This window comes from Felis catus, chromosome B2, assembly GCF_018350175.1.
Source record: "Felis catus isolate Fca126 chromosome B2, F.catus_Fca126_mat1.0, whole genome shotgun sequence".
Taxonomy (NCBI): Eukaryota; Metazoa; Chordata; class Mammalia; order Carnivora; family Felidae; genus Felis; species Felis catus.
Window position 1 is genome coordinate 45,413,499 of NC_058372.1, and position 61,518 is coordinate 45,475,016.

General features: G+C 41.2%; 1 protein-coding gene across 1 annotated transcript; it reads left to right on the forward strand.

Moving 5' to 3' along the window:
- Positions 1–5,227: 5,227 nt before the first annotated feature.
- Positions 5,228–33,088, forward strand: OPN5 (opsin 5). Its single transcript, XM_023254746.2, has 6 exons — positions 5,228–5,357; positions 9,280–9,399; positions 13,376–13,546; positions 17,427–17,761; positions 28,752–28,993; positions 32,612–33,088. Exons 1-6 carry the CDS (start codon positions 5,228–5,230, stop codon positions 32,673–32,675), a joined length of 1,062 nt encoding a protein of 353 aa, XP_023110514.2. The 3' UTR covers positions 32,676–33,088.
- The last annotated feature ends 28,430 nt before the right edge of the window (positions 33,089–61,518 follow it).

A 61,518-nucleotide genomic window follows, 5' to 3' on the forward strand; every position in this document is an offset into this window, starting at 1 on the left:
TTGTGTTTATCTCCTCATTGGAGGGGCCTCTTTGCTGTTGTCTTCTCCATAGCGGTTAAATAGCTGTTTTGTAAGTCCATTCGGTTTGGACGTGAGGACTTGGGTCTGCCTATGCCTCAAGTTACCTTTCAGTTAAAATTTTTTTTTTAATGTTTATTTATTTTTAAGAGAAAAAGAGAGAGAGAGAGAGACAGAGGGTGAGAGGGGGAGGGGTTGAGAGCAAGGGAGACACAGAATCTGAAGCAGGCTCCAGGCTCTGAGCTGACAGCACAGAGCCTGACGTGGGGCTCAAACTCACAAGCCGTGAGATCATGACCTGAGCCGAAATCTGCCACTTAACCAACTGAGCCACCCAGGTGCCCCACCTTTTAGTTTTTATTGTGGAATCATAAAGGATTTTTTCTTTCAGGTGAATTTTAGTAACACAAAATATTTAACATTTTTATGAGTGATGAGGAGTAGGGATGTTCTCAGATTTTTCAGTAATAAGGCTGTTATGAGAACAGTCTTAACGAGTATAACTCATGGTCAAAAGGACCATTAATTAGCAAATGTGAGAGCAGTAGAGTATATTTTATTGCTTAAAGGCTCATGCTGTTGTGAATAATGTGAATAATAACATGTAATTTACTCCAAAAGGTTTACTTTATATCTTCGCAGAGAATCATAAATTCAGGGGGAGATCTTGAGAAGCCATTTATATTTTCTCCACCTTTGGACAGGAGATTTCTCTTGTAACCTTCTCACACCTTCCCTGAAATATTTAGTCCCTTCAAATAAGTACTTACAGTGTTATGCGGTTTTTCCACAGTAGCCAAAAACTTCTGTATTTCAATTTATTTTATTTTATTTAAAAAAAAAATTTTTAATGTTTATTTATTTTTGAGACAGAGAGAGACAGAGCATGAACAGGGGAGGGTCAGAGAGAGAGGGAGACACAGAATCTGAAACAGGCTCCAGGCTCTGAGCTGTCAGCACAGAGCCCGACGCGGGGCTCGAACTCGAGGACCGCGAGATCATGACCTGAGCCGAAGTCAGCTGCTCAACCGACTGAGCCACCCAGGCTCCGCATGCCATATACTTTGAGAATCTCGTCACAGATGTGTTATTTTAATTCTTGATTCTTTAATGTGGTTTACTCCAGCAGCATTTCCCTGCGTATGCTGTCTCTTGGAACGCCAATACCAGAAGACAGTATTGTGACAGAAAAGAAGTTTCCATGGTTACAAAATTTGGTGGGCCCTGTATGCTATTGGACTCTCTTGGACATGATCTTATTGTAGTTATCACAGTCTCCGGAAGTTGTCCATGGACCACAGTACTTAAGGAACAGTTAGAACGCAGTCAGCAACCAACATATCAAAAAGCAAAAATAAGTGTACAGGTGATTCAGATGTGCAGCTGGGCGAGAACCATCGGTTTTGATTGCAGGATCCTATCCCAGGGCACGGGAGATATGGGGATGAGGGTTCTGAGTACGTGGGAAGATGGAATGGGAAGCTATGCGTCATGGGCGGTCTTCAAGCATAGGAGGTAAAATGGGAAAACAAGTACCCAGACAGCCTTATTGGATTTACACAGTGACGTAACTCAGTCCTATTCAGTACTGAAAAAGAAATTCCCTAAGACAGATCTTTGAACAAGTAGAATCATGCCTATATGTTGCAGTCATTATTTTAAGTGGTACAGTTAGTGTTGTTCTACAGACAAACTCATGATGGTCACATTGCTACATCCTGCTTTGATCCTACTCCAGTGATGAAACATCACCTCCACAGAGTAATGACAGTGATCCCATTGCCAGGGGTGCTCTTTTTTCTATGCATTGGTTCCTCTACCTTTCTCCTTTAGGGCTAACAGTTATTCTGCACACGGGTAGGTAAACCAGAAGAATGAAATAGATTAAGCATGATGAGGGACTGCTCAGAGAACTTTAAGGAGTGAAGAGAGGCTCTTTTTTCAAGTAGGTTAGCGAAGGAGGCAGATTCACCTTTCGAAGGATGTGGACTGTGGGCAGGGGCCTGAAGGTCAACTGGAATATAAGTAGACTAGGAAGAAAGGGAACAGATGCTACACGCAGGGGGAACAGCATGTGCAAAGGGGAGAGTTGAGAATGAGCTTGTAGTGTATGAGGAAGAGTGAAGAGTCCCCAAACAACCAATGTATTTAGGGGTTTCTACTTCCTCTCTCACTCTGCCTCAGGAAACTACGTAAGTCACGTTTTTGAAAGGAACCGGAAACACCTACCCTCAAGTGTTTTATTGTCAAACTTGAATAATACAAATTCTGATCAGTGGGTCCAGAAGGAAATAAGCTGACCTATGATGCATCAAAAGCCAGTCTTCTGCCAGGCATTTTAGGCTCTACAGAAAAAGATCCCATTTACCAAGCCATGGTGGCTCTCACTTCTCACCATCACAGACTCTATTCCAACGAAGCAGACGTCTTCCAGTCCTTACACACTTTATGGTCATTTTTGCCTCCAAATCCTTGCTTATGCCCTCCGTGCACAGAAAACCCTCTGTGGTTTTCATTGCCCATTAACCTGCCTATCTAGTTAGTTTCTCAGATTATAAAATTATTTCCCTGCCTTACGTTTTAAAATATTATCGTCTAAAACCAAGTATGTCAGCATTCCAGGGGGCACCAGGGTGGCTCAGTTGGTTAAGCGTCCAACTTTGGCTCAGGTCATGATCTTACCATTTGTGAGTTCAAACCCCGCACTGGGTTCTCTGCTGTGAGCACAGAGCCTGCTTTGGATCCTCTGTCCGCGCCCCCCTTTCTGCCCCTCCACAACTAATGTTTTCTCTCTCTCTCTCTCTTTCTGTCTCAAAAAAAAAAAAAATCAAAAACATAAGTCAGCATTCTACTGTTTTATATTCTTATATTATTATTTTCTGATCATTAATTGTATCTTGTTTTTTTTTCTGTCCAAAATGATATAGTCCTTCAGGCTAGCTAAATCTATGATACATATCTCTTATCCTGCCTTATCTTGGGTTAATAGATGTTCAATAATTACTTCAATTGTTACCAAAGCATACATTTATTTAGCATAAGACCCTGAGGAAATTTGTCATTCAATAGCTGCATTCTCATGGATAGGCAAGTTTCAGAAAAGTTAAGTGTCCTAGCACCGCAATAACTAGACGGCACTCCCCATGTACAGCGTGCTTTCATATCCAGTGTCATACTGTTTCTACAAGAAGCATGAATGGTGGGTAAGCATGATATTACCCATTTTATAGATGAAGTGACTGTGGTCCAGAGAGTAGAAATAATCTGCTCCAGATCAGAGGGTGGATGTCACAGCAGGACTCAAACCCTCATCTTATGGTTCTGAATCTAAAGTGGAGGACAGGACTGGGCAGGCAGTGGGAATGGGGAAATCTGTGGTGAGGAGAGAATTTACCAGAAGGAGGGACAATCAAAAGGGTATTAGGAATTCTAAAGATGAATTTGGACGTGGGGCAAGACTTGAGATGGTGGGGGGTGGGGGGGCGGGAGGTTGGCAGCCAGAGATTTCTCCTTCCAGAAGCTCCAGTTCTTAGAGCTCCCAACAAGAAGGATTTTGAATGAACACTAACCGCGTGACTGTCCTCAAACTGTGCATGATAGGAGACAGTAGCTCCAGACTCTGGTTCATCAGGAGGGTCACGGGTGGGTGGAGAAGTCCCATTTAGGCTTTAAGTTGGAAGTTAGGAAAAGGTTAGATCTGCGTCTTTTGGAGAGGTTGAATGGCATCCTTAGATCTCTGCTCATCAGTCTTTCACCAACTGTGGGGCACAGGACTCTAAGTTCAACTTGCAGGCTGATGGGTTCTGTCCCAAATGGCTTCCTAGGGGGCTGAACAATGACATCTATTGGTTCAATTTGACGTAGGTTCAAAAGTGGTAGAAACATCCACGCTTAGTATCCCCCCCCCCCCCCCAAACAAATAATAATAACCAAACCAGAGGAAGTTAAGATATCAGCTGGATGCTCTATCTCAGGAGCATCACACCAATCAACTTCCAGCATTGGGGATATTGTGTAATGTATACATATATTTTTTTACAGGGCCCATCAAAGACTTTCTGTAAGGCTTTTAAAATCAAAATTCAGTAGAAACACTAGGGCCTGTGTGTTTCGGGAGTTTCTCATTGCTCAAGAGCTCATCCTGGAGCAAGAATAAGATAATTTAGGAAATGGATTTGAAGGGGTGATGGAATAATGAAATTGCTTTCTGCTTTAGGAAACTTGAACCCCAAATCTTCCTGTGCATGAGCCTTGTGAGTTACAACCAGGATTGCACTCCTCTCTAAGAATGTCAATATATCCTTTAAAATCTCCTAGTTGTTAACTTCACTTAGTAAAGAGTCTACGTTCTTTTGTATTCAATGCTCTAATAACTAATGATTCTATTTCTTCTTTTAGAAAAGTGCCAAAGCCCGCTGAACATATAACTGATAGAGATGCTCTTTTGGGCAATTTGGATAATTAAAAATATATCATACTCTGTCAAATTAAAAAAAAAATTTATATATTTATAAAATATATATTTAAAAATCAAAAAAATGTTTATTTATTTATTTTGAGAGAGAGAGAGAGCACATGCACATGGGAGGGGCAGAGAGAAAGGCAGAGAGAGAAAATCCCAAACAGGCTCCACAATGTGAGCACAAAGCCCGATTTCTCACAAACTGTGAGATCATGACCTGAGCCAAAATCAAGAGTCACCCAGTTAACCGATTGAGCCATCCAGGCACCCCTATGATATATTTTAAATATTGATGGAATGTTTTCCCTCTCTTCCCCTTTATATATATATATATATATATATATATATATATATATATATATAATGTATACTTCCTATAATATCTTCTCTTAGCTCAGACCTTTATAAAAATTGCTAAGAAACAGTAAAATGGATGGAGCTTGGTCTTCAATGTCTTATTCACCCAAGGGAGGGGTGAAGTGAAGTGACAAGAGAGTAGCAATGATAAAGAAGTGAGATAATGCAGGCTTGAATAATCTGCACACTGAATAGTTGAATACTGACATATCTGGGTCATTGAAGAAAAGTACTAAAGTACTCACTGGTTATTAGTTGGGGAATCAAGTCTGACCCCGGGAACTTGCTTTGCATTGTAAAACAGGTTATGGGATGGTTCAAGTGGCTTATTCGGGTCTGCTGCCATTTCTACTGATTTGCTTTTCAGGCTCCTGGTCACTTGAAGAGAGCATGGCGCTAAACCACACTGTCCCGCCCCAAGATGAGCGCCTGCCACACTACCTTCGAGAAGGGGACCCCTTTGCTTCCAAACTTTCTTGGGAAGCGGATCTAGTGGCTGGCTTTTACTTAACAATAATTGGTAAGCTTCCTTAATTTTTCTGTGCAAAGGCTGCGTGTAGGAAATTCATGGGCTAACATGTTGACTTTGCACAAGGATTCAGATATTTATGTAGATATTTTGAGTGGAACTGGAGAGTGGGAAGAAGGTAGAGGATGGGGTGGCATTGTGAAATTCAGTGAATGTTTCATAGAAATGACTCCATTATCTTTATTATTAGTGATGGATATTCCCTTGATCATCATAGAAGTTTTATAGCAAAATCACTTATCCTGAGACTATTTTGGTTGCTTTGGGAGTAGGTTTGTCTTCTGAATAGTAAAATTAATGATAATGATATCTTATTTAAATACAGTGGTTCTTTTACTTTTTAAAAAATGCTTTTGATATAATCATAAGATGATAGGCTCAGAAAGGACCCTAGAAATCACCTCCTCTTCTCATGATTGAGGAACTGTCCATGGACTGTGGCGACAACAGACACGCTAAGTTTATTTGCACCCAAAGTAGAGTGGCCCCATGATGGCATCACTAAGTGATTTTGGTGAGAGGTGGAAAAATGTATTGATAATAAAATGGGAGTAAGCCCAGGGTCAAAAAGTTTTATGCATAATCCAGAACATGGTGCACCTGCTTCCAGACTGTGCTTTCCAATGTGGTGGCCATGTGTGGCTGCTGGGTACTTGAATAGTGACTTTTCCAAAAGATGTGCTGTAGTGTAAATATACACGAGATACTGAACACTTAGCACTAGAGAAAATAATGTAAAGACAGCTCATTAAGGATGTAAAGAAATTGACTACATGTCAAACTCATAACATTTCAGGTATACTAGGTTAAATATATTACTAAAATCAACTTAGCAATTGTTTTACTTTGTTTACTGCGGCTAACAGAAAAGTTTGAAATACATACGGCTCACATTTCTGGTTTACACTGTATTTCTATCGGACAGCAGTAGCCTAGCCGATTAGAATTCAACCACAAAACTTCTTAAATTTAAAACTGGTGTTCTACATTTGGGTAACCAGTGCACAGGTGGGTTATGTCTTTGGGGGTGTCTGCCTTTAATCTTTTCAGATTTGGGTCAAGCTTTGTTTCTCTCTCCTTCTCTCCCTCTCTCTTCGTCTCCTTCTCTCTCTCCCATCTATTTATTACGGGCTAAGAATTTCATTTAACCTCCCGAAATTAGAAAACTCATTAGAAAAGTCTGGAGACACCTCTATGGTCAGTGCTTGAGGCAAAAGGAATTGATGAGATTGAATCAGAAATTCCATGCAGAGGGATTCCCTGGGTCCTTGGCTTGATTGTTAGCTATTATCAGATGATTTAAATTCTGCTTCTTGTAAATGGACCCTCATGTCCTTTCAAACACAAGTATATACTGAGTGCTCATTCTTTGCCACTGTTTAAATTTCTGGGAATACAGCAGTGAACAAAATGGGCAAATTCTCTTTCTGGACAGGGACCATCTGATAGTAAAATCCACACTGCATTTTCATTAAACACAAGTACTTTCAATTATCAGAAAAGGCACAACAATTGACATCTTATAAATTGAATTTGTCTCAGTCAATTGCAAGAATTGGTTTTTTTTTTTTTTTTAAAAAGTAGCATCTCTAACCTGACAAATTTCTCCAGATAACACAAAAGAGGGAGGGATCAGAGTCCATTCCCTGCGCTGGCAGGGAGGATCTCAGGAAGAGAGGTAACCAGGCTGGGTGGGTTGGGCAATCAGGAAAATTTCTCACTTGTTTTATTTGGGGATGGAAGGAAAATCCACAGTCAGTTTGAAATGGGCATGCTGGGGTGAAGCTAGAAAAATAGGTCCAAAAAGAGTCCCCAAAGGGAATATCAGATGACTCAGGGAGCTGGGAGTGGAGCCAAAGATATGTTCCAGAACAGCCATTCAGGGCAAGGCCAGCGTCATTTGGAGGGATTTAGACTCATCCTAGACCCAGTCTTGGATTTGGTGCTATGTCTGTTTTTCACCCCTCCTAAGATAGGCATGGGAATATGCCCAGATTCCTTTCAAGGAACCAGAGTTCAATGACATTCTTGGTGAGTTTGGTCAAATACTGGAAGTCTTAGGGAAAATTGGAAGATGAAAAAAAGACAGATGTGACCTTGGATAGAGGAGAAATCAATTAGAGACCCATTTCCACCCTCAACCCTTTTACTATAGATACTTGGTTTATTATTAACAGTCTGTATATGAGATTTCATTGTTTTGTATTCATAGTGAGAGTCAGGATTTTGATCATCAAAAAACATCCCCCCCCCCCGCCCCGCCTCTAGCTTCTTAATCTTGTTTTCCTTTATCATCAAAAATAAGTTTGCATTCTCTTGATAATCCCCTCCAGAGAAGATTGCCTATGGGAATAATCTACGTGCAGCTGATAGTTGACTTTTTTTTTGTGATAATGCTTTGGGCACTGGGTGAAGCCTTATGAAACATTAGTAAAGATAATTGAAGAAAGAAAAAGTAAGAGAATCCATATTCTCAAAAGAGAAGTAGAAACACAAAGGGTGTTTAAAGGAGCTTTGTGTAGCAAATATATATGTATACTTACTGTTTTTAATCTTCTTGGATACAAAGTAGAAGGCATTTGTTTGAACTTCTTCAAGCCATGTCTTCACGTTTTAATATCCCAGTGTGCCTTGCTAGCTGGTTTCCTTTAATGAGATGTAGGCTTCATTTTAGGTGCTTTGCTCTAGAACTCCCTAATCTCTTCTATTTTTTTCCTCTTCTGTCTTAAGAAAGCTAAAGAGGTTTTAACAGACCATTAGGCAGCGCTGACTCCAGGAATTCATAATTTCCTAAGAGCACAATGCAGTTCGTTCCTGGTGGTTTCATACCATCAGCTGAAACACACATTTCTTTCCTTGCCCCTAAAATGAATTGTGGTGGAGAAGTAGAAATTAACATAGAAAAATCTGGGTTTCTCCTGTTAATACTCTCCTTATTCCTTACTACTAAAGGCAGCTGTACCAGATTCTCATTTATACACAGCTACACTATGAAGCAAGAATTCCTGAAGAAATCTACTCTACATGTTAAGCTATGGAAGTAGGTGTATTCTTTTCTTAAATAAAGTCAGTAGGGATTGGGTCTTTTTTGGATTTAAACTGGGTTTGTAAGAACTTTTGAACAGTATCATTGTAATGCCAAAGCCAATTAGTCATTAATAAAAGGATATAAAAAAGTGGGAACACATTTATACCATTATTGGTAGGTTGGAGGGTTGAGGGTCACTTTCCCTCCCTTTGGTGGGAGGGGGAGAGCCCATACTATCAACTGTCACCCACTTCCCCTTAAGACCTAGTCCAGTAGAAGCAGCAGACACCCAGCGTCCATGTGTCCTCAGGAGGCAAGCAGTCCCGGGATGTGTCTCCAGGAGATGACCCTTTCCTTGCAGGGGTTTATGCCAGCCCTATCTGGCCTCTGCCTCTCCTGACTGCTGGTGCTCCCTCAGGAGTCCACGGCGATAGTGAAAGCACCCTGTTTGGTTGGGGTCACTTCAGCGTCAGAATTTATCAAGAGCCAAGGGCTTAACCCTACTTCTTAGAGGGAGGGAGTTCTATAAAGCCAATACTTGGTAAAAGTGGCTGAGGAAGTACTCCATCTTGGGGGCCAGTACAAGAACTGACCATGGGGATTCCCACACCCTCCTGAGCTTCACTGGGAAATTAGCAGTTCCTTTTTCTGGGTAAGTGCAGTCTTATGATCCCTGACTCCTATCCCTTTGGAGGCAACCCATCCCTCGCCTGTCACTCGCAACTCATGCTTTTTACTTCATCTTCTTAATTGAGATTTTTATTTAGAGTCCTCTCACTACCCTCTAAACCTATGGTGTCCATTTTTGAAATTGAGAAGTGTTTCATAACCGAGGGAACCCCAAATCCTAGTGTTAACGGCGGGAATTTATATTTTTCCTTGTAGGGATTCTGTCCACATTTGGAAATGGGTATGTCCTTTATATGTCTTCTAGACGAAAGAAGAAGCTGAGACCTGCGGAAATAATGACTATCAATTTAGCAATCTGTGATCTGGGGATTTCAGGTAACACAACCGTTTCTTCTTTGGGGGTTTGAGCTGTGCCCCATTCTCAAGTCCTCACTGGCCCAGAGATCACCCCTCCCCTATCTCCTTTTGCTCCTCCCTTCACACATCATCTTTACAGAGCTTGTGGTAAGTCGACAGAGTGTGATCAGGCTGAACAGATCATCCATTTAACATTTATTGAGTCCTTTCTGTGTGCTGAGCACGTGAGGTGCAAGGAATACAATTTGGAATAATGCATGATGCCTTCTAAGGCTACACCTCAGAGTGTACCAGCTAAATGATTTAGAAGACAGAAACTTACAGATCATGGTTTTGAGCTCTTTTATACCCCTGCTGCCCTTTTGGAAATCTGTTAAACACCAAGGAAGTAGGTCTTACAGCTTCAGTACGAACGGGTGCCTGGGTGGCTCAGTCGATTGGGCGTCCGGCTTCAGCTCAGGTCCTAATCTCGCAGTCCATGGGTTCGGGCCGCATGTTGGGCTCTGTGCTGACAGCTGAGAGCCTGAAGCCTGCTTCGGATTCTGTGTCTCCCTCTTTCTCTACCCCTCCCCCACTCGCACTCTCTCTCAAAAAATAAATAAACATAAAAAAAAAAAGCTTCAGTGATGGGTGAAGAAGTCTGAGAAGTGTGCCTGGGTGGCTCAGTCGATTAAGCGGCCAACTCTTGATTTCGGCTCAGATCATGACCTCATGGTTCATGGGTTCAAGCCCCCATCAGGCTCTGTGCTCACTGCACGGAGCCTGCTTCAGATCCTCTGTCTCCTTCTTTCCAGCTGTCTTCCACTTGCCCTCTTTCTCTCTCTCGCTCTCTCAAAAATAAATAAATGTTAAAAATTAAAAAAAAAAAACAGTCTTGAGATGGTCTGAGAGGTGAGTACAGGAAGAGGGGAGGGCTGTCTTGCTGATATATTGAAATGTGGCTTCAGGACTGATTGATAGTGTAGGAAGCTTCCAGTTCAGTTGTTCTGGAAACTGGAAATTGGCTGCACAAAAAAGTTACTTGGGGAACTTAAACAAACAAAAAACAAAAGCAAAACCCAAAAACAACAAGAAAAAAACAAACACCAATAACAAAACACACACAAAAAAAATCCCCCTTAAAACCTCATCGCTGGGTTTCATACCCTGAATGTTTATTTACTTGATTGAGAATGTTACCTGGGCATCAGGATGTTTAAAATTGGTATTACCAGGTAAGTTAATGTGTGGCCCAAATTGGAAACCACTGGTTTATTTGTTGCTTCTTTGGATCCTCTGATAACCCAGCCAAGGAGGAATTGGAATAAAATTTCTCTTTAACTGTAATTCACTTTTAAAATATAAATGATTTTGGATAAGTAGCCTCCCTTTGCTTTCATCTATAAAGTTCCAGGGTTGCCTAGATACACTCAAATGTGCCTTTGGATCCCAAATTCTGCTGATTGGAGTATGGTCTTAAGTTACTAGAATTGGGGAAACTGAGTTCAAACAACACACATCAACTCCTCTTTCCACTGGAAACTTTTCAGCAATTTCCCACCTCAAACTTCCCTATTAAAATGTTTTCTGATACTTGGTTCTTCCTTCATCAGTGGATTTTTCTGCGGCTGCCAATCTCCAAAAACAAGGCTCAATAATAAGCCTCTACTGTTGAGTCACTGTTTATCACCAGATGTGCTACCCCTGAGAATTTGCATGGCCTTCCTTACTTGGGAAGACTTTACTCAGTATGGACAGGCTTAAATATCAGGAGCTGTAATTGGAAATGCACGCGCACATTAAGAGAAGCATATTACATTATACCCCATGGGTGAAAATCGCCAAGACCAACCCTGGCAATTTGCAAAGCTGAAAAATGGCTGCCATTTTAGCAATGGCCACACGATGGCGGTGTCACAACATAAATGATAGCTTTCCCGGTCAACGCCTCCCTGCTCACCCCCAACCGGTTTCTCCCTGGTGTTGAACATAAAATGTTCAAATGAAACCCGCCATTTCATCCACATCCCTCACCAGAGAATACTACCAGGTTCATGTTTAAGGCCGAATTAGACTAAACTTGAATAAAAAGGTCCTTAATTGCTCTGATACATTGAAAATGCTTCCCACCAAGCAAACCTGCTCTACAATTGCACAAACCACCTCATTATTCTGCATATGTCTTCAGAGTAATTCACCAAGAAAACATTTTCTTCCATGTGCTTTTGCTGACGAACCCAGATCATTTTTCAACTTCTGAGTATCTCCAACACATTTCCCATTCCAGTAAACCTTAACAATATTTGCCTGTTTTATTTATTTTTTCCTGGCCCACTATATTCCCTTATAAGCACCTTGAAGTGCATACTAGAGACCAAGTGTATTTCATCTATGTAACTAATATGGCTCACAATTGTGCATATGAAGTAGAATCACCTGGGAAGCTAAAAGAACAAAGACTATATTGAAGTATATTGATGCCTGAGCTTGTTCCACATAAATTAAATCAGACTCTCTGGGGGTTGGAATCCTGGACATTGATTATTTAAAGTAAAACAGGGGCACCTGGGTGGCTCAGTTGTTTAAGCGTTGGACCCGGGCTCATGACCTTGCTGTTCGTGAGTTCCAGCCCAGCATCGGGCTCTGTGCTGACAGCTCAGAGCCTGGAGCTTGTTTCAGATTCTGTGTCTCCTTCTCTCTCTTCCCCTCCCCTGCTTATTCTTTGTCTGTCTCTCTCTGTCAAAAAGAAACATTAAAAAAAAAATAAAAAATAAGTAAAGTAAAACAAAAGGAAGCAAAGCAAGGCAAAACAACTCCCCCAGTGATTTTAGTGTGCAGCCAGAATGCAACCATTTTATTAAGTGGAGAAGGGAGAGGCATTCTAGATGACATTCCGAAGGTTTACCAAAGGCTCTACTCCAGACGGAAGCTTAAAATAGTCCCAGGCACAACAGATACTAATTTCACTCCATCCGAGTCACCTTCACTTGTCTCTTGCAGCCTTTAGCACCCACCCAGCTGACACTTAACCTTAAGCGTTGAGTTCGTGTCTCCTCTGCCTGGAACATTTCCCCTCTAGATACTTGCTTGAGTTCTCTAGCAGTGATTTAGACATCTTCCTAAATGTCATGTTCTCAGAGAGGTCTTCCCTGATCCCCTTATGTAAAACAATTTCTATCTATCTCCTCCTGTTTCATTTTTCCTCACAGCACTAATGACTAACGACCATTCCATCGTGTCGTATCTTACATTACAAATTACGTATTTCTCTTCTCTGCCCTCCCTATTATAAAACGCATTTGTCTGTCTTGACCTCCACTTTGTCCTCTAGCGCCTTGCTCTGAGATTGTTACATAAGAGACACTGAATCATTATTTGCTGAATAAGAACTAGTTCTTTTACACTCAGTATCCTCACTGACAAGAGGGCAAGACCACTGGGATTGAGAGCTCTGAAATGGGGATGTAAGTCTAGCACAATGGAGCTGTCATGACCACTAGAGGAGATGTGTGTCTCACTCATAGAGGCACTCGAGAAACACGTGTTAACTGGCTCCACTCTCAAGAACTCGGTGTACCTCTGTCTACTGAAGAAGGGCCACACCTGGGAGGGGGTAGGACGGGGCTGGCACCCTGACTAGGGGTTCCTCGGTTTTCCTGGTGCAGAAAGGTTAGAGAACCTCATGATAGAATAGATCAGATGGAGGTTTTAGAGAGCTTCCTCAGCACTATTCCCTCTGGGAGCGTGAAGATTGAATGTGATAGCTGAATACGAAGGGTGCAAAAAATAGACGAATGTTTTCTAGAATGTAAAAAACACAAAAACACTAATGGAGGCTGAAGGAATAAATAGTTTAAATCCCGGAAGTCTGGGTCTGGTTGTAGACCAAGGGAACCTACCATCGACTAAAATAGCTGTATCTCTTGTCTGAATAGACTAACTCAACAGGGAGTTGAGGCAGGTGGGTAATTTTAACTGGAGGGAACATCCCTTGACAAATTGCTTGGCCCTCTAGTTGTAGGCAAACCGTTCACCATCATCTCTTGCTTCTGTCACCGCTGGGTGTTTGGCTGGATTGGCTGCCGCTGGTATGGATGGGCTGGATTTTTCTTTGGCTGTGGAAGTCTTATCACCATGACTGCTGTCAGCCTGGATCGATACCTGAAAATCTGCTATTTATCTTATGGTAAGTACGAAGGTTTCTTGTTCCCTGATAGACAAAACTAGTGGACTGTCAGACTGTACCTATTGTACCGATAGGTCATGAACAGAGATTGCTAATAACCTAAGAGACCAAGGGTATTTCTATTTATAGCTCATTTTGTTCTAACATATGTTTAAAGACTTGAACCTGTGTCCATGTAGGTTTCTCTTAATTCTACTTTTATAGGAAATTCTGGTGTGTGGCTACAATGCTTTCGGAAAGTATCATTTCCTTGTATAAAGTGTGTAAGCTTTGCTGTGCAAACAAAGAAATAAAATGCATTGAAAGGATGTTAGTTCCGAGATGGTTTAGTTGGTTCCCCACATGGTAAGTGTAATTATTAGAAAGATGTTTCTGATCCTCATTGAGGACTCAGGCTCCCCATGATTTCAGAGATAAGGAATTCCAAAGAGTCCGGGTCCAAGTTAGAGAGCTGTGCTGCCATGGGGGCAAGAAAGGGCACGTGCAGAAATATCACTCAACGTTCTTTTTGTAGTCTTGTAGGTAGAAAGATGAGGGAAGAGCCCGCCATAAAAAATTTTTCAGGGACTAACGTCTTCTTTTGTTTTGTTTTTGTTTTTGTTTTTGTTTTTAATAATTAGAGCATTCAACATGCTAAAAATACATTTTTATTGCTTTTGCTTCCTGGGTTTCTGCGAACTTATTGAACCCAAAAGAGAAGCATTTGGGCCCTCACGTTTAATATTGAGAACGAGGCGCAACCAGGGAATAATACTGGCTCCCTCTGGATAAAACTGCTCTGTGTGTTAATCTGTCAACCGTCTCATTGACGTTGAGACCATGGAGTCGGAGGATGGCCTGGAGCCTGAGGGGGGAAAGATCAAGTCAACTTGATGCTTTCAGTGTGGTAGAATTTTCTTTATATTTTAAGAGTTTATAGTCCCAAACTCCAAGGAAACCGTTCAGAGGGAGGGTAAGGTCATGGACCATCATCTTCACAACCTAGCACTTTTTTGTTGTTGTTTTTAAATTTGCATCTCTTTTTCTAAACAGATTAAAATTTCCACTAGAAACAACTTAAATCAGAATTTCCAATGACATAAAAGAATATTCTGTTGTATATAAACTGGATGACTTCAGAGTCAAATTCTTTCTATAAACTTATTTTTGGTTATTTCAAATAAATTTTAAATATACTTATAGATTTTATAGATGAGAAGGCATAATTTCCACTTCTTGGGGATATTTAAGAAATTCTACACCTTGATGTCTCTGCTTTTTAAATATTTTCTTGAATGTAGGCGTGGTGTCAATGAAAGAGATGATCCTGCCCACCCCCAGAATAATTGCAGGGCATCTCTCCATATGGGAACTGTATATATTTTTCCAGCTTCTTTTAAGATTGAACCTCAATAGAATGGTTTCACCATTTGCTTTGACTCATGCTTAAGCCCTCTACACAGTGTCTTAAAATGTTGGAATTAGAAGACCGCTTGGGAACATGTAGACCTTTCTCCCATTAATGTGATAAACTGTTTTAAGGCATCCCTGACAGACAGCCACTTGGCCTCTTCTTGAATAATTCCAGTGACCAGTGACGGGGAGCTTACTACTGCACAAGGCAGCCCATTCTCTGATTGGTCTGCTCTCATTGTTACAATGTTATTCCTTATATTGAGACAAAACTGCCTCCCAGTAACCTCCACCCATTGGTCCTAGTTCTGACTTCTGGAGCAACACAGAACCAATCTACTAATCTACTCCCTCCTGTACTTGACAGCCTTTCACCATACTCGAATGTAAGTATCCAACACCTCGCCAAGTAACCCTAACCATAAATGCTTATACGTATGCCTATGCACATCCCCCTAAGTATATGTGGTTATCCGTGCCAGTGTTTTACCCATTATAATGGACAAGCAAGAGCTGACATAAATGTGGCTACCTGATCCTTACCTCTATCTGGTTGGGCTTGAGAAATTTGCATTTTGTGATAAAAAAATGCCATGTGTTTGAGAAAAATAGAGACAATAGAATACAGATACAATCTGTTATATTTCTTGCGAGAGCTGAGGCAAACACAAGACTAAAAAATCATGCTACTGTAGTCCTTCGTAGTTTGCAAATCAGGCCTGGCATTGTTTCATCGAACTCTTATCAAAACCTGTCAGCAATGTACGTCTTATTTACTCTGTTTTACTGCTAAGAACATGGGTGTCTAGAAAGGTTACATGAAAAGGGTCAAGTCCTAGAAACGAGAATTAGGCCGTACTGACTTTCCAAACCACGTGGCACTGAGCAGAGGCAGGCTGGAGTCTGTGATGAAGAGATTATTTGGCTTTTGTTGAATGTGTTCCGATATTTCTTCTCTGCTACTCCAAAACAAGGCAGTGAGGATTCCCTTCTCCAGCCCTTTCTCTTTGAGGTGATAAATGGGGTGTGAAGGTAATTTTCCCAGTAGGCTGCAGCACTTAGATCAGGCTACCCTGTCTTTGGTGGGTGTCTTGAACTTTGGAAAATGATCACTAGTGTTCTACAGCGTTTTTTTTTTTTTTTTTTTTTTTTTTTTTTTAAAGATGACTACACTGTTTCTTCTTCTTGGAATTCTCTTTTGGTTGATGGAAACTATTCCTGAAAAAACTAGAGGTTAATTTTTGTTTTCCTGAAAATATTTCCACGGAACTACTCTTTCTTTTTAAAAATTTTTTAATGTTTATTTATTTTGAGTGCACGCGCGTGCGAGAGAGAGAGAGAGAGAGAGAGAGAGAGAGAGAGAGACAAAGAGACAGAGCACAAGTGGAAGAGGGGCAGAGAGAGGGAGACACAGAATCTGAAGCAGGCTCCAGGCTCTGAGCTTGTCAGCACAGAGCCCTACGTGAGGCTCAAACCCATGAACCATGAGATCATGACCTGAGCTGAAGTCAGAGGCTTAACCAACTGAGTCACCTTTAATGTTTATTTGAGAGAGAGAGAGAGAGAGAGAGAGAGAGAGAGACAGAGAGACAGAGAGAGAGAGAAAGTGCCAGTTGGGGAAGGGCAGAGAGAAAAGGAGAGAGAGAATCCCAAGGAGGCCCTGTGCTGCCAGCACAGAGCCTGATGCAGGGCTCAATCTCATGACCGTGAGATCACAATCTGAGCTGAATGCTTAACTGACTGAGCCACCCAGGCACCACTCCACCCCAATTACTTTTGCAGAGCATGATACAATCTAACTAAATCCTCTATCTCTCTTGCCATGGCTGTGTGAGCATGATTGCTGTGTTAGTAATGTTCGAAGATTCAAAATCTGCTCCCGTGAAGCAGGGTCAGTCACTTTAAGGTCACAGGCAGTAATGGTGGTGGCCCACCGACCCCCACCAACAAGTGCTTATGAGGACAAATGAGATGAGAGACATGGGAGATTTTAGGGAGAAGGGTATTTAAAGGCACAAACAATGTGTTACCATTTCCACCTTTCCCAAAGGACTCTATCTTGGATGAACCATTGATATAAGGTTTTTGGCGCTTGGTCCTTCTGGTCTACCAATGGGCCTTATATTGGATAGGATCTCAAAGGTCATTCTAGATGCTTTCTTAAGATCCTTCCTTCATTGTCTTCGGCACCCTCTCATCTTTCTACTGCCCCTCCTTCCTCAGCTTTTGTCCCTTCCCCTCCCAAGGCTCCCGCGTGCCTATGGAAACCTTCCCTGTGAAAGCACTTCTAGTTTTATTTGCGTGGAAAAAGGCCCATGCTCTGGAACTTTTCTCCCTTCACTCCACTCTCCCTCAGAGCTCAGTTATCTGACCACTTCTCCCAGAATCCAATGGAATAACTCTTTGGATGTGGAATTTGACATATCGAGGGGAGGTATTTGGGTACAGGGCAGATTACATCCCGGTAATGCTTTTCTTCTACCTCCAGGGGTTTGGCTGAAAAGAAAGCACGCCTACATCTGCCTGGCAGTCATCTGGGCCTATGCTTCCTTCTGGACCACCATGCCCTTGGTAGGTCTAGGGGACTACGCGCCTGAGCCCTTCGGAACCTCATGCACCCTGGACTGGTGGCTGGCCCAGGCCTCCGTGGGCGGCCAGATTTTCATCCTGAACATCCTCTTCTTCTGCCTGTTGCTCCCAACGGCTGTGATTGTGTTCTCCTATGTGAAGATCATTGCCAAGGTTAAGTCCTCCTCCAAAGAAGTAGCTCATTTCGACAGTCGGATACATAGCAGCCATGTGCTGGAAATGAAACTGACCAAGGTAACTACAGTAACAGTTTACAGAGGTGTTTTGTAATCAATTAAAACATCGTGGGGCAAAGAGGATAGGGGATGCTAGGGACTGGGAGAACTTAGAGTCCCTATTCTTTACATACTGCTCAACTTTGCTATTATTTATCTAAACCTTTGTAGTGTTTCTTTTTCTTGTGTCTGTCTCTCATTTACACACACACACACACACACACACACACTTCTAACATTTACTTAATTTGTATGGTGGATCTACTGGGAGCTTATTCTCTCTATTGAATAAGATACTCTTGGTTCTCAAAAATTATTTAAGTCGTAATAAGAATAAGTTTTAAGCATCATGAGATGCCTCAGTATTTATAGTTTTGTATGGACGTTGGTGGGTGTGAAGGACATTCTGTCATCTCGCATTATTTACCATGTCTGCTGTCCTATGGGAAGCTTATCTTAATGCAACATAATTCCTGCAGGGTTGAGTTTCTTGGTAAATGCTAACGTCAAGAGTTGACAGCTGTTTAGACATTGTAGTGTAAGGAAAGGAACACACAGTTTGAAAACAGACTGGGGTTTTCATTCCATGACCAACACCTGTGAAGTTTGTGACCCAGAGCTAGACACTGAAATTCTTTGAATCTCTGTTTCCTCACTTGGGCAACAAGAATAATACCAATGATCTCATTGGATTGTGGTGGAGATTCAACCAGATAAAGCATGTTATTCTGTCATTTGGTGCATAGAAGGTGTTGAAGAAGCCGCAGTTCCTTTATTCTCTTGTAATTTTAAGGAATTCTGGGAAAGTATGAGGCAGTGGTCTTTCCACTTTCATCCTGTCTTACCCTTATGTTGAAAAATATCTTTTCTGCACACATGTCAATATAAATGACATGCAGCTAACACCGTCAAACTGTGTATTTGACACTACCACATGCTAATTTCCATTTTACTTTTAAAGATGAAGAAATAAATGCAGATTAAGGTTCTAACCCTTCCTTTTGGTCCCAACCAATCATATTACTGATATCCCACTTTCATGTGTCCTCACAACCTACTTGGGGACCACTTGTCTCGGGACCTATGGTAACAGTTCCCTCTGGACCCGGGGTCGCTTCTAATAAGTCAGGGCCTTGGTTCTAGTAATATTCCTCTCTTCACACTGCAGATGTTTCGAGATGGTGCAAGGGTGTCTTGGTTGCAAAGTGTGAGCTAGAGATGCTTCATGGTTCCGGTTGACTTTTCCTTCCTGAGCTCCACCTGCTGAATAAAAACAAGCTCTGAGGGAAGTTTTCATCACTGCAAATCTATGCTCATAATCTAATCATAGAGTAATTCTATTGGGATGAAAATGCAGAATCAGGAATCATAATCTACTTCTCTCTTATAATTGGTTGTAAATGGAAAGAAATGTTTCCATAAAATCCAGGATCAGGAATTCAGTTCTTCATTTCTAGCTCTCCTTTGTGCTCTTATCTGTGATTAAAAAAACACACACACACACAAAAATTAATCCAAATAAATTAATCCAAGTTAATTTCGGATTACATTTAATCCAAACCCTACTCAGGACCAAGTACTGTTTTCGGGACACAGTAAATACAACAATAATAAAAATTTCTCTTCTCAGTACTTTATGAAAATACGCCCAGAGAAACATCGTAACATCCGTCACACTCGTAGGTGGATTTGAGTTCACCTTGCAGCCCCGTTATTTGGCATAGCGGAAAGCTGCTCAAATGTCATCTGACTTCTTCTCACTTCTTGCCACCCTCCAATGGTATTGGCTTCAAGGCATTTTGGTGGTCTTGGTCAGTGAGTCCAGATCCTGATTCCCATGGGGTTCTTCTCCAGTTTCTCTGAGTCTGTTGTTATTCATCATCTGGTCTCTGGTTAATGGAATTGCCTAACTCCGCCCATAGATGCCATATAAATACCCTGGCATCTTGTTCTTTGTGTATTCTGGCGGGTGGGCAATTTGGTGAATGATTCTGAAAATCATTATGCATAGGAGGTGAAACTCGGCACACACCATTTAATTCGGGTTGTGGTCATCATTCTCCTTGACCTGGACTGGACTGTATAGATCAAGTATGCAGGCTTACTCAGCCCAGATCAACCAGAGAGATATTAAATGAAAAGTGTAGGCATATATATGTATGATTTTATTTTATACGCATCTTCTTCTAACATACACTAAGTGGCATTATCTTACATATAATGTCTATATTGTATATGTTATATATTATCCAATATGTCTGCATCTCACTTGTATATATAAAACTTATATTAAAATAGCCTGAATATAACATGCTTCTAATTACTTACACTTAAACACAAAAAATGTAAATCAAAATTCAACCCACATTGATAAACATAGCTTTCTATTTTGGCATCTTCTGTGCTAAATTTGAAATGTTTTCAATTACTAGTTAATTTTGATCTTGATTTTTTTTTCTACTGAGTAAAAATAAGTAAAAACAACCTCATACTGGGCCTTTTCATCGTCTAAGAAAGCTTTTCCTCCATTCAACTACCTCTTAGGACTGAGTGGTTTGCTCATTCAGTTGGTGCTTCTGATCTTTTAGAACAGCCTGGTCTAAAAGCTTACTACTTAAAGCCCACTTCCTTGGATTCTGGGGTCAAAATCATTTACTTTTCTGGGGGCTCTAAGTATTTCCAGCTGGGTTATTATTTGGGCCTGCATTTTGCCAGGCTGGTCTTATCAACCTAGAAATTGACATTCCATTTACAAATATCTCTGTAGTTTGTAGTTTTCCTCTAATTAATTTTTTAAAAATGATGCTTTGGCCAGCCTTTTCTGGTAGGCTGAGAGTTCACAAGAGTGCAAACAGAGGTGTGCAAAAAAAGCCCAAGAAATAAAACAAACAAACAAACAAACAAAAGCTCTTTATATTTCTATGACTCAGTATAATCTCATTTTCGTGCCTACATTTGACTTTGAAACACAAACTTAATATTAGACACTCAGCATAAGTTCAGTTGCTTTGGGGTTTTCCTCCTTCTCCCAGGGCTATGTATAAATTCCAGGGAGATTTTCAGAATTCCGTAGTGTCAATGGGTGGGGGCTCTTGGTCTGGTTGTTCATTTATTGGCCCTGGTATTGCTGAGATATTTAGGTTCCTTTCTGGTCTCAGTCATCAGCCATCATGGGTCACTTTGCATCCTGCTTGTTCCAGTTAGAAGGTCTCTTTAGGCTCGTCAGCAATTCTAGTTACTTCCCTGTCCTTTGACTGCAACTCATCATGTGTATTTTGGGAGCTTGGCTGGGACCCTGGGAAGTTTCCTGCCCTGGGACCCTGGGACCCTGGGAAGGACCCTGGGAAGATATCCCTAAATGCATTAAGGGTCTTTTGCTCCCCCAACCCTGGCCCCTTGTGTGTAGTTCAGTGGAGTCCCTCAGGACAATTTCTCAAGGTCAGTTACCAGCTCCTTGGCGGTCCCTTCACCCTCGAGCTGTAAGCCTTTTACCCACTCTTGGGTGGGAAACCTGTAAACACGTGCATGCCTCTAAAATTGTTCCCATTCAGTAAGATTAGTGCTCCCAGGCCTGCAAGTTTCTGGCTGTGGATGCTCGATGTCATTTTTCGCACATCCGAATCCCCTTTCTCTCAAGTATTTTCTCTCCTGTAAGTTTCAAATTTCTATTTTAAAACTCACAAGCTGAGAAATGAATGTTTTACTTCTTTGGATATTTCTGCTTGAAAAAATCTTCACACAATGCACTGAACACTCTTGCTTCTGCTTTAATGAGGGGGGTGGTGGAGTAACAGGAAGAAAATACCAGAAGCACAGACTAATTTTTCCAAATATTATTATGTGGTATGGATTAGTACTTCATATTTATTCATTTAACACATGTAGATCATCTATGAGTTTCAGGTCTGTAATTAGTATCTAGATCTTTTGGGATCTGGATTTCTGCTCATTTCCCTTATTTCCACCAAAACGCCTTCCTGATTGCCCCTGGCTAGTTGAAGTCCCTCTGTAATGAGCCATAGGAGCACTTGGAACACTTGCTTTATTGAATCACACACTGGTCCCTCTTCTTTGCTAGTAGGTAGGTGATCGCAAGTGCTACGCGTCCTGTGTGCTTCTGAGCCTCACTGCCTAGGGCCTCCTAGATGCTTAATCATGATCACGATAATGAATACATAATTGAATAAACTAAGTTCATCTAATTACCTTGATGAGCGGTAAGTGGTCCCTTGACCCCTGGCTGGAGATCCTCCGTCCCTTTCATAACTGAGAGGCATTTTGTTTTGCTTTGTTCTTTCACCTTGAAGTCTTTTTAAAAATCACAAATGTAAATCTCTGCTTTCCTCAAATGATTATCTCTTATTGCACATCGAGTGTTATTTATCATGAAGGGGTCATATTCAGAGACCCCCCCCCCCCCGAGGAGGCTTCTAGGGTCAGTTTGTGGGAAAGTTGAACGGCATTGCTTTTTATTTTTTAAACCGATTAATTCATTTCCTCTGGTTCTTCATAAGTGCTCTTAGTTTAAATGTCACTTCTCAGAAGAGCATTTCCCAAACTGAATTCAAATCTTCCTATTACAACGTGTCACTGCTGTCTTTACATTTTCTTCTTAGAGCTAGTTCTGATTTATAATTAATTTATGATTGCATATTTATTTTTGTGATTATTTGCTCAATGTCTGGTTTTAACATTAGTCATTAGTTGTTACTGTGGAGTAACAACTATATCATTTTGTTTGCTTTGTGTCCCCAGGACATAGCACAATGCCTCAAATATATATATATATATATATATATATATATATATATATACACACACACACACACACAATTATATATATTATATAATAATGTCATATGGTATAACATATAATTGATTATAGTATATTAGTGTACGTTAAATATAAATAAATATGAATAAAGATGTATACATAAATATATGTTAAAAATATATATTTGTTGAAGGAAAGAATTTCAATTAGGAATCAATCCCAGTTTTGCCTGTGGCCCACTTTAGGGTCTCAGTGAGCTGGTATTTGTTATTTATTTTGGCTGCCAGTGGCTGAACCCCTTTCCATGTTTGGAATTTCTGTGTTAAGGAACCTCCAACATTTTGAGTCTTGCTGGGGGGTGGAGGGGAGGAACAATATGTCTGAGCAAAGGATGACTCCTAATTTAAAAGATACAGAAGGACCAGTCATGAATTTTCCCAGATTCCCTTGCAGCTGGAGTATAGCCACAACCCTAGGCTCCAGCCAGTCTGTCTCAGGAGCCAGTGACACCAGCGAAGGGGCAGGGAGATGTCCCCTGGGGGCATGGCTGCAGCAGCAGTGGTTTCTGCATCAGGGCCAGCTCAGGCCATCCGTTTTGGGTGTCATTTCTGTGTGGTTGGCCTCAGTCCTATGTCCAGTCCTAATCAGCCCATTCCTTTTCTGTCTCCCTTGGCCAAAGTCAAGTTCTGTTACTTGCAACTCAGAATCTTAACTGATTCACCTCGGAAAAACCACTTCACGTGGCTGGGCTTCGGTTTTCTCATCTGCGAGAGAAGGTGGGAGAGGGGAGTTAAATGCTGTCTAAGTTACCTTCTAAAACTCTCAGGTTGTATCAAAATGGCTAGATTGGTGGATTAAGCACCCATGGCGATCACTGTTATTGCTAAAACCACTTTACCTCTCCACCTCAGTACGTTTTCCCTCTGAGTAGCAGTTTCCTCACCTTAAGGGCTTGGTTTGTCTGTAATGACCAGTGAAGTCTCCCTTGTTTTGCAGAACCAGATAGTGAGAGTTCTTCAAGCCAGCCGCTGCCTCATTGGGGAATGTTGTGTTCAGTTTTAGACCAAAACCCCAAAACACAGATGTACAGAGCGATATGACCTAATTTACATCCTCTCCTTTCAATCTCAGCTTTTGCTTGTTTATAGAATAGTGGTATTTTAAGATTTGAGAAAGTTGCAGCTGGGAAGTGCAGAACACTCCTCCTTCTTGTATGTCTTTTTTTTTTTTTTAAGTACAAATCAATATTTTCTACTTGGATCACAACCAGGGCTCACATGATGGTGGACACATCAAAGCTGTCAGAATTCTTTTCTTTCTAAGTGCATGAAGAAGGGCCTTGGATGGTTGGCCTTAGTGGTCCTTCTATCGATTAAAGAGAAGGGAGGAAGAAACTCAAATGAGATATGCTTAGGGTTGTTGAATTCCTCTATTTCTTCAAAGGTGGCGTGCAAGCTATCACCACCCTTATTTTTGTACCTGTCAGGAGCTGAGGTTCCAGTGAAGGTAGGTCATGGTTAAGTTTATCACCTTCCTTCCTCCTTGCCATCGGTGGTGTCACTCAATGGCAGGCTCCTTGCGTGTGGGGGGTGGTAGCCGCGTACCTGGCATTGACTCTTGCATTAGCACATCTTTTATTTATTTATTTTTTAAACTTTATTTATTTTGAGAAAGGCAGAGAGTGAGCAGGGGAGGGGCAGAGAGAGAGATAGGGAGAGAGAGAATCCTAAGCAGGCTCCACGCTAGGCATGGAGCCCGACATGGGGCTTGAACTCACGAATGGTGAGATCAGGACCTGAGCCAAAACCAAGAGTCAGACGCTTAACCAATTGGGCCACCCGGGTGGCCCAACCATCCATTTCATTGTTCAAGGTAGTACACAGATTCAAAATGAGAAGGCTTACTCATATCTGGGCAAAGGAGCCTGGTGGAAGGAACTGAAAGGGCATTCTCAGAGAACCCGGGGTTCTGTCTCACTCACACTATGGAGCCGAACACAGTTGGAATCCAAACCTGAGTACCTCTCCATCTGTGATATTTGCACTTTTGCACTCTGCCTCAGCACAGAGAAGGCAGGACATCCCTTTTTGGAAACCATATCTGCTGGACTGGTGAAGATGAATTGGACCCACAGATAGAGCCTTATGTAACTTGGAGAATTTACTTTCAATTCCACCGTTCTATTATTGCTTTAATTGATTGATTCGTTAGAATCAATCAATTATGGACAGTACTGCTTCTGGGACACTTCAATTAATGCCCTTGAATTTAGCTGGAACATACAGCTATCCCTTTGTCCTCTGCAGCAAGGTATGTTTAAAGTGAACTGGGTTGCAGATGTGTGATTTTTTTTTTTTTTTTTGTAGAAGCAGAACACATATTCTGTGAATTTCCTCCCACAAAAATTGCCTAATTTAAGAACTGAAGTTTTACTGTTTTCCAGTAAACCACAAGGCAGTAATAAAAGTGAAGCGATTAAAAAATAAACAACTTAGAAAAAGCTGACAGGTACAGGTGTCTGTGTTAGATCTGGTTTAAGGACACCTGGAAAAGAAAATTTGGAAAATGGAAATGAGGATACACTCAGAAATGAGGAAAGCAAGGAACAGGCTGATGAAAAATTAAACACGTTCCATGTTGAGTAGAAAGCACTGGGAAAATGAGTGTAACATGCGAGAATTCTGTAGGGTGTATCTTAAAATGCCTTTACTATTTAATGTTTTAATGTTTAATATTTTGTGGAGTAGATTTTAACATGAGAAGATGGTAAAAAATGAATGTGGCTTCTGTTAACTTTGTATTCACTTCAAACATATAAGTAACATTCTGCAGCGCTTTTACGTCTAGGCTTTTATCCCTCTTTCTGCTTTAAACCTGATTTCTAGTCATTCAATTTAAAGCACTTAGCTTAATTCTAATCAGAAAAGCCACGATGATGCATTTGCTCTGTGTTTAAAAACCACAGTACAGTTAATTCTCCTATGTTCTTTTAAAAAGGATAACGTAATGCTAATGTTTGAAGTCCTTCGTCTTTCCATTGCACACTCTCATAAAAGTAGAAGATACATAAAATGCAGAAAACATTATGGACTGAGTGCCAATCTATTTTTTGTCAATGACTTTGACGGCAACCCAGAATGCAGCCTTTGCAATACTGTGAAATCACCATGTGAGTCACCAAAGGATAAAGGCAAGAGCTATGTTAAGTTCCCAGACATCTGCTAAAGCAAGTGTTATTTATACCGTTATTGTTTATTTGGGGATTTAGAAAAAGGCCCTTACTTTGAGCCCTGTGGCATCCTTTCTATTTACAAATGAAGTCACAGAGGCCAGACCAAACCAAATACAGTTTCTCCCGGGGAACCCTCTGCAGAGAGGTGGGAAAGCAAGCAGCGGGATTGCATGTGTGATCTGGGGCTGGTGGATAATTGTTAAGCACGGGCAAGTATTTTGGATCAGGACCCTAAAGGAAGGCTGCGGGACCCCAACACAGGGCTCAGGACTTGAAGGAGGTCCGCGCTCGCTTCATTCATCGCTCTGAGATTTAGACTCTATTTGTAAAATGGAACGAAATGAATGTAACTGATGCGTGTCTCAGCGGCAGTTCATTTTTAGAGATGAGCCTTGAACTTCTTGGGTGGAATTTTATAACGTGAGACTTCCAGTAGGTGTTTCAGACTTCTTTCTTGACACGGCCCACGAATATGGGGGTCTCAGGGCAAACAGCCTGCTGCTGGCTGTTCGGAGGTCAAGTAGGGGTAGGACCATTCCCTGCATATAATAGCTCTGCTCTCATGCGTATTGAAATGCACATGTGCTCAAATGACTTTGTTATAAAACAAAACAAAACATATCCAGTGGAATTTCTAAAACAAAAAAGCATGCATGAATGTTGTTGTTTTAACTATTACTAATAAAGCATTTTGTGTCTCATTCTTCATCCTTGATCCACTAGCTAGCTTGTCATGACCTTCATACCGGAAGCTGTTATTTTCCTTCTTGAATAAGAGGATGGGGGTGAGGGGCGCCTGGGTGGCTCAGTCCGTTAAGCGTCCGACTTGTCTCAGGTCATGATCTCACCGTTGGTGAGTTTGAGCCCCGTGACAGGCTCTGTGCTGACAGCTCCGAGCCTGGAGCCTGCTTGGGATTCTGTGTTTCCCTCTCTCTGTTCCTCCCCAGCTCACACTCCCTCTCTCTCAAAAATGAATAAACATTAAAAAAAAAAAATTAAAAAAAAAAAGCGGGTGGGGAAAGAGGTGGTGATGCCTGCCTTGGATAGTTCCATCTTTTCATCTTCTCTGGGTTTTGGGGAACTCAAGGATAAAGGAAGCGCCACTTTTCCTACAAATCCCTTATCAAATCACAAAGATGGGTCTGATCATGCTCTTTCTGGCCATGTCCTCATCCCTGTTCTTGCTATGGTGGCCAGGGGCCTGCAGGCCTCTGCTCAAGCTTGGGTCACGCGAAGCCAGCTCCATGCAACAGGGGTAGAAGGGATCCAGGCGATGCTGAAGTAGAAGGTATACGAGGCAGAGGAAAATAAACAAAACCAGACGTCCACTGCACAGCCCTAACGTGAATATTGTTTCATGATTTCTCCTACAGAAAAAAATACTCTGGTAGATAATAGTGTAAAGAGACTTCGAAGTTCGTGCACTCTGTCTCAATTAGGACGTGAAATGGCTCGTGTTTAAAATGGACACCAAAGCTCGGACCTCATTTGCCAGTGTTAGTACTCGAAGCGAGAGCCCTTCTATTTCTTATTTACGCTGCAGCCTGAACAAACTGTTACAAGTGGACATTCTATGTGGCCGGGGATGGTGTCTGCTTTGCTCATTGCTTTATCCCCAGCACAGAACATGCGGGAATACTCACCCTTGTTGATTCAACGAATGAGCAATGATTTTTCTAAGTCCTATTTCTTCCTGCCCCAGTTCATTTAGCAGAGGTTAGTCTTCCATTCGCTAAGTCTCCTGCTCAAAAACCTACTAGTGCCTCAAAGCACATGGAATGAAGTGCACGCTTGGTAATACGCTCCACACACCCCTGAATATACGCATGTTGTCTCTCTCTCCAGGCTCATCTCATGTGCCAAAGTGAATTGCTTGCTAGTTTCTGTACAAACCTCACACGTACCTGTGCCTTTGCACACACTGATCGTACTGCTATTCCTTTATTTTAACTTACCAACATGCAGGTTATATGCCACGTCTCCCGCGAAACTGTTCTGAACTTGCCCCGTGCCGTGCAGTTTGGTCCTCCTCCGGGCTGGCACTTAAATCCTATTCTGCCGTGTACTGCAGTGGTTTGTATTCCGGAGGGATACAGCCAGGCACTAAGGTGTACTAGTGTCCCCGTTAGCGCTTGGCATTGTGTCTGACACAAGGCACTTGCTAAAAAGGGGTTGTTGAATTCAAGTGAGATAATCCATAGGGTCAGGCAGATAGTTACAGGGCACTAATTAGGGCTACGTCAGTAGGGGGGCTGGGTTGCAGATGGTGAGAAACTAGTGAGAGCGTTTTAAAACCCTGTCTCTAATTATTCTTTGATCTGAAACTTTAGAGGCTCCCCAGGTAATTATAATTTTGTGAGAGAGAAAAGTCCTTTCTGGAAAAGTCTTGCTTAATGCAACTCTGTCACTTTGGTTAAAGCTTGGCGATTCTGTTTTACTTTATATCTAGTGAATTTCCACTCTCTGAGCCTCACACTTGAGAAAATGAGCCAAAAGAAGGAACACTTGATAGAAATCTCTGAAGAAGATTCATATTGAAATTTCCAACAAGAGCAGAGTTTCTGTTTCCTGAGGCAAATGAGTGATTTCAAATTTCTTCAAGGTGAACATACTGTCCGTGTACCTCTGTGAAAATACGATGGAACATATTTTCCATCAACGTGGGTTGAGAAGTCTTGGAAATTTCAGGAGCACTGATGTCTTCTTAGCATGAGTTCATGCCCAATGTAAAATTGGACAGCGTTTATAGGGTTAAACTTTGGGTCTCTTGGTACATTCCAATTCTGGAGTAGAGATTGGATAGGATGTGGTAAATGGGACAAGGCATTGTAATAACTTCTTCTGGCTGAACATCTCTGAAGTCCATCTGAAATGTCTCTCCTATGGGTGAGATAAGTGAAAAAGGTAATAGACTTTCTTGGGTGTAATTGGGCTGCCGCTCCTCCTCCCACCCTTCATTTCCACCCAGTGTTTTGACTCTGTTCTGTTACTTGCCCTCGCCAGGTGGCAATGCTGATTTGCGCTGGCTTCCTGATCGCCTGGATTCCTTACGCGGTGGTCTCTGTGTGGTCAGCTTTCGGAAGGCCAGACTCCATCCCCATCCAACTGTCTGTGGTGCCAACCCTACTTGCAAAATCAGCAGCAATGTACAACCCCATCATTTACCAGGTCATCGATTACAAATTTGCCTGTTGCCAAACTGGTGGTTTGAAAGCAACCAAGAAGAAATCCTTGGAAGACTTCAGGTAAAATTTCAGAAGCTGGGAATGAATGATACTGTTTCACAATCCTATGGGATTCAAGTCACTCCGATATGCTATCTTCTTAGGCTTAGAGCTCATCACTTAGGAGTAGTGTAATGAGGACTGTATTTTCTGTTCATCAAAATTCCTGAAATCAAGCCATCAGATATGTAGGGTTGAATGTCACAGGTAGATGATACCAAACGGATGCTCTATTTGAGCAACCACCATTCATCCCTCTTCCTTACCTAGGACCAAATCCATTTTACCCTAAGAGTACAGTTCCACATGGCAATGATCCAAAATTAAGTTCTCACAACAGAACAGATTCTCCTGTTTGAGATGTTTCTGCCATTAGCTAAGAGTTCTAGGATTTGGGCGGGCAAAGGAAGGAGAGAAGGGAGGTGACATATTCTGCTCTCTGTTCAGGTTCTTTGTGTTATTCCCACAAGAGCCCCATGTTGTCCCTTCTCTTTGTCAGACAAGGAGATGGAGGTAAGATAAAACAAGCAAGGTTAAGGTTAAGCGAGCTGCCTGTGTTTACGCAGCCAGCAAGTAGCAGAGCAGAGGTTTCAATTTGGGTCCCCTGGGTTTCAAAACAGTCTACACTGTTTCCGCTACGAAATGAACAGATGAGTTTGGGGATCCTGCACCATAGTTCCCAAAGGCTCCGTGTGAGTAAAGAGTTGAGAGTGATATGTGGACTTTGCGTCCAGTTAGGGCCAGTCTTAGTAGAGTGTAGATCAGGCACCTGAATGCATGGTCGGAGGTGAGGGGTGTTGAGAAGGAATGGGTCCTCTGATTTCCATTAATTCTTACTCACTGGATGTCTGGTTGTTTCCCAATACTATTTTCCTGTATCAAATAGGAAACAGAAGGGGGAAGAAACGTAGAACTAGCTTTGAGAAGATACGGGTCTTTATCTTGTTCTCTCAGTGTGCTGGAGCAAAGTGGTTATGTTTTGACCTTTAACGTCCTCACCATGCAGGGTACAGATCAAATGAAAAAAAAAAAGGCACAAAGAAACAGTATTGTCATTGTTGCTGGTACAAGAGAAGAAATACACAATTTGGAAGTAGAAGATCAGTGTTTGGTTGATTTTTCTGTATCCGGGCAAATGAACTACTTATAACTTAAAATTGGGACGAGCTGCTTGTAAGAGCCATCATTTGAAACTGTAGGAATTACACCAAATGCATGTTTGGAAAGGGCTAGGTGACAGCTGTTCGTGGTTTTTGTTTTGTTTTGTTTTTCTTTCACGTTGTTGGTGGTTCATGCCTTTCCTGTGGAATTGGATAAACTCAAATGCTAAAATGCATCTGTTTCGGCAGTAACAGCACTTTCCCCTTATCAACTATTAATACTTTATTATGAATGCAGGTTAGGGAGAGTGTTCTTCATAGAGCAGTTGCGGGAGAAAACAATGGGCATTTCTTCCTCTGAACGAGATGGGACTTTGACAGGAATGGCTGAAGGCAGATTGCACCTACCTCATACTCTTGCCTCGGACTGAGTCTGTGTTCTGTGCCTTAGCTCTTCAGGGTAGGCAGCACATAAATACTCAATTGCGCAATAATGGAAAGAGAGAAATTTATGAGGAAGGCAGTGACTCGAGGCCTCAGACCTTCAGAAAAGCCAGCCAGCCAAGAGTCAGTTCAGTTCACCTGCTCCTGTTAGCCGTTGCTATGAAATACAACAGTTGGTTGGCTGAAGGACAAGTGCTGTTTTCTTACTCCGGGGTCTCAGCTTTCAGTGGAAAAAGCAGGCGGTAGCGCTAAAAAACCCTTGGGTTTTAAAGTTTGGAGCATCTTTAGAAAAGGAACGCAGAAGCGGTGTGAGGAGTCGCCGATTTTTAGAAGGCTCTCTTCAGAGAAGAACCTTCCGAAGAAGCGAAAAAACAAACATTTTGTCGTCGTTGCTCTTGTTATTAAAAAACTAAGAGGGGTGTCTGGGTGGTGCAGTCGTTAAGCCTCCGACTTCAGCCAGGTCACGATCTCGCGGTTCGTGAGTTCGAGCCCCGCGTCGGGCTCTGGGCTGATGGCTCAGAGCCTGGAGCCTGTTTCCGATTCTGTGTCTCCCTCTCTCTCTGCCCCTCCCCCGTTCATGCTCTGTCTCTCTCTGTCCCAAAAATAAATAAACGTTGAAAAAAAAAATTAAAAAAAAAAACAACTAAGAAAGTGGGTAACATAGATGCTTATAGAATGAGACGGATTGGTAAGAAGCCAGTCCAGAGTGGTTAATGCTCTGCCAGAACAGTTTAAATTGAATTTAAACTAGATTAATTGATATCCCTGTTTTTTTTTTTTTTCCTTTTCTGAGCTCTGGAATGAATTTGCTTATAATGGGACACCCTCTTGGGAAATATTTTGCATTCACATAAGAAAGCTAATGTGTTGAATATGAGCTTGTGGAAATAAATTTTGAGTGGTTTTTACGGTTCATTTAAAGTTAACTAATTCCCCCTGCTGAATTGAGTCCTCTTGAGATTTTGGTAGAAGCTGATGAACTAAAGCATGGCCAAGAGCCCTTTTTGACAGGCTGTCTGTTGTTCATCTCATCTGGGTATCCAGATGAGGTCTCCTGTATTTCACAAACAGTGCTTTTCCGCCCTGTTTGTGTACTGGAGACACCTGGGGAACGTGGAAAAAAAACTAATGCTCCCTGGAAAGAGATTTGGCTTCCACTGGTCTGGATTGGACCTTCATTAGTTTGATTAGTTAGCTCTCCCAGATGGTTCTCGTACCCAGCCATTGTTGAAAGCCGGTGACCCAGAGCCTGGAAAAGGAAAACATTAAGAGTTCAGAAGCCTCTCACCCCACTTACACAGAGACCAATGAGGTCATCTACATCAGTGACAGGGAAACCAGACTTCAGGAGCTAGCCCAATCTTAGATGCAATAAAAACGTTCAAATGACACGGGGAATACATAGCGAAGGCCGGAGGCATTTTATATTCCTAATAGTTTAGTAAAGATAAAGTATTAAAAAAGTACTAAATTCTGGCATTGCCGTTGTAATAAAGCTTCCCTCACCACCTTAATTTGAATGCTGTCCTTCACTCTTTGTAGGTGAGATACAGGGCCCAACTGACTGGTTGGTAGATAGGTAGGCGATGTAGTTTGTTCTAGGGACAGAAAACTCACTAGGCCACGCGGAATGTGCCATGAATAAGTGGTCTGGTTTTGGAAAGCTCCACTCAAGGGATTTCTTGACTTTGAATATTTAAAACAATTTTCTAATGTTTATTTATTTTTGAGAGAGAGTGAGAGAGAGAGAGAGAGAGAATGATAGAGTGTAAGCAGGGGAGGGGCAGAGAGAGAGGGAGACACAGAAACAGAAGCAGGCTCCAGGCTCTGAGCTGCCAGCACAGAGCCAGACGTGGGGCTCAAACCCACAAAGGGTGCGACCATGACCTGAGCCGAAGTCGGACGCTCACCCGACTGAGCCACCCAGGTGCCCTTTGGTTTTGAATATTTTAAAGTGATTTATTATTTGCCTTCTCTTTCTAGTTCAAGTCTTGTGTGTATAATCTTCATGATAGACAAGACCGATGTGTATACATAGTATGTGTATGTGTGTGCGTATATATATTAAGTTGTGTTTTTCTTCTCCTGTATCTAGGCTGCACACTGTAACCACAGTCAGGAAGTCTTCTGCTGTGCTGGAAGTCCATCAAGAGGTATGAAGATGGGCACGGCATCACTCATGGACATAATTATTCACTTATTTGCCTCTTCACTGCTGTTGATGTTTGATTGTGACTACACTTTTCTCTTTATATTATATTTTTATATTTTGTACACTTTCCCTCTTTTTCCTTCAGCCAGGATTTGCTGGGGAATGCCAATGGCCAAGTGGAAATTAGATTGTAGGATACTATGTAAGGAATATTATTACCAGGATGAGCCTCCCTGGAATTTATTTTTATTGTAATTTAAAACCTAATTGTCATGCCCCAAAGTATGAAGTCTGAGATACTGAGAAAAATGTTTAATTACTTTATTTATTAGGATTGTTATTTAATTTCATTATGTCATCATTATTATTTCTTAATGTAGGGCCAGGGTGGCAGTTTTGGGGTTCATTCAGGTGGGTGATTGTTGGGACTGTGGTTCTTTGACTGGTATCCACTTCTGGTTCTTTTTTTTTTTTTTTTTTTTTTAAGAGAGAGAGAGAGAGCATGAGCAGGGGAGAAGCAGAGAGAGAGGGAGACACAGAATTTGAAGCAGGCTCCAGGCTCTGAGCTGTCTGCACAGAACCAGATGAGGGCCTCGAACTCACGAACTGTGAGATCATGCCCTGAGCGGAAGTCGGACGCTCAACCGACTGAGCCACCCAGGCGCCCCTCTGCTTCTGATTCTTGTAACCATTCTCTTCTGATGTTGGCAAAGAGTCATGCTAACGGTAGTGATTCCACGGAGCAGTCCTCTAGGGAAATCAATTTTGCCTTAAACCCCTAAATGGAAAACTCTCTCGTGTCTCCGAATTTGAGGGCAAAAGCAATTCTTACCGGTAATAATTTTACCCACATGGATTTTCCTCATGAAGCTGTACATACTAACAGTGGATGTGACAGGGTATTTATTATGAGCTGTAATTATTCAAGAAACAAATTTAGTGAAAATAGCTCTATGGAAGTATGTTTTGTTTGTTTTCCGTTACCTTTTTGTTTCTTTTGTTCATTGTTTTCAACAAATACCGTGTGAGGTTTACAGGTGAAAGAAATGCAGATAAGAATAAATTGGAATGATTTCAGTTGCAGATGCCTGCCCCTTAAGGACTAATGCAAGGGGGCAGGCATGTAAATACTAGGTCCAAACTGGCCTTTAAGACCTGTCTATCCGGTCTTCTTTCCTAATCCAAGGAGAATTGGGTTAGGGCCATCTTCCTTGCAGTTCTTTTCATTGAAGCCCTAGGCAGGGATCCCCCATGCTCCCTGCTCCATTCACCTTCCTCTTCTGCTATGACCCTAAACCCTGCTCAACAATTCTGATCCCACCTTTCTGATAACGGCTGGTGAGAGAAGAGGGAGAAAGAAGGGAGAGGCCCTTCCAGAACCTTTGATAATCTTTCCACTCCTTCCATCTGAGGATTTATAGAGATCAGACCCTCCTCCAAGTCCTCAGTCCTCAGTACATGGTACCTTGGGTTTCTTTGTCTATTAGTTTTCTCCAGAGTTGGGGTGGAGAAGGGGTTGATGAGTGTGAAGGGCTTATGATAAGTGCTCAATAGATGTGTATGTAAAACACTCTCCGATTAAAGCAAAGGGAGTGACACGCCTGCGTGGGGCTTGGGACTGCTTACCTGAGTGCGGACAAAAGTGGCAGGATTATCATTAGAATAAGGAGCAAGGGACTTTGAGGCAGATGAGTAAAATACAGAGGTGTGGAAGAGCATGGCACGGTGGAGGGGGACACAAGTTCAGAGCACAGTCAGACTGCCTGTGTCTACAGCTCACTGCCCTTCAGCAAGCCTGTAAGGTGGATATAGCGACAACAGCTTGATCACAGGATCTTTTGAGGCTTAGATGAGAAAATATCCACATAAATCACTTAGCACCAAGACAGTAATGGAGGGAGCAGCCCCTACATATTAGCAACTGTGGTCATTACTATTAACATGGTTCATGGTGGTCACAAGCGGGGCAAGAAATTGTAGTCAGGCAAGAGCCAGATCAGACCCCAAGGGCCTTGTCGGTGATGTTATGTGATTCTTACCTCTAAAGGGATGGGGACCCTCTGGGAAGGGTGTGATGAGGTTTATGACTTTTAGGAAGACCAGTCTGAGGGCAGTGTGGAGAGTAGATTGTTCTGCGTGGCGATAGGGTTCAAGAGTAAAGGTTGGGAGACCAGTTGGGTAGCTGTATAAAGACATGACAGTTTATGAGGGCCTGAATTAAGGATTGGTATCAGACACGGAGATGAAAATATCAGACATGGAGATGAAAATATAGGTTTAAAATATTTTAAGTGGGAGATCTTGACAGTTGATTGTGTGGGAGGTGAAGGAACCAAGGATGACAGGGGGGCATCTGCTCAGGAAACGGTGAGGTTAGTGGTGACTGCATCGTGCAAGAGGGCAGAGGGATGGGAGCAGACAACAAACCAAATTTGGGATATGTTGACCCTAGTGTCCAGAACACAGGTGAAGATATTTTAAAAAATAGGCAGTTAAAAATAACCTAAAATCATACCTGATGTATGGGGATTGGAATTTTCAAGTGAAGCAGGTAGGAAAAGAATGAACGTTAAGGGAGAAATTGGCTGTTTCAAAAGACCTGAAGAAAATGAAGTGAAGAATTTTTTGTTTCGTTTTGATTTTGAAGGCATGATTATGGAAGTGAATGATGGAGGGGAGTAGAAAACAACATTCCAATTAACATCTAGAAGGTAGAATTTAACACTGACATTGTACAGAAGCTCCTGAAGATAGACCCATCCTGTCATTTTTTTAACTGTTTAACTAGGGTGTAGTGTTTCCTGTGGCTTAGAAAAGCATCTATTAAGAAACGATTGGCATAGCTATTGGTGGGGAGTGGGCAGAGGGCAGGGGCAGGTGGAAGAGTGTAAATACTAGAAATTTTGGGAGAAAAACATGACTTAAGAAGTGATTCTATATGCTCTGGTTCCACATTTTTTTTTTGGTGATACTTTGGGAGCTGGGAGGCACCAGAATTGTTACCAGTACTGATAGGGAAAGAGAAAACTTAGGGTAGAATAAAGGAGGAAAAGAATGAGCCCTTGAGGGTTGGGCTGTTGTTGGATGATTGACCATTCCCTGGGGCTTCCAATGATTTGAGAAAGCTCTGTGTAGTCCCCAAACACTTCAACAAATTCAGTTAAGCTTACTTTAGCTTAGAAGATAGACATATCATATTTTGTGCTGATAAGGTTGCGTGAGATAATCTGAAACCTTGAGCAGACACTATGCTTAGTCTCCTTTAGACTCTGGTAGCTGTTTTCATGGTTCTATGCCAGGCACAGGAAAGGCACTCAGACACTGAATGGTTGAAATCAAAAGAGTGGCTTTCAGGTTTGAATTGGGAAAGATCTGGAAGCATGGAATAAAGTACTGAATTAAGAGTGTAAAATCCTAGATCCCTAGTTTATGCTTTATTTTAAATCCACTTGTTTCTATGTAGCTGTTTTAATATGACTGTCTCACGAATGAGTGAATGAATGAATGAATAAGTGCATGAATTTGTGAAATGGGGATTAAGAATAGAAATGCCCTAATAACTTGAAATGTTGGGTGTCAAGAATCATAATAAAATCCAAAAATATTTTGATTTTTTTTTCCCCAAGTAGAATGAGGGAATAGGAATATATTACACAGTAAAACCCAGCTATTTAACTCTTAGAAATTTAATTGTTTGGAGAATCAAGCCTTATATTTATTTCGAACTGAATGGTAACTCAGTTCTTTTTCCAGGGAAAAATGCATTGCCATCTTTAATGATTCTTAAAAATATGAACCCCAAATCTGCCAGTGGGAGTGCTTTTCCATTAAGTTAGTGCACATGAGGGAGCAACAAGGAAGGGGAAGTAGAGAGGAAGAGGGGGAGAGTGAGTGGGATATTGTATTGCCTACAGAATAAAATGTCTTAAATTCTGCCAAACTGTCAGAGGATGATTTATATGGAGTGAGGGTAAATGCCATTGTAGAAAAAAAGGTTAGTGAAAGTAGAAAGAGCCTTTGATTCAATAACTAATTTTGTAGAAAACAAGGCAGACCTATTGCCCGGAAGGCCAAAGAGTTGACTTTTATGTACTCTTCTTGTGAAAAGGAGTAAATGGCAAGAAATATAAGAGCTATAAGGGATATGGTAAGAAACTGGAGGGATGTCCAATGTCAAGCCATTAGCCCCACCGCCAAACTGCTGGTCGCCACCATAACCTTGAATGGTTTTTCAAAGATGGTACAACTTTCAACATATATATTCATTAGGTTGTGGAACTCTGAAGAATATATACGCTCTAAGCTCAGTTCCATCCTCAAAACAGAGGGACAGTGTGGCACCAGGTGTTTTGGAGGGAGAAATCTAAGAAAACAGCCCCTTGTGGAATGCTGGAACCAAGGCTCCCAGTCTCCTCCCTGAGAAACCAGAGGAAGGGAACAAGAGGCTGTTGGGTGAGTCAGCATATTCCTCACATACAGCTGTATTAGTAGGTGTCAGAGCTATCTTGTTCAGAGAGGAGGACTTTTTTCCCTTAATACCAAGAGTTACACTTTTGTAAGTATTTTCTATTTTGGAAGAGTCATCCACTTGTAACACCCACCCTTCCCACATACACGCACACCCAAATGAACAAAATCTAATTTTGTTAGGGGAAAAGAAAAGCATCTGATCCACTTGAAAAATGAACCACATTTGGCAGCAAGCATGTGGGATTTATCCAAACTGCTTAGAATTAGATCTGAATCTACGGATTTTGACACTCCGTCCATGTAGAAGCAAAGCCATGTATGAGCCCAGACTGATAAAAAGCTTTAAAGCATTGGAAGTGAGGAGTAATAGTATTAAAGCAGAATCACTCTCAACACTCCCAGGGAGTAGAGAAACTGGCACCCTTCTCTAAATATAGGACCAAGCCTGAAGATTCTACAAGCACTTCCAAACTAGGAGTTTGCAGGAACTTGCTGCCACAGGGGAATTGGCAGGGCATCCATCCAAAAGAGAATGCAATTCTGTGGTTGAGCCTGAACGTGGGGAATAGATGAAGCCCTTGGCTCAGGATGGGGATGAAACCAGGCGCTTTCCAAAGATGACACCTCTCTGAAGACGAAGAAGATGGTTCAGGGTGAGACGAGACCCCAGCCACCTCTTTTGAGTCGTTTGCTGTTATTGTTAGCAGAAGTATCTGGGCAAGCCCCAGTGAGGAGCCTGCAATGGAAGGCATGTGGACTGGTAGCATGAAAGTCCTGGAAATCAGGTTAGCCCAGGAGCCAGAAGACCAGGTAGGTACCTCTGTAAGAAACAACTGGCTCAAAAATGTTCATGGTCACAGTCAGAGCCCCTGGAGTGTAATGGCTTGAGTGGGTAAGGCAGAAACAAGAGGTAGAGTGGAGATACACTGAAAGAGTGGATCAGGAGGGGCAATTTCCTATTTCAGGGCCTGCAGGTGGATACAGACCCTTGGAGGAGCTAATTAGCTGGTAACTATGTGGGCACAGAGTAACAACTTCTAGACAAACTCTACAAAAAGTTTGCATGCAAACGTTGATATAAAAAGGAGGCAGGTGTGACTTCTTTAAATACCTTTAAAAATATATTTATTTTTAGCTCCTAGAGAAAATACCAGAAGTGGTTAAATGATTGTACTCACAGTTTAGTTGCTCAAATCCCCAACGACAACATCTAGCTGTTTGGCTTCACTCCTTGGGTACTCTACATTTCCTAGGTAGTGGAGTCAATGACATGGCTTGCTGTTTGGAAATAACTGAATAATTCTGAAGGTTAGAGACATACATATTTTTGGCACTGTAAGTATACATGTGATCCTGGTGGGAAGAAAGGGAGTTATTTATTCCATTTTCAGCCATTTAGGGTCTTGGGTGTCTTCAGTTTTGTCTTAATTTAATTTAGCACAACTATTAATTAAAATCGTTTATCACTCCATATAAATGATCTTCAAATGAATAAAATCATTCACATGAGTCAGTCTGCTACTATCAGTACATGTTTCCTGTTATAGTGGCTTATGAGTTTTTTCAAATTAAGTTTCAGAATGGTTGAAGTTAGAGGGGGAGATATATTCTCCCAGAAAATACTCTACTCGTTGTATTTAAGATGATCAGTATAAATGAGTAGTGGTGGGAAATCATCTGAGCTTGTGAGTCTTAGATGGCAGCCCATTTTGTATTGATTCCAGTTAATACAAATAGATGAGGTGTGTTCTCATTGTAGTGAGAGCCATATGATTAAAGGTTGTGTAAAAGGTCGAAACTCAAGTTACTTGCCAGGTATTAAATTTCTCCAAGGGAAATAATAGCAGCTACAATATTATTAAGTTTAACATGTGACAAACAAGCATTGCTCTAGCGCAGAGGTCAGCAAAATACAGCCCTCAGGTCAAATCTGGCCCACCACCTATTTTTGTAAATAAAGTTTTATTGGAACACAACCACTCATTTGTTTACATATCGTCTGTGGCTGCTTCCCTTTTTGAGTTGTTGAGAGAGAGATTGTCTTGAAGGGCCTAAAGTATGTGTTTTCTGGCACTTCACAGAAAAAGTCTCACAAAAATCTGCTCTACTGTTTACATGTCTTAAGACTTCGAGGGGGATATACTTTGCTCCTTATGAAGAAACTGAGGTGCAGAGAATTTATGCAACCTGCTCAAAAGTCACCCAGTCAGTGGAAGAGTTGGGGTTCCAGCTCTCTCACGCTGCCTCCAGAGCCTGCACTTCTCACTGCTGTAGGGGCTGACAGAGAGATTTGTTCTGTCTGTAAATTTTCTCCTTCCCTCTTGCTTGCTCTAAAATCCTACTCTAGGTTTCTTCGAATAATTTTACTTCCTTGCTCAATTTACAAATGGGATGGGGAATTAAGAATCAATTTCCACCCTTTTTATAGAGCCTGGAGGTCCCAGACCAGGTGCATCAAGTCATAACTCTGTTTATGTTATAAGGGAATCAGTTGTATGGGGGTGTGTTGAGGTGATAACCTTTGAAGATAAAGTAAACATTATTTAATACACAGGAAGCTATGCTGAAAAGAATGCATGCTCTTTATATGAAAAGAGGTCATGGTCCGGTGGAAAAACAGATGAGTGAAGGATGATTGCGATACTTTGTGGAGAGTGCTATGAGAGAGGGAGCACAGGGAGCTATATGAGCATAGGAGGGCTCTCCTAAGCCACACTGGTGTGGGAAGGGATGAGACCTGTCCTGGAAGAGGAAATTTCCCATAGGAGTTGGTCAGAAGAAATTGCTGGAAGGGTCTTCAAAACCAGAGAGCTTTGTGAGGAAAAGGACACTCTATGCAAAGGCATGATATATTACAGAGGCTCTAAGAAGTTGTATAGAGACAGGGAAGGGGTTGTAAATTCATGAAGATCCTTGAAGATCATGATCTCAGGGTCAACAGCTTCTTTTGTTTCCAGTTGACTGTGGGAAAATCTTTAAGCGTTTTTAGTACATGAGGATTGTTTTCAGAGTTCCATTTTGGACCACAAAACACAAAACACAGCAGTTGGGACACCTGTATTGAGTTGCCTTTGAGGCTTGTGTAAATGTAAATCACCTGGCCCTACTCATACCTCCCACATCTGACTCTCTATGGAGCGGTACCCATTTAAATCTCTGGGATATTGAAATCTAATGATGTTTTTATACACTTCACAGCTTGAGGAGCATTGAAGAATGGTTTTAAGAAGGCGTAGGGGGAAAATTAATCTAGGTGAGGACTGAAGAGGGTCTGAAAAGTTGTACCTGGGTTACAGAGGGAGAGATGGATTTTAGAAGTATTTTGGAATTAAAGATTGACAAGAGTTGGTAATTAATTGCATGTGGATAATGGATAGCAAAGGAAAAGGAAATGTCCTTTCTGATTAAAAAAAAATTGTGGCTTAAGTAATTGCGATGAGATAGAGAATATTTTTCTCCCACCTACAATTGTCCCTCCTTCTGCCTTCTCTCCCAAGTCAACTCAGATATTTGTTCAGTAGCTTCCCTATCTTTCACTCATTTCAGAAAACGAGCCAGCAAGTCTAGAAATGAGCACTCAGGTTAGTTTCCCTAAAACAGAGAAAACTATGTCCAGAGTAGTTAGTTGGAATGTGTAATTATTGGAAAGGAGATCCTGATATATAATATGTTACATTTTTTGAACTTGTCATGCCACTGTGAAGGATGTGAAACCTGGCAGGAAGAGCAGTTTAGTTAAATTAAGGAGTCTCGTCTGTGGGCGGATTGGCCACGAGAGAACTGGGGAAGACTTGCTTATGAACCAACATCATACTGGTTTTTTTCTCTCTCTGAGAAACTGTTATTTGATTGACGGTTTTTACCATCCCACACTGCTGTTGATCAGATACTCTAAATGAAATCCTCCAACTTCACAAATCTACAAGCTGATCTGCCATAGATAATCCAGAAGTGGATTATCCTCCCATGTATGTGAAGGAGACACTTTCTAGGATTTAGTTTGCTTTGGCTGTCCTAAATAGCACAAGAGAATAGTACAAATCCCTGTCATGTTTCCAGCAAAACCCCCAAGCAACAGGCTTATTGGAAAGAACTTGGTTAAGGGAGTTTCCAGGACTGGGTTCTGCCTCCGGTTAGTTGTGTGACTTTGTTCCAGCCCATGACTCGGTAGTGATGTTGAAAAACATATGAACTCAACCTTCAAGGAGCTCATTGTCTAATAGGGAAAGCAGCATCAGAGGATGGGTACACCGTCTGGCTTCAAGGAGGAAGTAAAAACTTAGAGGGTGGGTTAGGTGTGTTCAGGCCCAGGAGGAGATGGAGGGGCTGGTCCCTGCAGAGGCATGCCTGGAGGATAGAGAACAGTTTGTATTAGTTGGATCAAAGGGTGTGTAGGAGAAAATTAGGCTGTGCAGATGAGTAGGGAGCACATCCTAGAGGACCTTCTGGGTTAGTCTTAGAGGTTTTGCATTTTATTCTAGGTGATGTGTAGGAGTAGAACACAAGGAAATGAGTTGGGAGACTATGGAGGTGGATGGATAAGAAAAAGAGCCCGAACTAAAATAGAATATCCAGGAAGGGAACAGGATGATATGCATCCAGAAAGCTCGAATCTCCAGCACTAATTGCATCTGGGAAGAAGGAAAGGAATCCACTGAGAAGCTGTCCGCAATGACAATGTCCATCCCAATCCCTGTCCTAGTGTGTACGTGTGTTGGGGCGTGGTGCGTATGATTAGGATCTGAATTTAGTTTTGGAATCTCTCCACTTACCAGTGGTATGCTTCTCCTTGAAATTCAATTTTTCTTCTCTACAAGAGGAATGGCACACCTTTTGGAAATGAAGAGTGCATCTAAAGTGCTCCCATATGGTCTGGCACATACAGGGAAGTTAGCTGGCAAGTGTTAGTTCTCCGGACTCCCAACCCCACCCCATGTACCTTGTCAGGAGAAAGTAATTAATAAGGAATATCCAAATAACGATGCACACTATGAATATTGAAGTGAAATATGTTAGTTGAATTATCCCAATCTATGGCAGAGTTACCAACTACAGGGTGCTGGAAACCCGCACTTCCACCATCCTCTGATGCCCATGTCAGTCTAGTGTGTAAAGGACTCCTTTCCTTTGGGACAGGAGCTTGTGAAAGCTGGTCTGGATACAGTGAGGGTTAAAGGAGGTCCGTCTGAGTCTCCATCTGGGGCAGCTTCACTCCACATCTGTAATTTGCCTTGTTCTCTTACAGATGAGGTGCCGGGCAGAGGTGAGCGTGGACTGGCGAGAAAAGTATTTTTATAACCGAAAAAAGTGGTGCAAAGGGTCTTCTACTGATTGGCAGCGTCACCTGATTAGGGAGGCAGGGTTTGTTCCTGATGCCTTAATCACAGTATCTGCTCACCTCTCTGGGGTTTCGGACCAACCCCATTTCCAGTGAAAGTAGTGTGGGCTTCCTATGCTCATAATGTGCCCACTCATTACAGTTTCTGTGTAGATTATTGTCCTGTCCTAGCTGTAGTCTCCCAGATGTGGACCCCACGCAGGCAGAAGCAGTCTGATTCTTACAACTGAATTACTTCACCTTCTTTTTCTTCCTGCTTAAGCATCTTGAAAATGCCCCTTATCAGGACTCTTTGGAGAATAAGAAATGAAACCAGGGTAACCCGAATCAATGTGTCTTTTGTAAAGAGGAAAATAGAGACCCATTATACTTATAAGCCAATGGAATAGCTTTTGTTTTCCTTACTTTTCTCTCTCTCTCTCTCTTGGATTATACAACAGAAGCAAAATAAGAAAAGGCTACCTTAATTTCAAAGGTAACGCTTAGGTGAGGAGGAAAGTCATTATGCTGGACCAAAGGGAGAGTGGAAACAGGAAATTTGGAGGATGAAACAAATTTACGCACCTTATAAATTTTGAGTGGACTGGAAACACAGAAGAAAGGAATAAAAAGGCCTGCCAGGAGACCATGAAGTGGTCTAGTTGGGAAATGACTAATGCGTGAACACAAATCTTGGTGACAGATGCGTCAGCTATCTGTGAACTTTCTAAAGGTTAAATGAACAATAATAAGATTTTGTCAATGCCCCAAAGTGAGTTTAAACCATTAACTACATGATGCAAATATGTGAGCACCTTTAATTGGGCATGACTAAAAATAATGGGATAATGTTTAAAATAACGACATCTAGAACAGAAGAGCGATTAGGGAAAATTTGTCTAAAAAGCCAAAAAGTGATCATTGCTTGGTGGTTTCATTGTTGTCAGTAGAAATATTTCTCTTAATATAATAAATTGGGCCCTGTGGCAAGTGAAATAAGTTCCAGACCAACTATAAGTCCCTTGGGATTCCCTGGCAGCTAGAAACCTTGGCATTCCCGAAATACAGTTTTCGTTAAAATGAAAGATGCTCGTGAGTCTTCAAGTCAAACCTACTAATTATTACACCAGGCCAACTGAGAGTTTGATATATTCAAAGCTCTGTCATCCAGGGACTGATTCTGGTTTTCCTCCTGCCAAGACGTTGGTTGATTTTGACTATAGTAGCACATCTGGTAGGCATGTATGAATAACAATTCAGCTAGCTGGATTCTCCATGACTACTGCCACCACAGGGGACCTCTTCAGGTTCTTTCAGGTACATGAAGAGTTTCATTTCCAAGTAAGAGAGAGAAACAAATAACTTACCTTTGCTTGAGTGGGTCTGTGAACCTCAGGAGATTAGCCATTCCTTTTAGAGTCTGTGTGTGTGTGTGTGTGTGTGTGTGTGTGTACATAGTTTTCTGGTTTGCTTAATATCTTTACAAAAACTTAATAGAACTTTCCATAAATAGATAAAAGAGAAAGAAAAGTATAATGAACGATGTATCCATCTTCCAGTTTCAACAATGATCGATACGTGGCTCATCTTGTATCATGTATACCCTTATCTACCTTCTTCCCTCGCCTCCAAAGCAAATAACATCCTGGGATGTCACCACAATTTTATGAGTATCTGATTTGTGAGAACAAAATTTCCCAAAGTATGATCCACAAAAACCCTGTCCTACAAAGATACTGCAAAAATAAAGGGTGCTAATCTTCAAATACTTTGGGAAAATGCTAGACACTTTGTCTCCTTTTTGAATGGCTACACTGTATGTTAGCACATTAATGGCTCTGAGATGAGAAGTCTACATGTTAGAACTCATTTAAACCAGTATCTTCCAAATTCGATTGAGTCTAGAACTCTATTTCCAGCAGATCCTATTTACATCATATGGAAGAAACATTAAGAGATAATATTTACAACATTTACTAGGCACTTGCTATGTGCCAAGTTTTCTGTAAAATATTTTTATATGCATTTCCTTATTTAATCCTTATAATAATCCTTTGAGATGAGATTTACTGTAATATATTACAGGGTAATATATTACACCATTTTCAGATGAAGAAATTGAAGCTCAGATATATGAAACAACTTGACAATGGTTACACAGTAGGGAAGAGACTGGGGCAGGATTTACTCCCATATCTGTGCAGCTCCTGGAATCCCTGTGCTATATACACATTTGGAGAGGAGGTGTTAGTTACAACTGATGATGGGGACGTCCTCTAGTGGCATTGATAGACCGACTCTTCTTTTCTTTTCACTTGTAGTGACAAGGGAAGCAAGGGTACAGCAAAACATATTTGGTCAGAATCAGTAGGCTAAGGATTTTGTTTAATAATTTATATTTCCATTGTGCTTTGTACATTTTAGATTATTCACAAATCTATTGTCCTATAAGTTCCCAATGCCTTGAAAAAAAAAAGTATCAATGTTACTCCTATTCAGCCAACAAAGCATAGAGAAGGTCCCCGTCTTGCCCAAGGTTGCAGATTCATTACAGACTTGGAATTAGAACCTAGATATTATGTCCAGGGCATTTTGTTTTGACTGCACTGTGAATATTGCATTGTCAAATAGGGTATGACCCTGACTTCTGGCTTGTTTTAGTTTATGTAAACTGGAGAGGCAAAGGAAAGGGGTGCGAGGGAAACCACCTTAATCAAGAATTACTTGATGGAGGAGAGTCTACTCGTGATAATGCACTTTTCAAAATATCCTACAGGCAAGGTCTGGTGCTTACCTCGGTGTCTAGATCACGATTTTCATGTTTTAGGGTAGGAAAGGAGGAATCTACAAATTTAGTTTTCTTAGGATAACTTATGACTATCACGTTCCAGGGAGAACTCTGCCAGTGCTCTTGGTGACTTTCTTACTCCCCCCACCCCAGCCTGGGTTGGAAGCTCTGGTCCAGGTCTCCTTAGTGATGGGAGGGGCTCTATGGAGCCACTTAGTGGTTCCTTAGCAGAGGTGACCATGATGTAGCTGAGAAGAGTAGCTATTTTTCATCTATCTCACTTTACTTGCCAAGGTCAAAGTATTGCCTTCTAGAGTACATGTTTGGTATATTCTTCCCTGAGTACAAAATCATGCAGGGAAATTGGAAAATTATGCAATTGTTTTCAAATGTATCATGGGGAATAGGACAGTTGGGTAATAGCTACACAAAATTAAGCACCAACATGATTTGAGCTTTACCGAGATAAATGAAAACACCTCTGATTATCTGGACAGTTATTTTGGCCAAGACAGACTTGCATGGGAGATAGGGAGCGTTTGGATGGGTGACTGCTAATACTGAACATTATCACTTCATTAAAGTAGGTCGAGAGAAGCAAATGTGATAGGTTTTTCTCACATGCTATAATTACCAAGGGAAATTCAGTATGTTTTAGTCTGGTCTATATCTAGCCCATGAAATTATATAACAAACAATCACTCATTGTAGGTGATTAAAATACATGTCTCTGGACAGATTAAAAGGGGATAGATAGAGAAAAGCGCCATGATCTCATTACCTACTATACTCCCTCTCACAATTAAGGAAGGTGTAAATTTAAAACTTATTAAAATATGGAGACACCATGATATAACAAAAAGAGCATTGGTCCCTGGATTAGACAACCAGCGTTAAAGAATCTATTCCTATACTTTGACAATGTGGCCTTGGGAAAATCACTTAATTTGTGTGAGCCTTGGTTGCTTATTTGAAAATTAAGATAATAATAAACCCTTAACATGTTTTACTGGGGATCAAATAATATGATATATGGACCTACAAATTCCTAAACAAAGTGTTAATAATAATGCTCAAAAACTGGATCAGTAAAGCCAGAACAGAAAGGCCCCAGAAAATGCGAACAAAGTCCCCTGTATAAAGTGGTGTATCTGGGGGTGTGCAAGCTTGAGACCCACTCTTCTGAAACAGGAGTGCCTTAGGCTGCCTCTAGTTTCATTGATGAGATGAAGGTCAGTCAGTCCAAGAGCAATTAGCTGAGAATAACAGAAAAGCCCATCACATAGTATCAACGTAAGTGATGCAGTTAAATACTGACTTTGGGATCTGGGATACTAGGAAGAAAGAAAGGTGCTTTTTTCCTGGCCTGGCCACCTGGTTCTTGGTTCCAATATTACATATTACAATATGTAATAGTAGTCAGTGGTTGTTGTAATGTGAGAGTGTAAATCTTACTTATTTTCTGGTTGGTTTAATTAGGGTGTGATAATCCAGAATGAAAACTCTCCATTCTGTGCTCCTAAGGAGTTCCTGCTGACAGCAAACTTTCAAATCAATGCACTCAGTGGCCCTAGAGGTCAGCTGGCCACCCATGTTTCACTCCTGAAGGTATTGAAACTCAGACAGCCCCAAAGCTTTCCCTAAAGACACAGAAAGCTAGTGATAGAGCTAGAGAAACCTTTGTGAATTGGGGCTCTTCCCCCTGTTTTGCCTAGTGGAAGTCAAATGTGTGTTTTGGAAAATATCCCAAGCATGGTTGTTACTTTACAAAAATAATATCGTTAAGGAAAAGAGACCTTAAAACATAGCAAGTGTGTGTACAAGTGTCTGGGATATGCTGAGGGTAACTTTCAGAGGGATTTGTGGAGATCTGGCCAAAGAAATGAGAAGTTCTGCCGTAACTGTATCCTAAATAAGATGGTAGTGTATATCATCTTTCCAAATTAGAATGAAGTGATGTCTCCTTGGAAGGCCCAGGGGGCACATGTGGTTAGAAGTGGGAGAATGGGTCTTATAATCTGGTGAGGAGGTGAAAAGAGTGGGTCAGTTGGCACGATGGGGAATTTCATCTTAGGTTAGGATGGAGGGCGGTTGAGGGAGGCCTTTCTATTGCCAGTAGCTGTCATTGGTTGTCATCACGCTTTTGGGGTGAATTTGTCATTTGAGACTCTCCATGCTGAAGCCCCAAAGGAAAGATTTCCAGCTATTTTTCAGAGCTAGCCTGTGTAGATTAAAAATATTCTGAGTAGCAAGTTGAATTGTTTAGGGGAAAATTATTTCCTGTGTAACTAAGTTTGTCTCTTACTTTATTAATATTAAGGTGAGAGAAATGTAGACAGATTTAAGTTCATCCTAAAGACTACAAAAATACAAAGAATAATTTTTAAAGTTTTTTTTATTCGAGTTTTTGAAACTAAAATAGTAATACAATCTCCCTGCAACACTTCGAACATTATTGTACAAAGACGTATAAAAGCAAAGATGATTGATAACCTTTCCTCCAATGCTATTTCAGTGATGACGGTGTGATATGCATCCTTGTTCACACGTATGGGAAAAAAATTAAAATAGGCAAAGTCTTAGATAAAACCAGAGAATCCCAAAGTGCTGGAGACTTTTCAGCAAGAATTACCTTCTATGGATTAAATCTTACTATAGAAAGACCTAGACTGAAGGCTTTGGGGCTAGGGTCAGGCAGAGGTCACAAAAGGGCCCCCAGAGAAGCAGACCTAGAGGAATTTAGTTCTAGAAAATTAGCTCTGAGCAGAATCCTAGATGCTAGACAATTGGAATTCTCTTAATCCTTATTTTCTTAACCGACTATAGTTTTCTTAACCAAGCTTCACAGAAGGCAATCAGTGACTGTCATGTATCCTTAGGACAGCTCTTATCACCGACATGTATTTAATATGACTTTTTTGTGGCTATAGTTATATGGAGCAAACATTCAAAAATCAAGCTAGGAATTTCAGAGCACAGGAAGAGAAATCTTGGACCAACCGACAGATGAACAAGTAAAAAATTAACAGAATGAACCAAGGACTTAATAGTGGTATGTGTGGCTTAGGGAGAAGGATCTAGTGCAGGTGTATTTTTGGACAAGATGGGCCTGGAGAGGAATAGCTGCCTCAATTCCAGACGTGCAGTTGCCTCTGCCTAGTGAATTTGACATAGGGAAGTGCTGGAAGGAAAATTAATTTCTCAGGCAGAGATAAATTTCAATATGAATCCAATGGAGCGTAATCCCACTAGGCCCGAGTTATATCTTTGGGGATTTTGATTTACAATGTGCTACCCAAATTGTAAGATCACAAATACCATTAAAATACAAAAAGCTACAAAATGGAGAACTTGAGGAAACAACCCTTCTTTCTTCCAACCTTCCTTCCTTCCTTCCTTCCTTCCTTCCTTCCTTCCTTCCTTCTTTCCTTCCTTCCTATCCATCTATCATCTCCTATCTATTCATCAATCTATTCATCTATTTATATAATCCTATGTATGTATGTATGTGTGTATATACATATTTATATACATATATGTACACCTGCATCCAATAAGACCATATCTTACCCAAAAATTTTTGTAAAGAGATTGTGGTAATAATTGCATTATTTCTGAATTTCTTTGAAATGGGAAAATTGCATATTTCTTACTCTTGTGACAATTGGTTTTATTTACAGCAAGCTTAGCAGTCATTTCTTAGCTTAGAACTTTTACACGTTTCTTAGTGGGATACAATATGATAGGCTATTCTGGCTATAAATTCAACTGGGTTCAGACACTACTCTTGGAGATTTCTCTTTCCTGTAGGGTTTTCATCCTCAGGATCTATCTAAAGTACCTAAGGCAAGCATTAAATGTGCTGCTTTGTAAAAAATCAAACAACTCTCCCTCTTTACCCTAGTGTTAATTGCTGATATGTGTGTAAATAAATAGATAAATGAGAGTCTGGCCTCAGAAAGTATGGCTCTAGGACTGTGGTGTCCATATTGTTCTGCCTTCTGTGAAAATACATGAAAAGATGTTGAATAGATGATAAAGATGATAAAGTCAATGGATACGATGCACCTCAAGAATGTTGTGGTTCTCTGTTTAGAGCAGGTACAGATTTACTAGTGGAGGGAGTCATGGTAATAATGGTGACTGTGACAAGAATTGGAAGCTATATTCTGAGGCCAAGTAGCTCTACACCTGTCCATTAGAGCTTCAGAAAAAATATCAAATTCTAATACGTTTTCTTAAATTCTAAAAAAGAAGTGTGTTATTCGCATTTATTTTTAAGCTTGAGATAATACATGGCCAATGCCAGCTGAAGCGTTGTTACCGAAGTTTAATTATCAGTATGTACTGTATATTGTTAAGCACTCACTCTTCAATATGCAGAGAAGACTGAGAAATAATAACCCGGGATGGAAAGGACATTCTAAGCAATGGAAAGGCAAGGGGTAACTTAAGCTTTTCATTCATTGTGACAGCAGTTGAGCTTCTTGATGCATTTATTATTGTAAAAATGTCCTTGAAACCAATTATTTCCTCCTTTAGATGGTTAGAATTCTGAATATTACCTGGAAAACTTCTAGAAGCATAATGTGTCAAGTCAACTTGTAAAAGCATTTGTAGGTACTCTGTGTGAGAATATTCAGAAGATGTTTTAGTTTCTCATTCATTATCTCTAACCCAGTTGTGTGTTGAACCGAAGGGCACATTTGGCTCCTGCACTGGGAAAAAATGGATTAGTTCTTCCCACCTCTGTCAGGTTCTCTTTATCCACACATTTAAAATAATTTCTCTCTCTTTTCTTTTTAAGCCACAACTGTGTTAGTCAAGTGCATTTTTTTTCAATAAAGAAAATATACTGCACTGACACTCTGAATCATTTTGGTTTTGTTGGTTTTGTTTATTTTAAATCTAAAGATTCAGCAGCACAGTGGGTAATAAATGAGAGGTGTTGACAGAACTAAAATAAAGGTACCTTACATTAAAGGGACCAGCTGAATTGCACTATTCAGTAACTCTCTCTTTGCCCATTATGATGATTTGTGTGGACTTTTGTAAAGCTACAAAATGTAAGTAACAATGTTCACTGGTTGGGGATTTTTCTAAACATTTGGTAGCCCTGGGAGTTATCTAAGCAACTTAGAATATCTCTGGGAGTTATAGCATTGATTTCCTCACCTAAACAAAAGCAGATCCCCCAAGGTCACTCTCTAAAAATTGGAACAACCAATAAATATTTTATTGTAAACTCTCTGCCTTCATTTTGGAAGGCAGCATTGTCTAGTTTTAGAAAAGCTGATTCTCTCACTGACTAGAAGTAGAGTGGTCATTGCATATGGCACCAGGGGTCCCTGAAATTTAGAAAGACATATTATCCAATAAACCCAATACTACACAAATATCTCAATCCTATATTAAGGCCTTTTGAGAGGGAAACAGAAAACATGGGAGAGAGTATTGAAGAAAAGGAAAAAAAAAGATGCATGAGAGAAAGAGAGAGAGCGAGCCAGTGTGTGTGTGTGTGTGTGTGTGTGTGTGTGTGTGTGTCTAAGGGAGATAAAGAGACATGTGCACAGATAAGAGGGATTAACACAGATATAAATCAGCTCATATGTAGTGAAAGCCACATTTTAAAACCTTTGAAAGTATTGCTGCTACGTTTTATTGAAACAAAGACTATGTTATGACATAGTAATTACATGTATGAATAAATAAGCCCAACCAAACCAAAAATTCCAAACAAGCCATCCTCAGTCTCAGTAGTTTAACATAAGACAAATTTATTTCATGTCATAACTCAGTATCAATGGGCAGAAGAGACTGTCCATGCAGTTGTTCAGAGTCAGGCTCATTCCACGTGGTGATATCTCCATCTTCAACAACAGTCTCCAAGGTCATTGCAAAAGGAGGGAGTGAGAATGGAAACTCAGGAGGTGAGATGTTACGGCTCATGCCCAGGAGTGTTATGCATCACTTCCACCCATTTTCCACTGGCTGGGATGGAGTTGTATGGACTCAGTGGTGTCTGAGGGCCCTTCCCTACCCAATCCAGGGCACAGGGCAGTTTCCTCTCCCAAATGGACTTTGGGTTTCATTCCTAAAAATCCTTATAAGCTAGGGAACTATAGTGCGCTCCTTTCTCTGAAAGGAGGAAATTGTCTCAGTTCCAGGACTAGGTGGTCATTCATCACAGATTCTAGAGCAAAGGTCTCTATTGTGTGTACACGTGTGTGTGTGTGTGTGTGTGTGTGTGTGTGTGTGAGAGAGAGAGAGGGGAGTTTTGTGGGGAGAATGCATGTATTTTAAAAAATGTCACCAACACATTTTCTGATACACTGTTCTAACACTGCCTGGTTTATGCATTTTGAAAGATGCACTTCTAGGGTGCATCTAACGTCTATTATTCACCTACAAGGTGTCAATCCAACACACACACACACACACACACACACACACACAAAACAGTTTGAAGTATTGCCCCAGACTAAGGAGATTGCTAAATATGACTACATAATGAAAACTTAAGGCAAGATGAAAATTTGTTAGAAGATTGTATTTGGTTTCTCTTGCAGCTGTAACTAATTACCACAAACTCAGCGCCTCCAAACAACACAAAGTTTTGTTGTCTTAGAATTCCAGAGGTCGACAGTCTGAAATGGATGTCACCAGGCTAAAATCACAGTGTCACATAAGTTGCGTCCCTTTCTAGAGGCTAGGAGACAATCCGCTTTCTTGCCTTTTCCAGCTTCTAGTGCTGACCACAGTCCTTGGCTCTCAGACCTTGTCTTCCATCTTCAAAACCAGCAGTCAGTGGTTGAATATTTCTCATGATGCCATCTCTCTCTTTCTGACCTTCTTGTCTCCCTCTTCCCTATTTAATCCCCATGTGATTATATTGGGCCATATGGATAATCCAGGATAATTTCCTTGAGGTCAGCTGATTCACAAGCTTAATTCCATCTGTAATGTTAATTCCCCCTTGCCATGTAACATAACATATGCATAGATTCCAGAGATTAACACATGGACATCTTAAGGGGTCATTATTCTGCCTATCACAAACACCAAGAGATGGGGAGTGAAACCTGGCAGGAGATAGCATTTTAAGTTAAGTATTAGATAATGAAGTTATATAGTCCATTCACACATTTATTTATGTAGGAAATGTATCTTGTGTTCCTGCTCTGCATTTGGGATTGAGCCAGGCTCTAAGGATAGAAGTATGAAAAGGAAAACAAAACAAAACAAACAAACAAACGAAGACAACCCTGTTTCCTTTTTTCATGGACCAGGCTAGGGGTGGGAGTCTGGAATGAAAGAGGACCAGGGAGAGAGAACATACATGATTGGCCACTCTGTGTATCCGAATAACTAAAAATAGCATTCAGAGTTGTAGAAGACAGGGACAGATTCTGGGGCCTGGGAGGATTAGGAGATGGAGCTGGGGACAGAACCCACAGCCAGACCAGGGGCTTTGTAAATGATGTTGAGGTGTTGGCCCCTTATCCTGATGGTAATTGAGAACTAGAGGTTTGGGGAGCTAGAGTTCTCTTGTATAACAGTTACTGTGTGGGGCCACACCAGGAGAAGGGTGATGGCACTGAAAAGGGGGGTGGGGAAAGGATAGGTATGAGACAGATTTCAAAACATAACAGGGACTGGCTGGAAATGCTGACTGAAGATGGCGTTAGACTCAATGACTCTGAGATGTTGTCCTTGGTGACAAAGCAAAAAGAAGGTGAGCTTGAAGTTGGGCTGAGATGTGTGGCAAGTGGGGCATTCTGAAAGACGACCAAAAACATGTAGCTCTCGCCAGAGGGTGTTTTGATAGAGTTTGGCAAATCTCAAAGGAAAATATTAGTTAAAAAAAAAAACGGAAACTATCTGTGGTCAATATAATTGCCACCTTTCTTGTTGTTTTTTTAATCAAACGTTAGTAATACGGATTTCATATGATTTGCAGATCAAGTTGAAGGTGAATATAATAACAAACTTACCTTCCTTATAAGAAGATGCAAGGATTTTCTTTTTCTTTCTATGTCCAACGTAAAGGTTCGGCAGTGGGGAGATTAGTTCATCCCACTAGGCAAACTGACAGGGGACGTCTTATGAAAATCTATTTACAGTCTTACGTCTTTAGCCCCATAACGGTAAAGCAGCAGGTGCACCTCTGGAGGATTTTACACTTCAGCAATTCATTATGTCACAGGTTGTTCTTGGTGTGAAATTCCTCTGATGAAGAAGCGCTGACAGAGGCAGGAGAATGAAGTAATTCTCTTCTCCTCCCCGCTAAACAAGTCATACTTAATGTTTCTTCAAGGTCAAGTTCAATTGAAAATAGGACAGGGTGATAGCTCCTTAGATTTGTACTAATAACTGGGTGTTCTCAGCAGAAGCCTTTTGGCAGGAGAGCAAAGTTAACTTATCAAAATGCTTAAGAAAGTAAAATTGCCTGCCAGGTAGGAGATCCAGAAGTTTCAGGGCCCAGCAGAGCTAGATTTCTCTTTCTTTTCCACTAATAAGAATGAGCCTGATGCTCAAATAGTAACACCGTGGAAAGTATGATCTCAGATGCAGAGCAAAAATGTTCTTCCTGGGCTTTTGTAATTTTATTTTGGGTGCCACCTTTCAAATGGCTTTAGGATGTTTAAGAAAAATTATGAGAGAGGCCCGGGCTTTTCAGCCTGATGGCTGTTGTTTGAGTGACACCTCACGGCATATATTCAAAAGACCAAGTGGCTCCTCCATTAACTTTCCTCCACCAACCCTTCAATCATTCTAGTCACCTGTTGTGACCTGTTAGTCAAAGCCTGGAAGATTTGGAAAATTGATCCTGGCTGCCTGTAGTTTCAAGAGCATGTACATATATTCACTTTAACTCGCGGGTGTCAGACAGGGACTCACATTTTCACAACTGGTCATGATTCTCAAAAAGTATAGCATGGTTAAGAAAATAGGGTTGGGCGTCAGCTCTGGGTTCAAGCCTCAGCTCCCCGCTTTCCCAGATGTGTCATCTTGGGAAAGTTACTTAACCACTCAACCCCAATTTCTTAACCAGAAAAATGAGGGCAAGAGTGGTGTTGACTTTGTGGTGTGTTTGTGAAGATTGAGATGAGATGAGACGGGCAAAACATTTCACCCAGGGACTGACACATAGTGAGATCTAAACCGGAGGCAGTTATTCCAATATAATCACGAGCTACAAAGAGAGAAAGATGAAAAGTGACTCTCAAGTTTTGAAAGAAATATTTGAAGATTTTCTTCTGCTTTCATAGACCCTGATTGTTTTATAATCTGAAACCAAATGTCCTTCTATAATAAGTACAGCATCAAACCCTATTAATGCATTAATAGCGAATGTAGATCTAAAAAGAAATAAATGAAAAGAGAGGATATGGATGAAAAAATGATGTGTGAGAAAGAACCTTCCTGGTAGATGTTAGGATGTTCAAAGAGAGCACAGAGAAAAAGCCTTTTTGGCTTTGAAGTGCTGAACTAATTAGATCTGCATATTAGATCTAGAGAAAAGGTGGAACTCATAAAAGGGAGCATCATTCCAAGACATTCAGAGGAAAGAACCATATGTAAGAGGGCCCAAAAGTTCAGCATTAGTCCTCAAAAAGTGAGTGGCAAAAAGAATAAAAAAAATTTGCAGATTAGTTTACACAGAATGTTCTTTCTTCTCTCTCTCTTGACTAATCCTTTTTTTCTGGCTCCAGGTCAGTTTCTACCTCACAAAGGAACCATCACATACTACATTCCAAAGTTTTTGCCCGCTTTTCCCTCTGAAGGTCCATGGCCCTTGGACATTGTCATTTAATTTGAAATTTTATTCTGTTTTAATATTTGACTCAGGTTGTTTTGATTTAGGTGACTAGGCTGCCCATATTTGATTCTCTGCCACCCTCATGGGCTTGATCATGTACACATTTCCCAGTATTTTTATTTACATATATCTGTGTGTGTATATGGGGTGTGTATATATTATACACATGAATAATATATATATTATGTATATTATGTATACGTAATATATATATATACTTGTGTATATATATACGTATTATATAATACGTATACACACACACACGTGTATATATATATATACGTATTATATAATATGTACGTGTGTGTATATATATATGCATTATATAATACGTGTGTGTGTATTATATAATACATATATATGTGTATATATATATATATATATACACATACACGTGTGTGTGTGTGTATATATATATATATGTATATATATTATATGTGTAAATACACACACACACACACATTACACTTCCACAGAAGTAATTCAGGCTCAGGGAGTTTCAGGAGTCTGGGGAGGTCATGTCGCCATGCTTTCTCTGTCATCAGCTATCAACTGGGTGTTCATCTCCCACTACTCTGTCCAGCCCCTAAACTGACCCAAGGCCCCAGGCTCCTCTCTTCACTGGTCTGTGACTTACTGATTTCTCTTATGTTTGAATGGTTCCCAGAATGCTCCCTCCACATCCTCGCCTTTTCTTCAACCTGGCTTTTCTGTGAAAACAGGGCAGTCTCAAAGATTCTAGTTCTTTCTCGCATCATAGGTCAAGGTCAGAAAATGGTGTAGATGTATCCTTGACTGCTGCTTCCAAGCCTCTTCTTTCCTTCTTCAGAACAAACAACAACCCCCCCCCACACACACAAAGACCCCCTTCCTTTGAAATTGAGTGCATTCAATATTCTATCTCCTTTTTTATCCTTGCTGCTGACTACTAGCAAGAGACTCCTTGTCTCTCCTCCCTTCCAATGGAGGCTTTAATTCCTGGTTTTTATCTCCACCTCTAGTCCTGTCAACAGTTATGATAGCACAATAATCCTATGCTTCACAGTGAGAGAAAGTTAGCTAAGGATGATCTGGCCATGAAACAGCTTTGTAGCTAGAGGTCAGGGACAATGTTACAGTGATTTGGGTGAACTCAACACTTCAAATAGGAAAAAGAATCTTGGTGGATATCAGGATGTTTTCCATAATTACTGAGTCACACCCCTTATGCCCGTACACTATTTAAATCCCAGCCCATCTGAGAAATCAAATGTAAGCATTAGGAAAAGAGTAAGAATCAGAACTGACTAACAGTAAGCTCCCCTCACTTAGTGGAGTGGGGTCCTAGAGCACAGATTACGTTCTGCTGTAGAAGATTATAGGAAGTTGTGTTTCCTGTACAACAATGCCGTGAGATGAGATTTGTACCCACCTAATTCACTTTCCACTTTTTATTTTTAAAGTCCTTTGTTTTGGTTTTGTTCGGTTTTGTTTTTTTTTTGAGATAGAGAGAGAGAGAGAGAGAATCCCAAGCAGACTCCATGCTAGGCATGGACATGGGGATCAATCTCATGACCATGAAATCATGACCTGAGTTGAAATCAAGAATCAGAAGCTAACCTGACTGAGCCACCCTGGCACATCTTCATGTTTCCACCTTTTAAAATGACCACTTCATACTTTCTTCTCCTCAAACTCCCATGTCTCCTTCTGTCTTTTCTGCACACTCTTCACTGAGGAAATATAAACCCAAAGAGAAATTTCCTTATATTTTGAGCCAGATCTACACTTAACATATTTTTGCGCACATGTTCCTAGTTGTTCCCGCGCCTTTACAACGTGTGAAATGCCTCTGTGTCTATTTTCTTCTCAATGACATGGCATTGGAGTTGTACTCACTCTTTTTGGGCATCATCGCCTTCTCCCTTTCTCCTGGAGATTCCCCATTGGCATAAAACTTGGTATTTATATATCCTGCTTCCCAGATTGCACCCCACCTTGAGCTACCACCTCCTTTCTATGCTCTTTGTCACAGTAAAAGATATTGAATGGCCTTGTCTCCCTATATGAAAATATGTTTTCATATTTTCCAGTGACTTCCGCGTTGCCAGATGTTGCAATAAACATGGTTCTCTCTTCATTCCATTCAAGATTTTAAACTGCATGACACTGAAACAGAAATCCCTTTTCTTCTCTTGGCTTTGTCTTTGGGCACCTCACTCCTCTTGCTTTCCACACATATCTCACCAATGATCCTTTTTTCACTTTCCTTTTCTGGAAACTCCTCCTTTGCCCAGTTATTTAATATTAAGAAAAAAAGAGTATGTTAACCATCAAGATAAAACTGTTGGGTGGATTTCCACTGTATTTAGAATAACATCCATACTCTTTAAGGTATCTTTTTAAAAACGATTGATTGATTGATTGATTGATTGATTGATTTAGAGTGTGCATAAGCAGGGGAGGGGGAGAGAGAGAGAGAGAGAAACAGAGAGAGAGAATCCCAAGCAGGCTCCATGCTGTCAGCTCAGAGCCCGATGCAGGGCTAGATCCCACGAACCATGAGATTATGACCTGAACCAAAATCAAGAGTCAGAGACTTAACCTACTGAGCTACCCAGGTGCCCTTCCTTAAGGTATCTTCCCCAACATTTCTGACATCATTTTTCTTCTGCTCCCTCTGCTCCAGCAATGCTGGCATTGATACCCCAGAGTCTTTGCCCCTGCCATTCTCTTTGGCTGTAACTTTCTTCCCTGATATTTTGTGTGACTGGCTCCCTCAGAGGCCAGGTCAATTTTTATCTTCACAGAGAGGACTTTCCCAGTTCCTTTCCAAATTCCTCTCTTGCACCACTCCATTTCCATTTGGAGGATTATGATGATTACTTGTTTTCGAAATACATTTCCTCACTTAATGTCTCTCTCCCTCCTTGGATCTAAGCTTGATGAGGGAAGAGACCTGTCTTATTTTTTCATTGCTGCATCCCAACTGTCTGGCACAGTGTCTGACACATAGTAGGTACTCATTAAATAAATATTTACTGAAGAAATGAATGAAGTAGGTGATATCAGAACTGACATTAAAACTAGGTTTAGGAGGAAAAGGGGGTGGTGGTGCCTGGGTGGCTCAGTTGGTTAAGCATCCGACTCTTGCTTGATTCTGGCTCAAGTCATGGCTCGGGTCATGATCTCATGGTTGTGAGATCGAGCCCTGTGTTGGGCTCTGTGCTGGACACGGAGCCTGCTTAAGATTCCCTCTCTCTCTCTCTCTCTCTCTCTCTCTCTCTCTCCCTCTCCCTCTGCCCCTCCCCTGTTTGCACTCTCACACTCTCTCTCTTTTTCAACCCTCCCCCCCCCCCCCAAAAAACAACCACCTAGGTTTAGGGATTCCAACTCCCATGCTTGCTTTGAATACTAAACTATAATAATTTTACTAATGTAATTCTTGGATCAGAGACTTTTTTTGATCTTCAGGGGAAGCTGTTACCACTTTTTGGAGTGGGGGTAGTCAAAACAATTAAGTTCAAGGTCTCAAACTTGACATTTTTGCTTTCCATTCCTACTGCTTTCCTACTAATTTGCAGTAGATGGGTCAGTGTGTGAGAGTTACAGAGCTGGGGGTTAATGAGCAGCTCCCATCTGTGCAAAACAGTCTAGCATTGGACCCAGTAGGAGTTTGAGAAATCATTTTACCAAATGGTTCAAGCCAATATCTTGAAACACTACAAAATCAGGGATTGTGTCCTGTACATCTACCAACTCCCTTTTTCCCTCCACACCAGAGGACCATGTCAGGTAGGTCTTTGGAGGGTGTCCCAAAAGAATACTCTATCCTTCCCCCTTTTTGTCCTCTTCCCAGTCCTCATGGCTTCCCTATAGTTCTTTCTTTTATCCTTGTTCCCACCGTTCTCTGTTCCCACCTCCCATGGCTTTCTCATAAGACAAAAAGCCTCTCAATCCAGTCTGGGGTCCTGCACACTCCATTCTTAACTGTCTCGACTCCAGCTGACTGCAGGCTGGGGGAAGGGAGAACTGGGCTGTTAGAGAATGACTGGGTGTGGGCACTCACACCACCAGCTGGCATGTACCTGCTCCTTCAGTCCTGAAACTGTCTAGAATTCCGTGGCAAAAATCAATGTGTTTCTCATTGGTTGTCTTCCAGTCTTGGTTTGCCATCTTTTTTGTCTCCTAAATCGGCTCTCAGATTTCCACCTGGTTTTAAGCTTCCCAAATTTTGTCGATATTCCTATCTGCTGCTGTTGCCTGTCTAGTCCCACTTGCCCTTATGGGTATATGGCTTCTTTATACTTTAAATGTCTTCTTTATTTGATTTTAGGGTTCGTGAGGAAAAATTAATAAACCGGTATGGTTAAACATGCCTTGTTTAATCTGAAGTGTGATCTTTTATTGTCTCTGATCTTCTTTATGAGTTCATGCCTTCCTGCAAAGCAGTACACATTGACTCAACAGGTCAGTCTTTTCTGATTAAAACAGCCTATTGGGGTCGAAAGTCTAGTAATTTAAATATAACTCCTTATCGTCCTCATAAGTGAAGTCATATATTTGTCTTTCTCTGACTAATTTCACTGCGGATAATACCCTCCAGTTCCATCTATGTAATTGCATTGTTGCACTATATGCTAATTTGGATGTAAATTAAAAAAAATAAAATTAAAAAAGATTTAAAAAATTAAAAAAAATAAATATAACTCCTTATCGGTGTTCGTTTGAATAATCTCTTTGGGATCATTTGGATTCTTTTGGTTAAGCGCTCAGGGTTTGAGATGTTTCTCTCTCTCCTTCCTGGCAGTGTGGCCTGTGAGTATATGGTGGGAGAAGGGACTTTGGATTCACACAGTGTCATTGGATCCTCTTGGATCCTTGCAAGGGAGCAACCGTTCTGGTTTGGCTCTTGGACTGGTGATTGTTGTGGTGCAAATCGTCCCATCCGATACCGACTGCCGAAGGCTGTGGTCCTGGCCATTTGCTACAAGTAGTGAATCCTGTATGTCATTTGGGCCTAATTTCCAGGTTCCATCAGCCCACTGGCTCTCTCAGTGTCTCCTTACCTCATCCTCATGGGCCTCAGCAGCTTCTCTGTCTCTACATGCCCCGGGCAGGCTGTGGGGAACAAGAGTTTATTTCTCTCGTCATTTTCCTGAGCTGCTCTGCCGTGCGATAGTGCCTCATATTGGCTTTGAGTCAACCATCCCAGCAAGCTCTTCCAAGGTTTCAAAGTAGAACAGAGAAAAAACTCCTTTGCTTTCAGTTTTCCCCAAGCCTATATAAAATGCTTTTCCCAACTGGGATTCCGGTGCAAAGAAGAGGAGTTGAGACACATGTTTCCCTGACCTTCCTTAACTTTTGCTTCTCTTCACGCTCCAATTAGCCTAGAAAGAACAGGTTTCCCCTGATTCTACTTTCTGACAGGGTATTTCCCCTTTGTCCCAATTCTTTCTTGGGAACAGTAAGCTTCATGGCTTTGCCTGAGGGTGAAAAAGTATTGACTTGAAACTATGTGATAACAACTTCTGTCAGTTTTGGCTTTGATATGGGTGACACAGAGCAGGTGGTAACCATGGATCATTGGGGTCAAAAAGGAAAACCAAAATATATAAACAAAGAACATTATCCCTTTCACAAATGTTTAACTAGACTCAAAATACATCTTGAAGTATTTTTGGGAAGGAGAAGAATTTAAATAAGTGGAAAATGTTCCAGAAGACAAGAAGAGATATAAAAAATGGAGACAGCCAATGAAAAGATCCTAAATAATGGAAAGGAAATATGAATTATATATGTTCTAATTGTGTAACTTCTATTGTCTTGACAATAGGCAAGTCACTTAATTTCTTTGAGCCAAGTAATTCCATTTATAAAGAGTAAAAGGCTACCTGGGGTGCCTGGGTGGCTCAGTCCGTTGAGCGACCGACTTCGGCTCAGGTCATGATCTCACGGTTTGTGAGTTCGAGCCCCGCGTCCGTCTCTGTGCTGACAGCTCAGAGCCTGGAGCCTGCTTTGGATTCTGTCTCCCTCTCTCTCTGCCCCTCACTCACTCAGGCTCTGTCTGTCTCTGTCTCAGAAATAAATAAACATTAAAAAAAAAAAAAGTAAAACACTACCTTGATGGCCTCCAGGGTGTTTTTAAATACTGGTATTATGCCTTTTATGGTTTCAGATATTATTACAGTGTAATGGCGTGCTGGTTATTTATTACTGCATAACAACCACTCCAAAACTTAGTGGTTTAAAAAGCAATAATTTATTTTTTCTCAAGAATCCACCATCTGGGCTTGCATCCATGGAGAAAGCTTATTTTTGGCTCCAGCTGCATCATCTGAGTTGGCTTGACAGGTTTAATGCAAAGGTTAAGTTGAAAGAAAGGAGAATTCAAACTGAACTTTTGGAATTACTTAAATTATCACCCATCGCAACAATTGATAACATATTTTATTTCCCGATAACTGATAGCC

Coding starts and splice junctions, on each gene's coding strand:
- OPN5 (XM_023254746.2), top strand. CDS start 5,228: ATGGCGCTAAACCACACTGTCCCGCCCCAAGATGAGCGCCTGCCACAC. Junction 9,400..13,375: donor CTGTGATCTGGGGATTTCAG/GTAACACAACCG, acceptor TTGGCCCTCTAG/TTGTAGGCAAACCGTTCACC. Junction 17,762..28,751: donor TGGAAATGAAACTGACCAAG/GTAACTACAGTA, acceptor TGCCCTCGCCAG/GTGGCAATGCTGATTTGCGC.